The 62,567-nt window shown below is 35.9% G+C and overlaps 4 protein-coding genes and 1 non-coding gene across 5 annotated transcripts in view; 1 reads left to right on the plus strand and 4 right to left on the minus strand.

Annotated features, from left to right (window-relative positions):
• Positions 1-4,917, minus strand: part of LOC105437121 — a 5,602-nt gene extending 685 nt beyond the window's left edge. The window contains exon 1 of the mRNA XM_011663392.2: positions 4,733-4,917. Coding sequence (XP_011661694.2) covers positions 4,733-4,829 — 97 coding nt within the window. The 5' untranslated portion in view covers positions 4,830-4,917. The remainder of the gene's footprint in view (positions 1-4,732) is intronic.
• Positions 4,918-7,500: 2,583 nt separating this feature from the next.
• Positions 7,501-9,467, minus strand: LOC105437135. The gene is made up of 2 exons (XM_030999132.1): positions 9,344-9,467; positions 7,501-7,993 (listed from the first exon to the last, which is right to left on the minus strand). Exons 1-2 carry the CDS (start codon positions 9,465-9,467, stop codon positions 7,584-7,586), a joined length of 534 nt encoding a protein of 177 aa, XP_030854992.1. The 3' UTR covers positions 7,501-7,583.
• A 21,740-nt stretch (positions 9,468-31,207) lies between these two features.
• On the minus strand, positions 31,208-40,909 carry LOC591748 (steryl-sulfatase). The gene is made up of 6 exons (XM_791300.4): positions 40,818-40,909; positions 39,950-40,305; positions 36,627-36,749; positions 34,334-35,017; positions 33,483-33,767; positions 31,208-32,225 (listed from the first exon to the last, which is right to left on the minus strand). The coding sequence occupies exons 2-6, from the start codon at positions 40,233-40,235 to the stop codon at positions 31,813-31,815; spliced, it is 1,791 nt and encodes a 596-aa protein (XP_796393.1). The 5' UTR covers positions 40,236-40,305; positions 40,818-40,909; the 3' UTR covers positions 31,208-31,812.
• Positions 40,910-42,673: 1,764 nt separating this feature from the next.
• Positions 42,674-52,406, plus strand: LOC591774 (BRISC and BRCA1-A complex member 2). Its single transcript, XM_791326.5, has 11 exons — positions 42,674-42,906; positions 43,701-43,777; positions 44,318-44,415; positions 45,087-45,278; positions 46,048-46,122; positions 46,686-46,786; positions 47,347-47,446; positions 47,941-48,011; positions 48,356-48,438; positions 49,271-49,424; positions 50,546-52,406. The coding sequence occupies exons 1-11, from the start codon at positions 42,776-42,778 to the stop codon at positions 50,610-50,612; spliced, it is 1,149 nt and encodes a 382-aa protein (XP_796419.3). The 5' UTR covers positions 42,674-42,775; the 3' UTR covers positions 50,613-52,406.
• Positions 52,407-54,610: 2,204 nt separating this feature from the next.
• On the minus strand, positions 54,611-54,683 carry TRNAI-GAU. The gene has a single exon. It is a non-coding gene; the product is annotated as a tRNA-Ile (tRNA).
• Positions 54,684-62,567: the final 7,884 nt, after the last annotated feature.

Genomic DNA, 62,567 nt, shown 5'->3' on the forward strand with positions numbered 1-62,567 from the left:
TAACCATGTCATTATTTTTGACGAATCAAAGCCTAGAGCGTAATCAATGAATCCAATCGAGCAATTTTGAATAACATGCAGCAATCTATTGAATCAAAAGTATTTGTAGGCCTATATCGTTCAGACAAACCATTTTTAAAATAAAACTCATATGCTATAGTAATAAGGTTAACTTTTCCTGTCCCTGGCATTCTAGTAGTGGCATGATCTATACTAATTTTGTCCAATTGTCTTTTTTTTCTGTTTTGTTACGCATTTTCTATAATTATGCTAAATGATAATGATATAATACTAAAATTGATGATGATGATGATAATGATAATAATGATAAAAATGATGACAACGATAATGATACCAATAATAATAACAATAACGATAATAAAAATGATAATGATTACAATAATAATAATAATTACAATAATATTTATTATAACAACAATAATAATAATAAATATGATAATTACAATGATAATTATAATAATAATAATAACAACGATGATAATGATGATAATGATAATAACTCCGAGGAGAATCAATTCATAGAAAGGCTGATGCGTAGAACATTCCTTTCCGTTAAAAGCACAGTATCGACTAATATTTCTAATTAAAGCTTGTAATTGATCAGTGGATTGTGTTTGTAAAGCTTGATTTCTAGCACTCAATCTCGATGACAGCTTTTTTCTCTGGATATTCAAAGTAACAATTTTATTTAATTCGATTTTATTTTGTCAATGCATATTAATGAAATACTAAAGTAATAATTTTACACATATTAAGAGCATATTAAAAGTTTGACACACGAAAGAAGGCATACATTTTTCAGAGCTAGTCGTGTGTCCGGTACGTCTGAGCCAGTGTTCTTTAGTTCTCGCTTATCAGATTTATTCCGATATACTCCTATTTAGTTTGAAAGTTGCATTTTCTATGTGTATAATGGTATATATTTTTATTGATAAATATGCTTGAAGACTGCTACATCATATAACTTAAAGAAACGAAACAAGCCATAACCATACGAAACTCGACATTATGTATATTTGTTATTATATCCCTTATCGTAAGATTGTTGCATTAGGAGTGTACACAACAAGAAAATGAATAGTTTTACTATAAAAGACGTTTCCTGCCGCCTACATCGAAATAGTACCTTTTTATTGATGACGTCACGCATAGTACCTTTTTTTTCCCTAGAAAAAAGGTACTATGCGTGACGTCACAATAAAAAAACGCATATTCTTGAACTATGCGTTTTTCCAGCGAGCGCGTACATGATTTCAAATGCAGCTGCGCGGTCAACCCCCGCGGTGTCACGGTGCTAGCTCAAGCCATAATTTTATGCAATTTACGCTGTGCGATAACTGCACTACACTAGCGCCAGCTAAACATTTTTACATCCTTCAATGTTTCATTTGAGCCGTGCAATTTTCTTTATTTCTTTTCGATCTGAATGTAGATGTGAATGTGAGTATAAGGTTCATGTTATTACAGAAGTGTACAAGGAATAATACAGATGGAAGGGATATAAAACAAATATAAAATGACTCATTCTCGGAACAAGCTAAAACTATTCGCACTCAGGAACATCATTAGTACTTTTCTCCCTCGGGCCGATGGCACTCAGGAACGGGAAGAGAAACGTCGTGAAAACCACCACCATGAAAAGCTACCAATCCCGACCAAGGAACAGCTGCCCCCTGGCCATAGATGTGATTGGAAGACGTGGAAGTCCCTCAATAGGCTTCGCACAGGGGTGGGCGATGTAAACACAACATGAATAAATGGGGATATACTGACGACACAGACACCAACTGCGAGTGTGGAACATCCGTCCAATCCATGTCACACCTATTATTAAGATGTCCACTCCTAATTGACCAATGCTGCCTGGAAGACCTGGTGGCAGCAAATGAGAAGGCTCTTCAGTGTGCCAAGGCCTGGCAGAGCATTTGAGGACCGGCGAAAGAAGAATACAAAGTGTAAATTATATCCTTTTCTTGAACATGATATTATTTATTTTTGGTGCTTGATAAATCTTTATAGATATTTATCACAACTATGAAGTTTTAGATGGTTACCATTTCGTGTTTTTTTTTCTTTTCTTTTTACTTTCTTCTTTCTTTTTTTTTTCTTCTTCATCTTCATTTTTTAAAAATTCAGTTATGAGTTATGAGTTTTTGATCGATCGGGTGGGTGGTACATGCACAACATTACTTATTATAGGCTCTGTATAAGCTTGGTTTGTTAGAACTCTTGTGAGTAATGTGCCGCGGGATTCCATATCCTTAAACTGCTGGCGAACAGAGCAAGACCAAGCTCTGTAATTATTAGGATCTCTGTCCAGTAGTGCCGTGTTTGTGCCATCGAACTGGATCGACCAAATCCATTGATTCATAATATATATATATGCAATATTTTTCCCGTAACATGAGAGTAATTTTAATAGTTTCATACTATTAATTAAATGTAATGTTAACTGTTATTGTATAATTGTTTTAAATGGGGGCACGCTACAAGAGTCCTATCTCGCACCCCGGGGCAACGTGTCTGACACGGCCGGTTGTAGCAACTACTCCGAAGATCAAGATTACTTTAATCTTGATCTAAGGAGACACGAACGAACGAACTCAGGAACATCATTAGTACTTTTCTCCCTCGGGCCGATGGCCCTCGGGAGAATAGTACTAGTTGATGTTCCTTCGATGCGAATAGTTTCAGCTAGTGTCATTGTATATTTGTATAATACCTTGCCATCACTAGAATGTATCCATATTTTGTATCGTATTTGTTGTTATTGTAATCTATGTCTGAGCCTTTATTTGACATGTGAGCAAAAAAAAATAGCCATGTTGAACGTAAATTAATTTTGACAATTAAATAGGTTGAAGTAAATTGTATAAAACAATGCAAGAACGAAAGAGAAAAATACACAAAGAAGGGTAACGAAAGGACAAGTACAGTGAGTTAACAAGAATAAATATAAATCATATAGATCGAGCTATATTAGGAAAATGCATGTAACTTATACAGGTATACAAACGTGTTTATCTTTAATAATAAGTGATAACAAAATCATGATACATTTACGATGACGATAAACCATCATAATAACAACAGCAATAATAACAATAATGATGATGGTGATGATACTAATACTGAATAATAATAACACTACATTTTTCGAGTTACATCGAAATCTAAAAAGATGTCCCGCCTCCTCCGCAGCCCCCCCCCCCCAAAAAAAAAGGGAAAGACATTAGGTGCATGTCTAGGTGTCGCCGCTTTCGTGTGGTGAGTTACATCGTGTGTGAAGTTTTCCACAATCTAACGTCATGGACCAAAATAGAACTACACGTCATGTTTCTCTGCAAAATTTTTAGATAAATAGAGGAAGCAAAAGAGAGAGGGTAGTGCATGAGAGGAGTGAAAGAGAGAGAGAGAGATAGGGAGAGAGAGAGAGAGAGAGGGAGATAGAGCGATAGAGAGAGAGAGAGAGACAGAGACAGATAGAGACAGACAGAAAGAGAAAGAGACATGCAGAGAGATACAGACAGACGGAAAAACAGAGAGACAGAGAGAGACAGAGAGGGAGAGAGATAAGAAAAGAGATAAGACAGTGCATGTGGCTCTCTTGGTTCACGATGAAAGGCTCTAAGTGAGTGTGTCTTGTAGTAGTATACTCTGACACTCTGTGCCTTATTTACGAAATCCCTTGAGATGGGTGGGTGCACTATCATCATATAAATTAATGTTATAATTTTCATTCATATTTGGCGGAGTTTTCCTATAGATCGTTCGAGAAATAGTTATGGTAGTAATTTTACGAGAGGTTTACGAAAGTGGTCGACGCAATTATTTCTTCATTTCCTTAAAGATCCCTGTAAGATAATTCATTGTATTTTCTTTCTCTATCCTCTGTCTCTAATTTTCTCAATACATTTCTTCTCAAGTCTAATTTCCTGAATCTTGTACCTTTTTTCCCAGTTATTTGTTAATATTTCTAGTTTCTTGTCTTTCATGTCCCATGTTATCTATTCATAGTAACTCCTCTTTCATTCCTCGACTCCACTGTCTCCTGGCTTAATATTTCCTACTTCTCTTCTCCTCCTTATCCTCCTTTTACGGTGACATTTAAACGTTAATATCTTCCAAGTTCTTCGCTCGGCCGTTCCCTAAATATTTCTATATCATACCATTTTTTATTTACACCTATAATATTGTTTCAAAGTTCTCCTCTATTTCTCCCATCTGAATAATTCATCTTTTTTCCGTCCACAGGTTGAAAGAAAACGGTGTTCAGGTTTGACATTGTACATAGGGTGTCAATTCCCTGATGGCCCCGTTCTTGATTCAGGCAGAGCACAAAGTTGAAACATGATGTATGATATCAAATACTATGTATATTACTATGTGCTCTTTCGTACATGTTCATCTCGAGGAGCACGGATCTCTAACACTACGAGATGTCTCCAATGACCCTGATAATATAACGAGCTAATCAATGTACCTGTCATCTATGATAGCATGGCATGGATGGAATCCATCTTGCATGTATTAGTTTTGCTATGTCGGATATACCTTGCTCCAGATGTCGGGTCGTTAAGCTTTAAGAGCAATTTTAATTCAAGATGTATATGCAGTAGAATGGTCGTTCACGTGATAGACCTTAATCACAGCCGATGTGAAAATCTAAAATCCTATCTGCCCAAGATGAAAATGCAATGTACTATCTTACCTGTTCGGCTTCTGCGAGCTTGACATATTTCCACGAGGATAGCAAAGCATATCAAAACCAATAGATGATGGTAGTTATGGCAGCGGGTGATATACATATCTCAAGATGATAATCTTCACCGCAATGATCCAGGTAACATGTAACTAGGAACAACCACACGACAATGATGTAACACTTTCACTGAGAACCGGTTATCGGACATCTCCAATGCATGGCAGTATGGCGTAGATCAATGCGCATGTGCACGGAAATAGCCATTACTCACCCACCCCAGAAAGCCTCATGGTCTGAAGATCTAGCCTATCTATGAAATTATCATAATGCAAGGCAAAAGTGCAGGATTTTTAATGCTGTCAATGAAGTGAATTTGGACATTAAAATCAAAGGATATTTCTTATACCTTTTTTTTTTAGGGGAGTACAATGCCTTAAAATGGAGGTTAAAATAATGTCATGTTAATAAAATGAAGTTTTCGAAATACCTTCTGTCTTGAAATCCTGTCAACCAAAAATACGCCGTCACAATAGTTAGGTATGTTTAAGCGACCCACAATTGCGAATTCTTTATACACACTATAGCCCCAAGGCTGGAATGAATTTTCTTAGCCACTTTCCATTAAATGATTTGGACAATATGATTTATTCTTGATAGAAGAAAAAAATAAAAGAGTCACAGAGATCTGAGAAGATACAAACTCCATCTATAAATCATATTGTCACAATCAGTTCATGTAATGAGGCAAAGAAAAATTATTCAATTTTATGGACAACAGCGTATCAAAAAAATGTTTAGTTCCACTGGACTATTAATGATGAGAAGGATTTATGTTTGAACGATAGCGGCTGTTACATAATCCTCCTCATCGAAATTCCAAAACGTTGTAACCTATAAAATTAAGATCATTTAATAGTATTTTTGTCTTACATACTATGGACTTTAGACAGCCAATCAGCGCTCGTCATATTCGCGCCTTGTTCTTTTTAGTTTCCGTTTAATATATTGATCGATTTCGGCTTTCTGTTTCATTCTTGCGTTTTACTCTGATGAGTGCAAGTCGAAAAGCTTTAGTTATGGCTCTTTTCAACGCTATTCTCAGACTATGGACAACCCTTCCCCTTTCACTATACTTAGACTCCTCTCTTTCTCTTATTTCTTCTCCTTCTTCCTTCGAGTCTCTGTCGTTCACCTGTTTCTATACCGTTCACACCCGCTCTCCCACCTTAACGCATATCACCAGTATCATATAAATACATAGGAAATGGATGCGAAGAAATGGATATGAATAGCTTTATTTTTCAGGCAAAAAAGATTTAGAGTTAAACAAAACAAAAGAAAAATGTTTGCAGGATAACAATAATAAAATAAAAATAATAAAAACGGTGCTTATAAAGCGCTTTTCACCGAAATCTCTAAGCGCTATAACAAACAAAATATAATGACAAACAGCTACATGTCTATACAAATTAAAAAATACAAATAAACCTACAAACTACAAACGTATGAAAATCAATGTGAACAGTTAATCAGTTAATCTTCAAAAGCTATTTTGAATAAATGTGTCTTAAGACAATTTTTGAATTGGTTGACAGTCTGACAGTGTTTGCCATGTAAAGGTAGTTTGTTCCAAAGTCCAGCAGAATCTTTGCAAAAAGAGCTATGACCATAAGAAAGAGTTGACACCGAAGTAAACACGAGGTATTCCTGGATTAGTTCTTGCAGATAAATTGGTGCCTAGTCATGAAAACATTTATAAGTTAAAACCAAGATTTTGTACATAATGCGATACATCACCTAACATATCTCGGGGGTTGTAACGGTGACACGACATTTGCTCCTGCGACAATTGCTCCGGGCTTTATTTCGTCTAAGATGTAGGGTTAGGGTTAGGGTTTCAATAGGGTTTTATGTTAGGTTTAGGGTTAGGTTTAGGGTAGGGTATAGTGTTGAATCCAGGGTTGAAGTTAACCATTCGATTAGTGTATGAAATTTACAGCGGAGCAATTGTCGCCGGAGTAAATGTCATGGAATCGGTTGTAACCATTGTCAACAGATGAAAGAGAAAGAACGATTCACGAAAGCTTATGCTTTCATTACCATTTGTTGACGAGATACATGTCATTTGACCAGCCTAGTTTACTTTAAAGCGAAGTAGAATTTAGAAAGAGAAAACAGGATTTTAGAAAAAGGCCAAACGAGAAGATGACGAAATAGGGAAAGAGAAGAAAGGAAGGAAAAAAGGAAAAAGGAGGAGAAAAGTGTGAGAGAAGACGAAAGAAGAGAGAGATGTGGGATGCACAAAACACCAAATTCGATTTACCAAACATGCCATGTTATTTGACAAGGAATAGAAAACACTTGAAACCAATAGTTTATAGATACATAATAATCGACTCAAGAGACAATATAGGCAAATATATATAGGTAAATTAAAACAGATTTAGAAAGAAGTATGTCCAAACAATTCACTAGTTGCTTGTTATAAAAAATGATTTCCATCGGTACAATTTTGTCAATTTAGAAGAGAAAAAAACGGTAAATAATATTTAAACACTCGATAATTGTGTAGACATCTTTAAAGGTTACCCGAACTAAAACAGGTGTCGTCTTAATGGTGTCGTCCATTAAATCCCTCTATAGACTAAACTCCAGTCATACGTTATTGAAGTGTTTGCAAATAGTAGAAGACGACTGTTCATGTAAAAGCAAAGTAAGACTTGTAGTGCGTCTAAATTTAATGAGAGACCGCCTCGTTAATTTTGTCTGAAATATTTTTTTTCTTTCTCAACACTAATTCCACATTTTCCAGATGCATTCTCTCATCAGTTGTGGACACAAACCTGTCGGTCTTTGATTACTTCTTTTGACCATCCACGGTGCCCATGACCGTCTCGTAAGATGGTGGTAGTGATTCAGTAGAAGCTGACTGAGTCGCCACTTTTGTAGGTCCTCGATCAGACTCGGTCTGTACCGCAGAATCCTTTTTGACCGGAGCACTCTTTCCCTGAGCATTACAGCCCGTCAGTATACCAGACAGGCGAGACAGCTCTTGTTCCTTTTTCTCAATCGCTAGAGCCAGCTTCTCCTTTGGATTGTCCCCCGCTTTGCAACAGCAAAATACTACAGCTATCAGCAAAATTATGCACACTGGTGAAAGGGATAACAAAACAATCAACACGGTACTGTGCGAGGACGATGATGATGACGACGATGATGATCCGTGATGTCCTCCAGTGTGCGAGATCCGTGATCCTCGAGATGAACCTGTATGAAAGAGCACATAGTATACAAATATACACTGCCTTGAGAGGTTCTGGTTAAAACTATGCGCAAGAGGTGACTCCAATAGTACTATTTGCTGAGGGGCACAGCCCCGAAGCAAATGGTCCTTTTGGAGTCACCGAGGCCCATAGTTTAACCAGTACCTCGAATAGAAGGCATGGTATATTTGTTTTATATCCTGCATCAAAAATTTATTAAAAAAAAAAAAAAAAAAAAAAAAAAACATTTTTGGGAAAAAAAATTTAGAACAAAAAAAATGTCAATTTTTATCTAAAAAGATTTAAAATATTTTGTTTTCATTAAATTAAGATTTGAAGAAAAAAAAAATTGATTCAATTCAAAAAAAAATCAACATTTTTTTTTCAACTCCCAAATAGTAAACCAAAATAGTACTCTCATATAGTACTTTCTAAAAATAGCTCAAATATTTTTGGTCATGTGACGAGCTCTCAACCAATCAGAAGCCAACAAATTTTTGATGCAGGATAAAATAATAAATATAATTTTTACAATAGAAATGAAGATTCTCTATATCTGTCAGAACATGTTTTAAATGTTTATAGATCTGTCTGTCAGGTATGAAAACGAAAGTTTACTGAATAAAATAATAAATATCATAATCCGTGTTCCAACATAAGTAGTGTAGGTTTGTCATTGAGAAATCAATCAGCAAAAACCCTTTAAAAGTCATTACATATTGAATATGATAATGAAGACGAGATGAAACTAATAACAAGAATGTTATGAATAAAACAAATAATAGGGATATGAAGTTACAGAGAATATGCATTACAATAATATAATTAATAGGCAAAATAATATGACATAATACCAAGATTGGGTAATATATTGTAATTATAGAGTTTATACTCTATAATATCTTGTAGTTCTAGAGTTTTGCAACAACTATTAAAACCTTACATAGAAAACGATTTTGTAATCATACGATTTCCACATAACTCTGGGGAAAAAAAATTCTCTTTCATTTTTCTTCGTGTTGTTGTTGTTGCTGTTGTGGACGTTTGATTTATGTGTCAAAATACACTAATTGTACCATCTCTAAATTATTTATAAAGGGAATAACATATCACTATATTGCATGCTTATAAGGGGAATTTATCAGTACAGTTTAAAACATCAAACTTCATTCGTGAAAATGATAATGGGGTTCGTCAACCACTGTCCAACGATGGCCATGAAAGTGATGTATAGATTCCTGATCTTGCTGAAAATACTTTTCCTCTCTGTTTCTGTATTTCATTATCAAGATCAAGACAGTATCTGACAAAAAAAAATCAAAGCATGGATGAAAATGAAAAGTACATAGCTTACCAGACGTACGAGATGAACCTCTCCTCCCGCCTCTCCCCCCGCCTGCATCACAAATTTCCGTGAAACATGACAAACACGTCAGAATGACAAATAAATAGAAAAGCAAACGCCGAAATATTGCCATAATCCAATGTTATTTATCACTGCGATAGGCAATTAAAATGGGCCCCAGAAAACATCTGCGAAATAAATAGTCAGAACAGAACTGCCTTTGAAGAGCTTCTAACAAAGCCTATAGAAACAGACAGGAATTCTTTGAGAAATCCTCGTGAAACTCCCCACATGTTTTGTATAGTGACTGTGTTATTATTTCAGTGAATAATCAATAAAATTAATTAATAAAAAAGAGCAAGGTTACACGTAAAGAATAACCTCATTTCTTTTCCCGTATACATGTCATTGAAAGTGTTTACACCAACCGTTTTGTGTACTGTTTTTTGCGTTTCATTCGTCATCTTTAGCATGTGTCCAATTTCACAAGTAAAGATAGTCACAGCAGATTTTTTTTCTTTCTTTTTCATAAAACGAGTTATATTTGAAAACAATTTTCAGAGGACATTTTTTTTTTTTTTTTGAGGGGGGGTCCCGAAATTTGAAATTTTGACCCATTGACATTCCGTTCCGTGGGGGGGGGGGGGGGTAAGGTCATCTTTTTTAGGTCATCTATATTTGTTTTACATTTATTTTTTTAATAAAAAAATTAAAAAATACACAAAACATACACATATAAAAAAAATCAAGGGGGGGGGGGGTTAACCCCAAACCCTCCTCCAACCTGCGTACGCGCCTGTGCGAGCCAAATATTGGTACGTAATGGTGACCAGCATTGACGTAATGCGGGGGGGGTGCAGGAAGGTGCGATTTTCCCCCTCCCTCCTCCGCAAAGCGCCGAAACTTTGACGTTTCATTAAATTATTAGAGAAAGAAGACGATTCATTGAACCCCTAGAAAATAATCCACGTCTGAATACAGTTCCCCCTCCACCCCCCCCCCCCCTTCGAGCGCGAAGCGCGGAAGCTTTTACGTTTCATTAAATCATTAGAGAAAGAAGACGATTCGTTGTACCGTTCTCGACTCTTAATCCTCGTCTGAATTAAGTTTTCCCCTCCCCCCCCCCTCTCCCGCGAGAAGCGCGGAAGCTTTGACATGTCATTAAATCATTAGAGAAAGAAGACGATTTGTGGTACCGTTCTCTATTCTTATTCCTCGTCTGAATTCAGTTTCCCCTCAACCCTTTGCGCGAAGCGCGGAAGCTTTGACATTTCATTAAATCATTAGAGAAAGAAGACGATTCGTTGTACCGTTCTCGACTCTTAATCCTCGTCTGAATTAAGTTTTCCCCTCCCCCCCCCCCTCTCCCGCGAGAAGCGCGGAAGCTTTTTCGTTTCATTAAATCATTAGAGAAAGAAAACGATTCGTTGTACCGTTCTCGACTCTTAATCTTCGTCTGAATTCAGTTTTTCCCTCCTCCCTCCCGCACGAAGCGCGGAAGCTTTTACGTTTCATTAAAATCATTAGAGAAAGAAGACGATTCGTTGTACCTTTCTCGACTCTTAATCCTTGTCTAAATTCAGTTCCCCAACCTCCTGCGCGAAAGCTTTGACATTTCATTTAATTATTAGAGAAACAAGACGATTCGTTGTACCGTTCTAGAAAAAAAATCCTCGTCTGAATTCAGTTTACCCCCCATCCTCCCGCGCAAAGCGCGGAATCAATTACGTTTCATTAAATCATTAGAGAAAGAAGACGATTCGTTGTACCGTTCTCGACTCTTAATCCTCGTCTGAATTCAGTTTTCCCCTCCTCCCTAAACGTAAGCTTTTACGTTTCATTAAATTATTAGAGAAAGAAGACGATACGTTGTACCTTTCTCGACTCTTAATCCTCGTCTAAATTCAGTTCCCCAACCTCCTGCGCGAAGCGCGGAAGCTCTGACATTTAATTTAATTATTAGAGAAACAAGACGATTCGTTATACCTTTCTCGAAAATAATCCTCGTCTGAATTCAGTTTACCCCCCCCCCCCCTCCCTCCCGCGCGAAGCGCGGGAGCTATTACGTTTCATTAAATCATCAGAGAAAGAAGACGATTCGTTGTACCGTTCTCGACTCTTATTCCTCGTCTGAATTCAGTTTCCCCCTCTCCCGCGAAGCGCGGAAGCTTTTACGTTTCATTAAATTATTAGAGAAAGAAGACGATACGTATTACCATTCACGACTCTTAACCCTTGTCTTAATTCAGTTCCCCCCCCCCCTCCCGCGCGAAGCGCGAAAGCTTTGACGTTTCATTAAAATTATTTAAGAAAGAAGACGATTCGCTATACTGTTCTCGTCTCTTAATCCTTGTCTCAGTTCAGTCCCCCCCCCTCCTGCGCCAAGGATTTGACATTTCATTAAATCATTAGAGAAAGAAGACGATTCGTTGTACCTTTCTCGACTCTTAATCCTTGTCTAAATTCAGTTCCCCAACCTCCTGCGCGAAAGCTTTGACATTTCATTTAATTATTAGAGAAACAAGACGATTCGTTGTACCGTTCTAGAAAAAAAATCCTCGTCTGAATTCAGTTTACCCCCCATCCTCCCGCGCAAAGCGCGGAATCAATTACGTTTCATTAAATCATTAGAGAAAGAAGACGATTCGTTGTACCGTTCTCGACTCTTAATCCTCGTCTGAATTCAGTTTTCCCCTCCTCCCTAAACGTAAGCTTTTACGTTTCATTAAATTATTAGAGAAAGAAGACGATACGTTGTACCTTTCTCGACTCTTAATCCTCGTCTAAATTCAGTTCCCCAACCTCCTGCGCGAAGCGCGGAAGCTCTGACATTTAATTTAATTATTAGAGAAACAAGACGATTCGTTATACCTTTCTCGAAAATAATCCTCGTCTGAATTCAGTTTACCCCCCCCCCCCCCTCCCTCCCGCGCGAAGCGCGGGAGCTATTACGTTTCATTAAATCATCAGAGAAAGAAGACGATTCGTTGTACCGTTCTCGACTCTTATTCCTCGTCTGAATTCAGTTTCCCCCTCTCCCGCGAAGCGCGGAAGCTTTTACGTTTCATTAAATTATTAGAGAAAGAAGACGATACGTATTACCATTCACGACTCTTAACCCTTGTCTTAATTCAGTTCCCCCCCCCCCCCCCCTCCCGCGCGAAGCGCGAAAGCTTTGACGTTTCATTAAAATTATTTAAGAAAGAAGACGATTCGCTATACTGTTCTCGTCTCTTAATCCTTGTCTCAGTTCAGTCCCCCCCCCCTCCTGCGCCAAGGATTTGACATTTCATTAAATTATTAGAGAAAGAAGACGATCGTTGTACCGTTTTCGACTCTTAATCCTTTTCTGAATATCAAAAATGTTTTTTGTCTGCTCCTTTTTCTTCCTACGTCCTCTTCCTTTTCTATCCTCTCTTTTTTTGGCCGGCTTTTTTGGGGGGGAGAGGCCGCCCCCACCGCCCTCTGGCTACGCGCCTGCGGTCAGATGAACATATTTTGATACCTTGTCCGCCCACGGAAACTCAGGGGTTTAAAGGGGTAGTCCACCCTGAAATTAAGTTAGTTTTAATAGGAGTAGAAAAATGAGAGAAACAAGTCAGTGAAAGTTTGAGCAAATTCCGATTAAAAATAAGGAAGTTAGGATTTTTTAAGTTGTGATCAATCAAACACAAATTGGCAACTCTATTACGTAAAATGCGAGCTCAACTTCCATTTGCTTAGTACTAAAAAAATCTAAAATTTTCATTTTCCCTCAAGAAAAATTTCAACCGTACATGCACCCTAAATATAATAATTGCAAATATGTTTCTATACTCCCCCTGCTAGGAACAAATATATATTCCGTCATCAATAACGAAGAAAACATGATTTTATGGAATATTATGCACAAAGCAAATGAAGGAGAGCTCGTATAATAAGTCACAGAGTTGCCAATTTGCATTTGATTGATCACAACTTCAATAATTCATAACTTTCTTATTTTCATTCAGAATTTGCTCAAACTTTCACTTACCTGATTTTCTTATTATTCTGCCTCTATCGAAACAAACTTATTTTGGGGGTGGACTTTCCCTTTAAGGCAATAAATTACGGTCAGATAAGCATTCAGGGTCCCGCCTTAGGGTCCTTGGTGGGGTCAAAGGGTGCGAAAACCCCGGAATCTCAGGAGTTGTAGGCGTTTGATTTCATTTCAGCATTAAGTGTAAACCACCGTTATGGAATCAGAAATAAACCACGATTAAATTTTATTTCCCCTGAGCCCCCCCCCCCCCCGATCTACACTTTGTTGGCGGAAAATTGCAACTGATCTCCCCTACCTTTCTTCTTTCTCTTTTTTTCTTTCCCTTCCCTTTCCTTCCTTCTCTCTCCTTTAGGTTTGCTGCGGGGGGGGGGGGAGGCAAGGTCCTTTCGGCCCCCAGCTTTTTATACACGTTGTTGGAGGGATTAACCGCAAATGATCTATTTCCCCTTCTTTTCACCCTTTTTTTGCTCTTCCTCTTTTTCGGTCCCTTTTAGCTCTCCTTTTTTCCTTTTCCTTCCTTCTCCCTTTTTTAAGCAGGGGCGGGGGGGAGGCAGGGGCTTTTTCCCCACCCCCACCCCGATCCACAACTTTTGGCGGGAAAATTGCAACTAATACCCCCTTCTTTTCTTTTCTTCTTCCCCAATTTCCTTCCCTTTATCTCCTCTTTTCCTTTTTTCTTTCCATTTCCTTCCTTCTCTCTTATTTTTTTTATTGGGGGGGGGGGAGGCCTCCCCCCCGATCTCCTTCTTCCCCCTTTTCTTTTCTTCTTCCTCTTCTTTCTTTCCCTTTCTCTCCTCTTTCCCTTCTTTTCCTTCTCTCTCTCTCTCTTTTTTTTTTCCTTCTTTTTTTTCCCTTTTTCTTTCCTTCTTTTTTTTTCCCTTCTTTTTTTTCCTTTTTTTTTTCCTTCTTTTTTTTCTTCCCAGGGGGGGGGGGGGGCGGCCCCCCCCCTGGATCCGCCACTGACATGACCACTGTTCCTATACGATACAAGAGAGTCTCAAAGAAGGTCTTAAAGGTAATACAAAGTTTTGGGGAATTTTGAAAATTGGGTGGATAGTGAATCTTTACAATTTTAATATATTTGGATGCCCCTGTGGATGTATTATAAGCACTAAAAATATTAGCCCCTAAAACACTTCTGTTTTCGAGAAAAATTGAATATAAAAATTTACCGGTGCTCCTGGTAAATTTTGATAAATTTCAAATAGCGCCTATGGCCGTACAATGGTAGCTGCGACCATGAAAATCCCAGAATATGTAGTTGGGATATATAATTTCCAAACGGGAATAGCTAATCGGTCGATTTTAGTCAAGAAACATTGTTTCATAGTTAAATTAATATCTTGACCTTGAGAGGGAGCTATACAACATAAATAGTTTATTATTTATAATTTCATAACTTTAGACTCGATTTCAACCGCGACAACGATCAATGTATATTGTAGGAACGTATATGCTTCCAATATGTTAATTTGAACCAAATTCATGACCCCATATCAAAACTTTGTAATACCTTTAATATTTTTTTAGTAACATCATGCACCCCCCCCCCTCTTTTTTTTCTCTCTCTCTCTTTCTCTCTCTCCCTCCCTCACTCTCTCTCTCTCTTTCTCTCTCTCCCTCCCTCACTCTCTCTCTCTCTTTCCCTTTCTCTCTCTTTCCCTCGCTCTCTTTCTCCCCCTCTCCTCCTTCTTCTCTCTCTCTCTCTCTTTCTCTCCCTCCTTTTCTCTCTCTATCTTTCTGTCTCTGTCTCTCTGTCTCTCTCTCTCTCACTACCTCCCCCCCTCTCTCTCTCATGCATGTCAATGTTACGAATACACTCCAACCTATGTCTTGATCTTCTGCTATCACGGCCACTGGGAAATTCCAAGTGGAAAATATTTTCACAGACTTAATGAAAAGTGTAGCAAATTTGTTTTCATTATTATTTTGTACGCAGCTAAATCGTCTACATCACAAATTTTGATTAATTCAAAATATAGAATTTAACATATGATATGTCAAATTCCTTTACCAACTTTTAGTTGAAATTTGAGCCTGCTGTGTGAAATATATTTTAATTTTAATTTGTTTGAGGTTATTCCATTTTAATTTTATGGTCAACTAAAATATATGCCATGCAGGAGTACAGTAAGTAAAAGGAAAAACAGTTCATGTGATTCCATTACTGAATGTGTCATTGTCCTCATGACCCGTCAATAATGCTTAATTATAATGTTACCGTCATTACAGATATTGAAAACGGAAATGAATGTGTCACAAGCAGTATCAGTGTACTCAATATCCAACTGGTTTCTAGGTATATTATCTCATGAATATAACGATGACATCCCTACAGAATTAGAGATGAAACGTCATTTTTATGTCAAATTCTAATAAGATTTCAGCAGATCTTAACATATATATAGGCATAGAACTTCAATCAAAAAAAAACAAACTTCATAGCTTTTACGTGATTATGTCATAAGCAACATGAAAAGTTATTTTACATAACACCCAATCAGGTACCCGTCTGGGATGGAACATACAAAACATTTACAATAAAAATATGATTTGTAGAATATAGAATTCTCTGTGAGCCGCGGTACTCCTATAAATAAAATATCTTGACAACGCTGATTTGTTTCCAGGAAAATTAAGTTTATTGCTTGTAAAAAAAGACGTTGTTCATGATGGAAGAAAAATAAATAAATAAAAAACCTTCTTTCTAGGATTGTTGAAGAAAAGATAAATATACTATGCATCATGCAGTAAATCAATTATAGGTACAATTTCACTTCTGAAAATAATTGTTTTAAACATAATTCCAAAAAGAATCAAGATTATAAAGGGGTGACGTAAATCCTTTTGATCATTAATCAATGATTTTTAGGGTTATTCTTATTGACAAGGAACATGATTGATCCTTTAAAAAAATATAATTTTCTCTTATTTTTAAGGGATTTAGTGTCCTATACAGTGCAAACTCATTCTGGTCTTGACCTGATGAAAAATCTGTGATGGCAAATAATTAAGGATCGACGTGATTATTTTTTATCTACACTGATGTACCAATGTGTTCACGGTATTGCCCGTTTATGCAATGAGATTGAAATGTATTTCGATAGACATGGACTGAATACGCGTAATGCTAATTTCCTTAAAGTTGTCAGCATTATAGCACACATTCAACTTTATCGTCAGTCTTTAAAATATGTTGGTGCTAAATTGGAATCTCTTACCCAAATAACTTTCAAAATGCTCAGTCTCGTGAAATTTTCAAATTATTGTACTAAAAAAAAAATCAAAATCGAATCCATTGAAATTACCTCAACCTCTAAGCTAAAACCTTACATTTGCATATTTTTATAGCACTATATTTATGTTGATATTGTTATATGTAGCCTTTATTTATCATCATTTAGAATCCTTTTTGTTAAGGCCTTGCCTTATTATGCTACCATATTTTGTATTACATGATGTATTGTGTATTTTACTTTATTATATACTTAGATCTATGTTATTTTTACTACTTTTTATAATGCTTTTGATACCAGGTCCAAGATACAAAACAGATTTATTTTTGATCTTGTGTACATGTTTAAATGGGCCTTTGTATAAATAAATAGATAAATAAATAAATTATAACAAGGACATTGAAACTTACCTTGTTATATCAGTCTTGTAAAGTAAAATATCAGTTGAAGAAAAAAATATATATATATAAAGAGGTGGTCCAAAAGCGACTTGGTTATATTGAGTATCATGTTATACGAGAGGTGTTTATATCAAGTTTCCCTTGTATATGTTGATGAGTAAACCTACATTCACAACCGTGTCTATGTAGTACTTGGAGAGGGAAATACTACCGAGCAAAACCATAATTTGTTTTTAAATCATTATCTCACAATCAATTATTATGTAGAGCGAAGTCAGAATTATAGTGGGTCTGAAGAGAGAGATTCGTTAATTTCGTCTAAAAGATTTGTTTTCTTTCGCATCACAAATTCCACATTTTCCAGATGCATTCTCTCATTAGATGTGTACAAGCCTGTCGATCTTTGATTACTTCTTTTGACCATCCTCGGTGCCCATGACCGTCTCGTTAGATGGTGGTAGTGATTCAGTAGAAGCTGATTGAGTAGTCACTTTTGTAGGTCCTAGATCCAACTCGGTCTGTATCGCAGAATACATTTTGACCGGAGCACTCTTTCCCTGAGCAATAGAGCCCGTCAGGATACCAGACTTCTCTTGTTTCTTTTTCTCATTCGCTAGAGCCAGATTCTCCTTTGGATTGTACCACGCTTTGCAATAGCAAAATACTGCAGCGATCAGCCAAAATATGAACAACGGTGATAGGGATAACAAAATGATGAAAGCGATATCTTGCGAGGACGTGCAGAATGAGGACGATGGTGATGGCCTCGATGATGATCCGTGATATCTTCCAGTGTTGACCCGTCCTCCTCGAGATGAACCTGTATGAAAAAGCACATTGTAATAGAAATAATCTTTTACAATAGAAATGAAGATTCACAATGCTTGTATGAATAAGACAGTGATTACAATAATAAAACCAATAGGCATAATAATACGACACAATAAACATATTTGATAACATTTTGTAATTCTAGAGTTTTCATATAATATTGATTATCGTAATGGGTATCTTATCAAGATATGGTAGACGGTGCCGTCAACCACTGTCCATCTATATGGTAATATTGATATGAGAGGTGTTTATAACAAGTTTTCATTGTATTCTATAATGACAAATTGAGTAAATCTACATTCACAACCATATTGAATTGTATTTCAATTTTGAAGAATATATTTATGTAGTACTTATAGATGGAAATCCATCAGAGCAAAACTGTTATTGGTTCTTAATTCATTATCATAGTCAATGTTGCAATTCATTAACCACCATTTTGTCAACAGACATATTTTCATAATATACATAAAAGGTGTACAATCCATGCTTTTGTCACTTTGCAAAAGCAAAATGCAGCTATCAATACAATTATGGACGATGGTAAAAGGATAACAAAAGGACGAAGGCGGTACCGGGTGAGGACGATTTTGATGACGGCTGTGATGATCCGTGATGTCCTCCAGTGTAAGAGATCCGTAATACTTGAGATGAACCTGTGTGAAAAAGTACATTGTAATAGAAATAATCTTTTACAATAGAAATGAAGATCTCTATCTGTTAAAACATGTTTTTTTATGATTATATAGGCTTAGATCTGTCCGGTATCAAAACAAAAATTTACTGAATAAAATAATAAAATCAAAAATAAATTTAGCCATTATACCGTCCAAATCTAATATAAATAGTGTAGGTTTGACATCAAGAAATCAATCAATAAAAACCCTTTAAAGTATGTTTACATATTGAAAATGATAATGATGACGAGATGAAACTGATAACAAGAGTTTGATCAGTAAAAAAAATAACAGGGTTATGAAATTGAAGAGGGTATGCTTGTATGAATAAGACAGTGATTGCAATAATATAATCAATAGGCACAATAATACGAGATAATAAACAAATTTGATAATATATTGTTATTCTATAGTTTTCATATAATATCTATTATCGTAATGGGTATCTTATCAAGATATGCTAGACGGTGCCGTCAACCACTGTCCATCTATATGGTAATATTAATATGAGAGGTGTTTATAACAAGTTTTCATTGTATTCTATAATGATAAATTGAGTAATCTACATTCACAACCATATTGAATAGTATTTCAATTTTGAAGAATATATTTACACTCTAAAAAATATTGGGCAAAAAATTGCCTAATTTTTACCCAACATGAGGGCGATTATGACTGTGTCCAACCAACTGTTGGGTAAATTAAAGATTTTGCATGATTTACCCAGTGTTGGATAAAAAGAAAATACCCAACTTTTAACTAACAAAAATTTACCCAATCAGAAATTCACCCAATTCTCACAGTAATGTGTAGCATAAGTTACACACTAGTTAGGCAAATAAGTTGGATAAAATATTATATGCAAAAGGAGATTAGTGCCGCGGCGGGACTCGAACCACGGATCTTCTCTTGTAATCCATAGTCCTGTAAAATATCCACTCGACCACGACACCTCTAATAAATGAACAAAACCCTATTGTTGAATAATACTGTAGCCCGACTTACGTTTGCCCAGTTGCATCTGCCCAACTTATTTTGAACATTTAATTGGGTAAATACATGTAGTAAATGGTTGGGAGAAAATAACCCAAATGTTGGACAAAAATGGCCCAACTCTAATTTGCCCAATGACATTACCCAACCTATTTTTTACCTTTCATTGGGTAACTTCATATAGTAAACGGTTGGGAGAAAATAACCCAATTATCGGACAAAATTTGCCCAACTTTGAATTTCCCAGTAACATCTGCCCAACTTTTTTTTACAGTGTAAGTAGTACTTGAAGATGAAAACGGTGAAAGGGATAACAAAACGATCAAAGTGGTACCGTTCGAGGACGATGTTGATGACGGCGATGATGATCCTTGATTTGCTCCAGTGTTGACCCCACCTCCTCCAGATGAACCTGTATGAAAAAGCACATTGTAATAGAAATAATCTTTTACAATAGAAATGAAGATTCTCAATCTGTTAAAACATGTTTTTTTTTTTAATGTTTATATAGTTATGTGCGGTATAAAAACAAAGTTTACTCCAAAAAACAAACAAAAAATTAATATGAAATTTAGCCATTATACCGTCCAAATCTGATATAAATAGTGTAGGTTTGTCATCGAGAAATCAACAGAAAAAGATCCTTAAAAATATGTTTTACATATTGAATAAGATAATTATGACGAGATGAAACTGATAACAAGAGTTTTATATATAAACAAAACAAAAAAAGTGTAAAGAAATCAAAGAGGGTATGCTTGAATAAATAAGACAATGATTAAAATAATAGAATCAATAGGCACAACAATACGACACAAAAAACAAAATTGATAACATTTTGTAATTCTAGAGTTTTCATATAATATTGATTATCGTAATGGGTATCTATATCAAGATAGTGCTAGACGGTGCCGTCAACCACTGTCCACCTAGTATATGATAATACCAATATGAGAGGTGTTCATACAATTTTCAATTGTATTCTATGACAAATTGATAGAGTAAACCTACATTCATAACCATGTCAAAATATTGAATAGTATTTCAATTTGAAGAATATATTCATGTAGTACTTGAAGATGGAAATCCATCCGAGCAAAACCGTTATTGGTCTTTAATTCATTATCTCAGTCAATGTTGTAGTTCATTAACCACCATTTTGTCAACAGACATATTTTCATAATATACATAGAAGGTGTACAATCCATGCTTTTGTCACTTTGCAAAAGCAAAATGCGGCTATCAATATACATTTATATTATGGTAAAAAAGATAACAAAGGGACGAAAGCAGTACCGGGCGAGGACGATGATGACGACGACGCTACGAGTAATCCTATAGGGGGATCGTTCTGTGTTGGTGTTCGTCGAGACCAACCCGTTTGAAAGAACAGATAGTAATATATATATAATCTTTTACAATAGAAATGACGATTCTTTATCTGTCAAAACATATTTTAAATGTTATAGATCTGTCTGGTACGAAAACAAAAATTGAATGAATAAAATAACCGTCCAAATCTAATACAAGTAGTGTAGGTTTGACATTTAAAAAATCGGATCAACAAAAACGCTTTAAAGGTTGATTTCATGTTGAATATAATATTGATGACGAGAAGAAACTGATAACAAAAATTTTATGAAGAAAAAAAATAGGGATATGAAATAAAAGAGGGTATGATTAAGATAGTGATTACAATAATAGAATCAATATATATAGGCACAAAAAATACGACATAAAACCAAGATTTGATAATATATTGTAATTCTAGAGTTTATACTTTATAGTATCTTGTAATTTTAGAGTTGTCAGACCACTCTTTTAAAAGGATTCTTTAATTATTCGATTTCCTATGGTGGCTCCTAAGGGACACGTAAACGCAAAATTTGACGTATACCTATGCAAGGGTTTTATTGTCTTTTTACGTCCAAGACGTGAAGAAAAAAAAATCTGCGTCCAATATTCACGTCTGCGTGTCCCTTTTGGGAGACGCAGACATGAATATCGGACGCAGATTTTCATATCTGCGTGTCCCTTCAGGGCCATTGAGTACAGAAAAACGAAAAAATTACCAAGCTAAGGTATACGTCAAATTTTGCGTTTGCGTGTCCCTTAGGAGCCACCATAATTTCCACATAACTCTGGTAAAGAAAAAAATTCTTCTTCCACTTTCCTTCGTGTCGGTGTTGTTGCTGTTGTGGACGTTGTGGAGGTTTAATGTATGTGTCAAAATACATTATTGTACCATCTCTAAATTGATAAAGGAAGTTTATCAGTACAATTTAACTTTAAAACATCAAACTTCATTCGTGAAAAACCTGATCTGTACAAGTTTAATATTGATTATGATAATTGGTATCGTCAACCACTATAGCTGTCCAATGAACGCCATGAAAGTGATGTAAATTCTTGATCTTGCTGATATTACTTTTCCTCTCTGTTTCTGTATTTTATTATCAAGATCAAGACAGTATCTGACAAATTTTGATACGAAGCTTACCCAAAACAAAATCAAAACAGGGATGAAAATGAAAAGTACATATAGCTTACCAGACGTACGAGATGAACCTCTACTCCCGCCTCTTCTCCCGCCGCCTCTCCCCCCGCCTCCCCCGCGTGCATCACAAAATTCCGTGAAATATGACAAACACATCAGAATGGCAAATAAATAGAAGAGAAAACGCCGAAACATTGCCATAATCCACTGTTATTTATCACTGCGATAGGCAATTAAAATGGGCCCCAGAAAACATCTGCGAAATAAATGTCAGAACAGAACTGCCTTTGAAGAGCTACTATAACAATCACCTGATAACAATGCCAACAGAAACAGACAGGAATAATTTGAGAAATCCTCGTGAAATTACTCGTATCTTTTGTAAAGTGATTGTGCTATTATTTCAGTGAATAATCAATACAGATTAATCAATAGAAAAGAGCAGGTTTACACATTATGAATGAATAACCTCATTTCTTGTCCGGTATAAATGTCATTGAAAGCGTTTACACCAACCGTTTTTTGTACTGTTTTTTGTGTTTCAATTGTAATCTTTAGCATGTGTCCAATTTCACATGGAAAAGATAGTCACAACAGATTTTTTCTTTCTTTTTCATAAAACGAGTTATATTTGAAAGCAATTTTGTTATCGCAGTGTATCGTCTGGGGGAGCTTTTTTACAAAGCTTTTACAGTATTCAAAATCATTTCCTGACGCTTTTAATTTGAGGGCATACCATGTCAAACCAGTAATTGGAACCAACTACAATATATGCCATGCAAGATTACAGTAAGTAATAGTTTAAAGAAGAAAAATACAATTCATGATTCCTGATTGTGTAATCGCCTCACTGTCCTCATGACCGGGCAATGGTGCTTTATTATACACGTACAATGTACATGTATATATATGGTGTTACTGTCATTACATATATTGACAATGGGAATGATTTTGTCACAACGAGCAGTATCAGTGTACTCAATCCAACTAGTTTCTAAGGATATTATCTCATGAATATGACGACGATATCGCTACACGATTAAAGATGAAATATCATTTTTATGTCGAATTTTAGTTTTCAGATTTCAACAGATCTTAACATGTGTATAAGTGTAATTGGACTATAGGCATTGTGAAACTCCAATCAATAAAAAAAATCTGATGCTGCCAATTTTTTTAAGTATCAATTCTTCCTACCGCTCGTACCCTTCGTACCCCTCATAACAAGTCCTACTCGTATTACTGTAAATACTGCTTCCTTAATTGATAATATATTTACCAATGATATAAATTCTACAGTTGATAGTGGAAGTTTGTGTGTGGACATTTCTGACAACCTGCCCATTTTCATCTTTCTCAAATTGAATGTTAGTATCAAATACTCAAAAATATTATCTCGCAAAATTACAAATGATAGCATTAATGCGGAACTGCATGTTACAGATTGGTCCTCAATTTATTGTTGCTCTGATGTGAATGAGTTTTATAAATTATTTTTATAAAAATTACTTAATGCATTCGATAAACACTTACCATATATTAAACGTAACGTAAAGAAACCACTTATCCGTAAATCCTGAATTACGCCAGAACTTTTACGTTATATTAGCTTCACAAAGTTTTTTTGAATGATCGTTCTTCTTTTCTTGAGAATAAATACAAGACCTATAGGAACAAAGTGAGCAAGATTTTACATGCTAACAAATTGTATTATTCTGACAAATTGAAGGATACATGTATGCATAATAATGTTAAGGGCACATGGTCTATTTTGAATAATTTACTGAGAAAATCAACAAGTTCTCTTCCCAAGTATTTTATACATGATGATAAATGTGTCGATGATCCACAACAAATTGCAAATGAATTTAATGAACATTTCATTAACTCATGTACCAAAGCAATTCCTTCATAGCTCGAGTGCTGTCTCCTCATATCTAACATCTATAAATATGAGTTTATAACAAATTATTAAAAATTGTAAAAAACTGAAAAATAGCAACTTATGTGGATTTGATTCTATTAGCTCTGTCATTTTAAAAAGAATAATCAATGCAATTGTCAAACCAGTATCACATATTTGTAATCAATCCTTGGCTACTGGAATTGTTCCAGACAAACCAAAGATCGCTAGAATTGTTCCTGTTTATAAAAAAAGATGATCGTCATGCTTTTGAAAATTACAGGCCTATTTAAATTGTACCTTCTCTGTCAAAAATTCTAGAAAAGTGTATTCACAAACGTCTTTATTCTTACTTGAGTAGCAATAATTATATTATCAACAATCAATATGGATTCCGCTCAAATCATGCAACATTACTGTGCACGCACAGGACACAATAATTACAGCTATAAAAAATAATAATTGTGGAATAGGCATATTTATGGATCTTTCTAAAGGTTTTGATATTGTGAATCATGACATACTTTTATATAATCTTAATTATTATGGTGTTAGGGGTATACCACTTCACTGGTTTTAGAGTTATTTACATAATCGCTATCAATATACTGTATTTAATGAATATTCTTCTTGTCGTTCCCTAGTTAAAAACGGTGTGCCCCAAGAATCTATCCTAGGCCCCTCGCTATTTTTTATTATATATCAATGATATAATTAAATCCTCTGACAAATTTGAGTTTACAATGTATGCAGATGATACAACAATATTCTATACGCAACCCAGTGTTTTAGATTTAGAACACAATGCTAATTTTGATTTGTGTAAAGTTTCTATATGGTTTAAAGCTAATAGACTTCTTATAAACAAAAAGAAGACTAATTTCTTGACATTTTGTTAAAATAGTACATTTGAAACTTCAAATTAATTGAGTGACATTACCATTTGCATTGATTCTATTCCTTTGAAAAAGGTGAATGTTGTAAATTTTCTTGGAGTATATATTGACTGTAATTTAAAATGGGATACTCATGTGAACAATATTATTTGTAAAGTATCTAGATGTATTGGTATATTATTCAAAATTAAATACTACCTGTCAGATCATGCTCTGTTCTCGTTATATAATGCACTTGTTATTACCACATCTGTCATATTGTGTAAGTCTCTGCATGGGGTAACTGTGGCAAACGGAAAATGAACATCTTATTTAAATTACAGGGAAAAAAAGTACTGCGTATGTTTACCGGTATAGCCATTATCTTGCTCATTTCGCTCCTCTTTTTATCAAGCTCAAAACCTTGAATATATTTATACGAGTATCTTACAACAGTGCTAGGGTTCCTTTATATTCATAATCTTATGCAATTTCGAACATGTCCCCTACGAATCTTAGTATTCATAATTATAACACAAGAAATCGAACCAATTTTTCATCGTTGGAAAATTATATTTGTGTACGAAGAAAAATCTCCTTGGTGTAATCTCCCGGTGATTTGGAATTCATTACAAAAATATATTCCCCTTTGCAATAACCAAAGATTATTCAAAAACTATATGAAAATGTATTATTTGTCCAAATACTGACATGAAACTTAACCATATTTTATACTATGCTGTTCCTCTGGCATATTTTTTTTGATTCACCGTTTGTTTTTAATTTGTTTACATGTCTTTCAGTAACAGAATAAGTTAAAAAAATCAAATGATAATTATATATTTTTAGGGAACTTATTTTACAAGGCCTTTTGGTCTTATTTTAGTTCCCCTTTTCTCATTTTCGACTGTTAAATTTGGTGTCTTTGATACTGTTAACATGTATGAGTGCATGTATTTTTTTAAATGTATAATGTTGTAATGATCTATTGTTTTTATATGAAGATTGAAATAAATGAACAAATCAAAATTTATTTTACATAATACCCAATTAAGTACATGGCTGGGATGAGTCCTAACTGCTATAGAAAGATATTCAAAAATCATTTACGATAAAAATATAGATTGGTGAGTATAGAATTCTCTGTTAAGGCGGTACTCTCACAAATATAACTCGACAACGATGATTTGTTTACAGGAGTGTTATGTTTATTGCTTGTGACAAATCATTGTTCATGATGGAAGAAAACAAAACGAATCAAAAATTCTCTTTCTTAATTGGATTGTTGAAGAAAAGATCAAAATACTTAGCATCATGCAGTAAATCAATTAAAGTTACAATTTCATATCTAAAAATATTTGTTGCAAAGATCATTCCAAAAAGAATCAAGATTATAAAGAGGCGACATAAATATTATTGATCATTATTCAATGATTTTAGGGTTATTTTTATTGAAAAGGAGCATGATTGACCTATAACAAATACAATTTTCCCTTTTCTTTAAGGGATTTTGTTTCTTATACTGTGCAAACTCATTATAACATGGACATTGGAAATTACCTTGTCATACCAGGTATATGTATCTTGTAAAGTTATAATATCAGTAAATAATAATAATAAAAAAATATATGTAAAGAGCTGGTCCGAAAACGACTTGGTTATCAGGAGTATCATGTTATACAAGAGGTGTTTATAACAAGTTACCATTGTATTAAATGACAAATTGATAAATAAACCTACATTCACAACCATGTCAAAATATTGAATATTATTTCAATTAAACAAATATATGTGTAGTACTTGAAGATGGAAATCCACCCGAGCAAAACCATCATTTGTTTTTAATTCATTATCTCACAGTCAATTTAGTAATTCATTAACCACAATTTTGTCAACAGACATATTTTCATAATATACATAAAAGGTAATACAACCCATGATTGTGTCATGGACTTGGAATGTTATGAACATTGCACACAAATACAACAAAAGATGTCTTCAAAACTCTCTTCATGAGGGAATCCCTAAGCCCAACTCTAATGCCCCGTTGACACTTGCCCGCATTATGGTTTGCGCATATTTAGACACAGACTCCTGCGTGCCAATGCGGGAAGTATTCGTGGTAGCGTGCGGGAGGATGCGGGCCATTGCGTGAATGCGTGATAGAATTTTCGAAATGTTCAAAATTTTGGCACGACAAATTTTATTGGCAACTTTCCTAAACACTTTGTGAACTATGCGCAACCTATGCGCTACCTAGTCGGACCAGTACGCGCCGATGCGTGACCGTCGATCTAGTGACACGCATGCTCACGACTAGTTCACAACTAATTTGCTCACAATTTGCGTATTGGCTGTGCATATTTCCTGCGCCAGCAGTTCTCGCATGCCATGCGCAGTCTACAATTGTGGAACAGGAGAGCACGAAACGTATGCATTATTCATGTTTGATCAGTTTGAACATCGCGAATATTGAAAGGTCATCGTGGCACCAGGTAAAAGAAAAAGCACAAGAGGCAAGACCGTCATAAAGGGCCAAAAGAAGGCCCCAGTCGATACAAGAGACAGGTCAGTCGCTCCCCCTCAGGGAGCTAGTGGCACCCTCCTCCTCCTCCTCTGACAATGCCTAAACCTGCAAAGGAGCAGACCTCCACGGTCCCGACGCAATCACAGTCCAAGGCCAGTCCTAATGCTAAGGCAAGGAGAAGAAGAGAGTTTGTGGGTCCAAGGAAAATATTCAAGACTACACATGGACCGTTGGGGCTACACAGCAAGCTGCTGATTTCATCCAAGAGAGGCCACAGTTACATGACAAGAGGCAGAAGGAATGGTTAACCGTAGCTGCCAAAGCCAGGTTGTGGACAAAAGCTGGAGCGAAAACTTGATCTACCTGCCACTGGTAAGTAGGGGAGAGCGGGGAGTGTTCGCCCTATTTTTGATATCACTCTTCTAGAGCCGTCACTTCATACGCAGGAAGACCATGCTTTTTCATGTATTAAGTCATAGGTAATGTCTAGCTAATATCCCAGATTAAAGGACACTTTTGTTGTTTTCCAGAGTTGCAATGATATATTGTTTCGAAATAGATAGTTTATGTGAGAACGAAGTAGGTTGTATCTTTGAATGTAGCTCATATTATAAGCATAACTTGTCACCATAGCAAAACAAAATCCAAAATACAAAGACAATATTTTTCAAATAAGAATATATGCAAACATTTTTGTATTTGTATTGGAAATACTTTAATAAGTTATAGTTCTTTCACAGAAATGTCACAATGGGGAAGACCTACTTATGACAGTGGACTATACTACTCGGACTTTTGGGAACTAGACAACGTCAAATACAGATGTCGTTTCCTGCCTAAAGTCACACTTCAGTCGTCATGGCATACCAGATGAGGTAGTAAGTGACAACGGGCCGCAATTCGTGAGTCAAGAATTCAAGCAGTTCTTGAAAGAGTGGGAGATTTGTCATACCACATCATCCCCCCCCCCCATCACCCTCAATCTAATGGGAAGGCAGAGTCTGCCGTTAAGATTGCCAAAACCATCATCAAGAAATGCACAAAATCAGAAACGGACGTGCATAAGGCAATTCTGGAATGGAGAAACACTCCTACAGAAGGGATGCACAGCAGCCCAGTACAGAGACTCATGTCACGTCGGACACAGACAACACTGCCGACAGCTAAACACCTGCTGAAACCAAAGGTAGTAGGGGTGCAGAAGAAGAAGGTCAAAGAGCAAAACTGCACTACGACAAAACAACAAAGCCTTTGACTGTGGTTATGCATTGCGTGAACTATTTGTAAATTAGATGCGACCCTATACGGACTGCGTGCCACTAATTGGCACGCATTGGCACGCCATAGAGCGGGGCAGTGCGGGACCAAAATGCGGGCAAGTGTCAACGAGGCATTTGCAATCTTAACCCTAGCACTAATGATAATAGTTTGAATGCCTGGAGCAAATATTGGATTGGATCATCCTAAATTCAAGCAAACAATCCAAACTCCAGCTGGTTTTGAATAAGATTTAATGTAATGACATCATAAAGACACCCAAACTTTCATGAACACATTTTTTTTGTTCATGAAAAGACCTATTAGCCCATAGATAACTTTAAACAGAGAACATAAATAGTACAGGAAATTATTCTATTTCATATTACCAAGTAATACTAAGTCAAACGGATTTCCATCAAATTAAATAACCAGCCAACAAATATTACTTCATACAGTTATTCAACATTTTGTGATGTACTAATATGTCAACAAAAACAAAATCATTAAGGAAACGTATAAAAACAGACATTGTGCAATATCTTACTTAAAAAGTGAAAAAACGTGGCTGATTTTGGCAATCCCCCTCTAAGGTATCTTAAAGATATACATGTACATGTAGTATGCACTCAAGATACAATGAAATATGTCTGTTTTAGGACGATAAACAAATGTTTTTGAGGTAGTTCCCAATATGATTTTCCAAACAATAGATTTTATACACAAATTTAGCTCCAATTATTGTCTTAAAAACAGTGCAATAGTACCCTAAGTTCAGAATTAGGTCTGCTTTACAAGGCTGATTTTTGAATTTGATTTATAGAATGTCCAAAAAGTGTTTGTCTGTCAAAATATAACATTCCCTGATAAGTGATTAATGTAATGAGCTTTCTTTCATTCCTATATAAGAAAGATATTTGCAGTGGTGCTGACAGCCCAGCTTCAATTAAAATTTTTCTAGCGATTTCTTGTGGGCTGACCAATATACACTTCTACTTTACATGACATGAGGTATGAACATTGTATCAATCAGATTCTCCAAAGAGAATCTTATTCATGATTATAGAGTAAATATTATTATTAGTGGTAGTATAAACCAAATGACACTATAATACTGACAGCGAATAAATACCATCACAAATACTCAAATGATATACCTATAATACAGTTTAAAACCAATATGTGATGTATAAGGCAGCCGTGTCTAAGTGAGGCCTTGTCAAAATATTCAAACAATCAACTCTACAGTGGCTAATTTCATGTTATCACTCAAAACGTGTACAATTACTAACTTATTTTTGACATGTTACAAATGAAACATGACGGTACATTGGAGATGAGTTCATCTCAAAGAATATGTCGCAGAACATCAAAGACAGGAGTACATTCAGCCTATATACTCGTAATATTTACTGCATATAATTCTGTTAGCATTTTGTAGGTTTTTAAAATTCACACCCATTGTGAATAGTACTGCATCTTGACATACCAGATAAATCATTGCCATTCATGTTATACTATAGATATAATGACTGCTATGAGAGGGATACCGGTAGTTGTTTTTATAGGCTCATGGGGACGTTACATCCTGCTATCACCTTGAGGCGCAAAAATTTCTTTAAGGACAGTTGTAGAATTTCTCCATGTTCAACTTACTCAGGACGTGCGATGAACATGAAGAAATCTTCCCAAATTTCTGTTTACATGTACATGTAACAATGGCAACAAGATTCTCATCCTACAGGTACTTTGATCAAATTTCCAATTTTTTTTTATCCATCTTATCCATGAATTAAAATAGTGTCAACTAAATATGTCCTCCTTGCCGGATACAAGATATGGAATCAGGGCATCTGATCTCCAATAATAATCACTGTCAAAGTCAAATATTGAACCAGACAACAACAAAATATCAGTTACTGACAAGATAATGTTAAGTACTGGTCACGCGAATAATACTGTGGAAGAAACCATCTTGAAGATATTCTGAATTTTTGATTATGTAGTGAATGAAAACATTTGATTATCATGAGGTTTGGGAATTATCAAAGTTCTGATTATAAATTAATTTCATTCCTAAATAAAATATTATAGCATTTAAAGAGCAATCTTTTCATGGGGGCGATATTACTATGATATTCTTTTACATGAAAATGGGAAAGCTAAATTTCATTTTCATTAACTTTTTCTTTAAAGGTACTATGTCCTTTTTGCAGCCAACCTCAAATGCTGTAGAACTTTGCAGGAATTATGAATATGTCATGTATGTCCTATCTGTGAAATTTAAACGTTAGCAGTGTCCTCATATTCAAATTATGCAAGGAAACCCATTTACTTGCTAGACTTCACTGTCAGACACTAATGAGTGACTGACTGGCTTTTTTTCTTCTTTGGTAGTAACATACATGAAAAGAGTTGTAAAGGGTACATGAGCATTTGTCTACATCAATAACCCACTTCTTGTGATGGCCAAGATTAATAAGATTGAATCTTTGCGCAGCATAAAATGTATGACCATTCGGTACAATTGTCTGAAAATCAAGACTATTACTTTTGGGCTCTATAGCCCTAAAGTCGATTTGACAACTAATAGTCGTTATTTTCCCCCTTGAAGACATTTTCAAGCACCACCTTTTTTAGGGAAGTTCTAAATTAGTATTATCTTTCAAATGCAGTTGGAATTTAACTTTTTCATTTTTTTTTTGGCCTGCAAATGGGACATAGTACCTTTAACATAGAGATCAAATTCACTATTAAACAATATCAAGTTTAAAGTGGGACATTAAAAACTGCCTTATTAATAGCACAAATTTGAGCTTCAAAAAGCTCTAGTAATCGCCAACTTTAAGATATGAGAATACACAACACCTAGTACCTTAGGATCATTCACATATACAACCTTGTGATATATTACCACATATAAAACAGAGCAAAATACTCTCGGGACCCAACAAATCAAAGTCCAGAACGTCAAATATTAGAACTTTAAATAGAGGATCATGTATACATACCCTGACGATGTCAATTCACAGTGTGAAGCCCTGCATAAAGGTAGAATAATAAAACTGCATGTATGTGAATTAGGATAAATTCAAACCTCTCACTTTCATTAAAAGATTGATTTTATATTAAAGAAAGCTATTTATAATTTCATACATGATTTGACACAATCTAAATTATATTATAACTCGGAAATTGGATTGTATGACAATTATACCAGAAGAAGGTTATGACGTTACCCTTAACCTTTGCCCTCAGCTAGTCCAGTCTTTATGAGGTACACCTGGCTTAATGTCGTCATAGGAGAACCCTGTAGAATGATCTTCAGTACAGCTACAGAATGGGAACGTCCCACAGCAGGGTTGATCCTGAAACCTTGGCATCAATCTCATGAAGGCAAACTGATACGGCGTAGGTGCGATGGATGCCTGGTGCTCTGCAACGGCTGCTTTGGCTTTCCTGATGATCTCCTGCATGTTGGGTGTGGTCGGATCCAGAGGGGTAGTCTCAGAAGGATCAGATCGTAGCTCGTAGATAAGAGGTGGGTCGTGGTTGGTTGTAGTGGGACCCTGGCATCTACAGGGATACGCATCAAAACAACCCATAGTACCATGGGGTCCTTCTACCAGATTGGGAGTTGTGAACAAGAGCTTATATATTCGGTTGCCTGAAATAAGAGATAAAAGACATTACTACACTGTATGTATACCATGGATTTAAGCGAAAAAATGTATGCTTCTTATATTATTTGTGTAAATAAACTGTATAAAGATAATGCATAAATGTGCCAAGTAATTAACAACTAGAGATAGATTTTCATGAGTGTTTGGGATAAGAACATTATCATGACTGTAATACATAATATATTGTTCAAAATCGGTTTATGTTGGTTTACAGTGCCGTTTGGCAAGTCCCTATATACAAACATTTCTTTGTAATATTCAATCAACAACTCAAGTATAGGAGCAGATTCTCTCCAAATGAACTACAATACAAATATCATCACCATTCATAGGCTACAGCATGTACATGCAAGTATTGTGATCTACTGGAAAACTAATTGAACTACATAGCTGTGGCATCCTTTGGCAAGACATTAATGCACATCTGTCACTGTCGACCCAGGTGCAGTAAATGGTTACCAGAAAATAGAAACTCCTGGAATGTTTGAGCAACTTATCAGTACAGCTCGGCTAGAGCTGGGTCAATATGACACTTACCTCTGAACAGTTAATTACAGTTGTACAGTCAAACCTGTCTATAGCGATCGCCCAAAGGAAACACACAAAGGGGTCTTTGTAGACAGGTTCCTTTATTACATGTTTCAATGATAAACCATGTTTAAGGGAAACTAGAAATGTGGTCCTTGTAGACAGGTGGTCACTAAAGCAGGTTTTACTGTAGAATATTCTGACCGGCTTAGACATTTGAAATTGCCCACACTTGCATACCGTCGTCACAGAGCGGATATGATACAAACATATAGACTTTTCCATGGGATTGACCGCAGTGACCCCAACCAATTCTTTCTGAGACCTTTGAATGACAGAACACGTGGCCACAGCTTCAAACTATCAAAAGTTAGAGCCTTCACTTCTATCCGAATGGGATCGTTTTCACAGCGAGTCGTCAATTTATGGAATGCGCTTCCAGCTTATGTAATTGATAGCCCATCTGTAAACTCATTCAAATCCAACCTGGAAAAAGTATGGAGAGCTAAATATGACATGTACAACCCTAAAGAAATGTTTCCTTGCTATTGCATTGTCCGGAGCTCCGACGTAGGCGCAATCCCCAGTACATACAGACATTAATCCTGCTGCAGAGGGGCATATAAGTAATTATACTTGAAGCCCAACATCAAGGTAAATCAAGGTAAATATATCAACACATATATCATGATAAAGCTGTGATATTATCTCACCTTTCCTTGGGCGATATCTTGCCCCATGAATGTATCCTCCACAGTACTGAAACATGAATTCATGAGGTGAGATACCACCTTCCTGTCCCTGTAGTAACGGCATGATATCCTTGCCATCAATGATGCGATCCCTTGGTATCTCACCACCTGTCAGACCAGCTATAGTAGGTAGAAGATCAACTATGCTGGTAGGTTCAGAGACCTCGGATTCTGGAGGGACAACCCCAGGGTAGCGCACTATGGTTGGAACACGGATCCCTCCCTCAAAACAATTGGCTTTACCACCTGCAGTCAGTGTAAATAAGATATATGAAGGTGATGACATTGAGAGTCTGACATTGAGAGTCTGGCATACATGTAAGTGAATTTATAAGCGAGTGCATTTCTGATCAATACTGTTTCGAGAATTCCCCTTCAAACATTCTTCTACTGAGCACAATGAAATGTCTCATAATAAGTTTTGTTTTTTATGTATATATTGTATGTAAGTCTACCGGGGGGGGGGGGGGGGGGGGGGGGGTAACTAAAACTTTATTAAATCCATTAATTGACCATGGAGACTACCAGTAAAAAGGGGGTATTACTGTATTATTAAAGAAATGTTGCATATTCTCGAAACCTTGTAATAACTTCTTAGCTAATGTAATATTACCAAAGAGCTAGCAGTTGAAAGCGAAGGACTACTCCAATTGATATTTTACATAAAGCTGGATAGATATCTATGAATTATTAAACTCTCATTAATAAAATAAATTATGGTATATCAAGAGATAATTGTACATGATTAATTTCATCAACCATACATGCTAGATGTACATACAGTCACACGTAGTCATAGTCATCGTAATCACCTTTATAGATTCCATTTGAGCCGCCCTCCCTCTCTCCACTCCTGGTGTATTCTTCAACATGAGCCCCATTATCTGAGGTGAGGTATACAAAGGTGTCATCAGCGACGCCCATCCTGTGCAGCGCCCCCATGATCTCTCCAACACTCCAGTCTAACTCCTCCACCGCTGCTCCATAAATCCCATGCTGACTCCTGTCAAGGAAGTGAGGTTCAGCATAGAGTTCAGTGTGAGCCTGCAGGAAAGACATCACCAACAGGAAGGGCTCCTCTTTGTGCTCTTCCAAGAAATCCAGGGCGTGTTGTGTGTGACGCTGGGTGAGATTGGTGTAGGAGAGTGGCTGCTCCACCACGTTATGATTCTCTACAATCACACAATTCATCATAGCGATCAACTGCGGCATCACGAGACAGAACACATAGAATGAAGAGCTTGCCACGACAACAGCGACCAACGTTCTCTGCCCGACAATGCTGTACATGACCAGGATGAACGTTGCTAGCACAAGAACAACCATAGTGACGGTTACCTCGAAGTAGAAGTTTTTCCTCCACGCCTCAAACACTGTTCCATGACCACAGTCTAAGATGTTTGTGAGAGGTAGACCATAGAAGTAATCAAAACCCTGACTGTTTGGATCTGAACAATCGTCCTCTTTCTCACACATGAATCCAAGATGCCACTTTCCTACATATTGAAAAAAAAAGCATGTGTCAAACTGTAAACCTCTGGTAATGGATATTTGTCTACATACAACGTGCATCATGAGATGTACAAAACTGAAGTTATCTTTTTTTTTTTTTTTCGTTTATTTCCATTACCATCTTTACATGCCATGTTCTGTTGAACTTCCCGTAATTCATCCTACAAAAACAATATGGATTGTCTCTCTTATACAACATCATTTTTTTCAAAGACAAACATTCTCCTTAATATTTCTTTAAACATTAAGATATAGGATTGTTCATTGTTTAGACAGGGAGGTGAAAGAAAGGAGAGGAAACTCTTGTAATTTATTCAAACGCATTCGTTAGTTCTAAAGCAGGCCTTCTCAACTAGTTTATTAGAAGTGCCAAAACAAAAATGTATTGAGGTTGAAGTGCCAACCTGTATGTTTGGTGACTGTGGTGCGAGGGAGCGTAGCGACCAAGCCGATACTGGGTGTGGTCCAGGGGGCGAGACCCCTGGAAGCTAGTGGATTTTAGGGCTTTTTTAAGGCCCAGGTGTGACATTTTTAACACCTTTCTATTCCATAAAATATCAATCATAATTTCATATTGAAGTGAAATAATTAGTACGATTCCTGGGTAAAATCTACACTGGAAGTAAATTTATATGTAGTTAATTTGGTGCAATAAACACGGAAAATGTCAAAATCAAGTGAAAATCAAACAAACAAAATGGCTTGGTTACATTTTGGACTCAACTTTGACTGTGACTTTTTGATTTTGCTGATTTTTAAAATTTTTCTTTCTTTAATTTTTAAATTTAAATTTTTATTTATTTTTGTATTAATTTCTTGGAACAGCCGCGCGCCACTCCAACTGACCTCATGCGCCACAAGTGGCGCGCGCACCGCCAGTTGAGAAGGCCTGTTCTAAAGCATAACAATGGGATGTGTAATATTCCACTTGGCATTGAAGTTCCATGCTCCAAGCTGCGCTTCCACTGCGGTGAACTTTGGAGGCCAGGCACCAGTTTCACATTTATTACAAAATATTAAATTAACAGCAAAATTTCCTAAACTTTATATGGGGATTGTATTGGGAATAGTGCAGCAAACAATTTTTCAAAAATTTAATACTCCGTCCTTCCTATAATTTGTGTGCAAGAGTTGGTAAAAGAAAAATTGAATCCTGACAAAAACTCAATATTGTAGGATAATGCTAGTTTGTGCATGTTTTAATGTCCCATTATTTAATCCATGGTTTACAATCTTCAATAACATTAAGTTTGCTAATGCATGTTTTCGCGTGTTCTTTTGTATTTTTGCAGTTGGAAAAAAGGATGAAATTACACAAGTTTGTGTTCGCTTGTTCTACTCATTATACATTCAACAATTTATGAGAAATCCCTGAAAGGGACAGCAAACAGTTGATGGGATAACATTTTCTGATGTATAAATTCTAAATTCTGAAATTTCATGCGCTCTTTTATCTCACCACCTGGTCAACAGTTGCAGATTAGCGCATAACTTTTTGGCATCTTGGAGCATGGGGTAAAAGGAAAGCGGCTTGATTCCACTCCTTTCTTTCACCTCTCTGGTTTAGAGTAGTGAATCATGTGTTATATTCACCTATGAGGGCTGTTGAGTATCCTACATCTTTCACTACTTCTGCTATTGTTGTTTCATTAGAAGGAAGTCCAGCTGGTGCTGAAATAAATGAGATTACTCTCATGATGTGGAAAGATGTCATACCTGTTTAAATGAAAGAAAATAAAGGCATCAGTGATAGCAAAGTTAGTATTACTTAAATGTATATTTGATTTGATTTGATTTATTGGTTTTTGAATCTTTTTTCTTTTTTTCATCATACATTTTTGTGAACATAATATGGTTTGATGCAATATTTTAAGTGTATATAATTTTACACAGATAATAAACGAAATACCACGTATTTTGCTAGGGTTCTATTTTCACAAAGTTTGTTCACTGTGAGTTGGGTTGCAAATCACTAAGGCTCTGATAACTCTGTGTTATACAAACCAAATTCGGGTGAAGTATGAATGAGCATTACAAAGATTTACTGATTAGATTTCAGGCAGAAATGATCAAAGGTCAATGGGCAAAAGCTAAAAAACTTCTGAAAATTGCTGAATAATATCTTGTACCGCGATAACTTGAAAAGGTGAGAAGCAATTCAAACCAAACTTGGATGAAGTATGAATGAGCATGCAAGGATAAACTGATTAGATTTTTGGTATAGGGGTTACCATGTGAAAATCCTTGGTGTAACCATAAAAGATACCTCAAAATGGAACGTACAGATTTTGCATACCATATGGTCTTTCATGTTTTCCGCCAAATTAACACGTTAAGATCCCAATCAGCGACCTAGTTACAGTATACATAAAGGCTTTGTTAGACCACTCCTCTAGTATGCCGGCCCTGTCTGCATTGAACATTGCTCAAACCAACAAGATTGAAAACGTACAAAAACAGGCACTAAGAATTATCCTAGGAAGATATTACACATGTATCCAAATGCCCCATTAGTGACCAAGCTTCCAACTCTCCAATCTCCATGTTCGCTGAGAAGAGCTCTGTCTCAAGTTTACACAGAAAGCACACAAATTTGTCAGATCAAACTGACTTGAACAAGAAACATACGGAACACACATATTTGTAATTTTGGACAGGACCAAAGTCAAGAACAGAACATTGCTTAAAAGGCAGTCCCATATCCATATGTTCCATTCTTCTCATGCCTCATTGCCACCCTCTCTCTCACTCTTTCTCTCTCCTCTTCTGCATTTCTTCCTTCTTTTTTTCAAATTTTACCCTCTCTTCCTCAATATCTATATCTCCATTATACTCTCTCTCTCTCTCTCTCTCTCTCTCTATTTCTTTAAATTGTTCTATCCCTGCACTTTCTCTTTCTGTCAGTATTGTTAAATTATGTTTCTATGATAAATCCTTATATATTGTGTGTGACTGTGTTGAATTACATAATCGAGTAGTATTGTGAAAACTTAAAGGCTTATAATTTGCCATATATTTTGGTCGAATCAAACATGCATGCTTGATGTTATTTCCCAAGTGGTAGTATTTTAGTACGATGAATGATTCTTCTCAAAGATGTAAACAGTTCCTGTCCAACAAATCTTCAGTTTGTACTAGTTATAAACTCAATTAATCAGCCTCAATTTCTATTTGAAATATGATTATTCCTCACTTAATAATAAAAAAATAATACAAATAACAATAATGATGAATTAATACTATTTGTAACTTCAAATCTTTTGCAAGTATGGAATATGTAATAAGTTTTACTGTGTATTATTTGTACTTATATCTAAGTTTTGTTGAATTGTTTTTTAAAATCTGAGCTTGTAAAACTTGCATGTAATTAAGCTCTCGGGCTACCTTTTTCCTTTTGTTTTAATAAACCATTCTACTACTACTACTACTACTAGAGTCATGACATTTTTGTTAAAAGTATTACCGGTACCAGTAACTATGAAAAATTGACATCTATAAGTTCCAAGCTTGTGCATCAGCCAGTGCAGAATAGCAATGTCGACTCGGCCTCGGCCTAAGTCTTGGATCTTCGATCACCTAAGAGAACATGATCGGCCTCATGCATTAAGGAATAATCTTCTGCGTACGCATCAAATGGAGCGATCCATTACTCGAGATTGCATGGTAAGACTGGGGATGACAACAAGCACGCGTGTGAATGGGACAGGGATCTCGATGACCAACAAAGCGAAAGTGGTGAGGGTGACTTATCTATGTCACCTGAGTCACCTTTGATCACTAAAAGAAGAATGCCTCCGAAACGAAAGAAGAAATCAACAAAGAAAAAGAAATTAATACCAGTACAATGTGACTACAAAAATCAGATAATTAATACTGAACCAATAATGAACAAATGACAAAGCTACTGTGAAACTGTAAACAATGAAAAAGCTAACAGGGATCTTGATGACCAACAAAGTGAAAGTGGTGAGGAAGACTCATCTCTATCACCCGAGTCACCTTTTACCACTACAGGAAGAATGGAACGAAAGAAGAAATCAACAATGAAAAAGAAATAAATACCAGTACAATATCACTACAAAATATACTGAAGCAACAATAAACGAATGACAAAGCAAATGTGAAACTGAAACAATGTTCACTTTGTTACGTTAATTGTGCGAGGGATACGTGAAGCGCTGAAGCGAAAGAAATTATTCCTTTGGCTCCATCGCCAAAAGTGTAACATAGCATTTTTGAAACATAGAAATATTGTATCTAAAGAATGAAAAGGACTTTGCTTGTTTGATCGTGGTACAAACCATTCCAAAGGTGTAGTCAGGGAAAGTCTTCCTATAACTGTAACATATATTTCAAAGGTGATGGTAGGTCTATTGCACTAAGAATTTTGTATCAAGATCAAATGTATTAATGTTTGAATGTGTGATGCTCCAGCAAAAAATACACCGAAAGAACATGTCTATTCATCTTTATGTACAATGTATATGGATGAAAAAGATTAGAAAACAAAGTGTAGTCTCAAATATATGTGCATACTTAACAAAACAGAATTTTGTTAAAATTCTGGAAAATAATAACTTTATAGATGTGTGGAAGAAAACGTTTCCAGAAAGGGAACAGTTTACGAGAAGGCAGCTGTCATTAAACATTTATTCAAGACTAGATTATTGGCTCTTGTCGAAAGAGCACTTTTCATATATTTATTTAATCGACATAAAACCAGTGTTGAAGTGTGATCATAACGGGGTATCCATGAAACTTAAAATATTAGCACAGAGAAGGGGAAACGGTTGTTGGAAACTGACTAATTCTATCCTGAAAGATGGAAGTGTTTAAAGAAAATGTTAAAGTGCATTATCCGTATAAGGTTAATATTGAATTTAGACATTTTGATAAACAAGAATTTTCTGTCTTACCACTTCTAATAGCATATCTGCCTGTCATAAGAGCAGCTCGGCTTGGTGTGCATATAGGATGGGCAATGTGTTGTGTGAGTTTGGCGCCCTCTTTGGCCAGCTGATCAATATTTGGGGTATTTATAGTGGTGTTTCCAAAGCAGCCGATATCCCCCATGCCAACATCATCCATAAGAAAGACAATGATGTTAGGTTTTGTTCTTTCTCCATTCTCGTTTGCTGTAGCCACGATGCTAGTTGCCAGGAGCAACAGGATAACATGGGTGGAGTTTAATAACAGCGCCATCTTCTGATGTCCTTCTGGTGACTAGTATGATGACGACACCTTATACCACATCAATGCATGTGACATCAATCTGTAGAAATGGAAAGTTGTACAAGTATATAAATAGAATTTCTTCCTAAAACATAAAACAGTTGTATTCATTATTATACAAGTAGATCTACGCTTTAGATCTACCGGTAGGCAATGTTTGGTCTAAGTCTGTAGGGAGGATGAATTGGTTATAGAGTCTAGAATCACCCTTTTTCCCATCGAAGTCATTTTCAAATGATAATTTCAAATAGTTGACCGGATGCCCGGAGCAGTCGTTGGTTTCGACCTCACCCGCTGTTTGAATCGTTTTCAAGAACTGGCTCTGAGCTCTGGATCTGGAGCTCCGACGTCTTCGGCATGGCATCGGCGTCGGGTCGGAGCTCCCTGGAGTTAGGGGAAACCCCGGTGTAGTGCATTGGTCCACGGCCACTGCACCTGCGCCTGCACAATGCACACCCCAAATCCAATCAGGTCTGCAAGAATCTTTAGTATTGAAGGAGGCAGATTATCTTGAAAGTTGAAGAAGAATGACAGTGATTCGCCTTAACTTACCTCTCACAGTGTCACTGTCAAAGATAAATCGAATTAAATGTACGGGCTGGGGTTTGGACGATGCATTAGTTGACAAAGATCCTATGCAATCGAATCCCTAGCTATACCGGTACCAATATGCACATCCACAGTGGCACACATACCGTACCCTACCCGCTCGCGCGCGCCTTTCATAATATAAAGACAATTTACTCTCCCTTACTTCCGTAGTACGCTCGGTAGGCGGAAACTGCTGCTTGAAGAAAATGGGCTCAAAAATTTACATTCGCCATGTATTATGTAATATAAATATAAACATGTCTCATGTCTCCTCTTTCTTCAGATATTTCATATCTTATCTCATCTTTTCAAAGTCTGATTTTTATTCGAGAGCAAGAATGGCGAGTTCGAAAAACAAAGCTTGTCATGATAGCAAATAAGTCTCTGAGTCTTTGTAATAGTGCCATAAGACTCCTTTCAGGAAAAAAACCCATTGGTATCTAGTCAATGATTTTCAGTATTACTAGAAAGTATGCACCAAATTGCGCCAAATGAGTTTAAAAATTCAATTTTCTTTCAACTTCTGAGGGGGGCCACACCCTCCTCAGACTCCCCCATATTATTTTGACTCCATTAATAATTGTGCCCCCCCCCCCCTCTGCCCCACATTTAAAAACTCTGTTTCATAATCTTCTTCTGATATATCAGTATGTCAGCACATTATTCTCCAATGAGACAATATTTTTTTCTTTTCTCTAATAAAAAAAAAATTGTCATTTTATATAATGATAATTAACAATGATTTAGTCTCAAACTTTTAATTGAAATTATAAATCAGCTGAGATGTTTATAACAGTATAAGAATATTTATTTGAAGTTAGTGTAATCTATTATATCATGATAAATAACTGCATCAATTTGTTTGTGTTCTCCTCATTCTTCCTCTCACTCTCTCTCTCTCTCTCTTATCCTCTACACCATCCTCCTTCATTAACTATTTCCTTTTCATCATTATTTCTCTACCCTGTCTGTCCATGTTAGAACAGCTTCTGTCTCCTACTCTCCTTGTAGTACATCCCAAGTGCAGTCCCCCCTCTCTCTCTCTCTCTCTCATTTTCTTTCTCTCTCCCCTTTTCTCTCTCTCTTTCTCTCTCTCTTTCCCATTTCTTTTCTGTTTCATCCATCCTGATTGTACTTTTTATCAATGAATAATAGTTTGATTGTTATGTTACCATGTTTACCAAATGCATTTTATCAACTGTCACTGTGTTATTGTAAATTTTCGCAATTCTGCTTTGCCGCAATGAAAGTATTTTAATAAACCATTTTGAATTGAATTGAATTGAAAAAAGACAATGTAAACAGATATAAATTAAGCAAACACAGCTAGGAATTCTTCAGAAATATAACAAATCGTTCGATTAATTTTTTGTAATCAAGAAACATTGTTTTAAAGCTAAAGCCTCAGCCTTGAGAGGGATCTAATATACGACATAAAGCTAGAGTTTATTATTTACAATTTCATCACTTAAGACTCCATTTTAATCGCGCAACGATCATTGAATATTGTAAAGTCGCTTCTAAATGCATGACCCAAAATACCAAAACTTTGTATTACCTTTAATTTAATACATTTCAAGATTTATTAGAATATATAAATATATATTTATAAGAATAATAACAATTAATTTTTTTTTTACTCAGCTCTTTTATTACAGAGGCTCAAAACTACAAGGGATTTGCATATTTTGAGCCCATATGCACCCCCCCCCCCCCCCCTCCCCCTCCAAACACCCCCAAAAGAGGCCAGCAGATCGAGGTGAACACGTTAGCTCTGCTTACTACCAGAGTATACCACATATGCTCGCGTGCTTAGTTTCGGAACTAAACACTCTTCGCTAATGAAAATCCCTTGCATTTTGTTATGCATCCCATTTATTTCCGTTCTGTACTGTGATGTATAAAATTGTAAAGTAAAAATGAGCGGTGGAATTGGAATTTTGAGTTTTCTTGATCCCGACTTGTCATGCTACGTGGATGCTCTTTATCAACCAGATGGTGAACTTGGTGTTCTTGGTGGAACTATTAGAGTTGTCGAACCAAAATGCGGGTGAGTGAAAAGTAGTAAAATTGTTATACATTCCCACGCGTTGTTATTTGTGTATAGCTAGTTATAAAAATCACTGATCATGTTGATGCAAAATACCATCCTTGGGCTTGGACGTTTGCTGGAGGAGACTTCTTTCAGTCATGCAACACACTTCAAACTCGGTGAAGAATTTGATAAGAATGTGGAAATTTATTTTTGACATAACGGCAACGTGCCAAATTCACAATTTATTCCGAAGTAGACCCTAGGGCTAGATGTTTCTGAAGAATTACTTTAACAACAAAAAAACAATGAAAAACTGTCATAATATTCTCATATTTAAGTCATCATAGTTTTCCTCCTTTTCATTTTATCATTAATTAAATTAGGGAGGCCGGCCCCGGCCTGGGGGTAAGCGTTCTGTGCAAGAATCTTCAACTGTGAAGGAGGTAGACTTAACCCAAAGAAGAAGAAGAAGAAGAAGAATTACAAAATAAAAATATCTAGATTTAGCTTTATTACAAAAGTACAACTGATTTGTCGTGGTTGACAACATATGTGAAGCTTATGCTCTCACCATCACGCAGGAATTTTGAGCAACGTCTTCATGGTCTTTGTGATAGACAAGTATAGGAAACTACTGGTTAATTTTTTTTTTTTTACCTGCACAACTTTTTTTCTCCCACATCATCCATCCATGTGGTCCTTCATCTTTATGTTTGCAGGAGTGGTTTTGATTACATGTATGTATACACTATTGACCACTAATAATTCTTTTTTTCCTCATTCCCTTTGTAATTTTTCTATGAATGTAGGAGGATCACTCAGAACCCGAGGAACAGCTGTGACAGGTTCAAAGTTATCATTCCTTATGCTGGAAATTCACTTACATGTAAGCAGTCTAGTACCTCTCTATCTTCTGCTATGTTTGTGTCTACATGTCTGTCAGTTTTCTTCCCCTCCCCTTCTCTCTCTTTCTCTCTCTCTCTCTCTCCCTCTCCCTCTCTCTCTCTTCCTCTCTCAGCTGAACATAAATCACTTGTTGGTTAAAGTTATGTATTTGGTGAAAATTTAATTTTTTTTATTTTATTTGATTCTAGATAGTATGATTCTATATTTATTAAAAAATTAATATTGTAGTCTGTAAGAATAGCTTTTGTTTCTTCTCGCTCTTTAGAGGGCAAACAAATTGGTTTGCCCAGACACATAAGTCTGTGTGTTATACCAATATTCAAACATACATGTACCAAAAATGCAATTTAATTAGCGTTTGTGTCAAATGAAATTGATTGATCATATTGGAGAAAGGGATATACTTTTGAATAAAATAAATGATTTTATTGTAAAGGTGTTGGTGATTGGATTATTGTGAGATATGACATATGGTTGTATGAGTGGCTTCAGTTATTCATCATTTCCCATTTTGATGCAGGGCAAGTGATCTTTGACAGTTTACATCCATCTCTTCCACCTGATTTCATCTTTGACGTTCATGACCGAGCTTTTGCTCCAGATCTTGAAGAACTCAAGGTAAGTGCCCTCGCTTTGTTATTCATATTCATATTCGTACATTGTATACTGATAAGATATTATGTTCTGGGATGACATTAGAGTAGATTCATACTCCAATTGCAGAGCTCTCATAGAAACGTTGTAATATTCGGTCACGTCTCTGACAATAACCAACCCAGGTGGATGGGTGGTATTGAATGTGAAATTCAATGCCACTAGCCAGCTTGTCTTTTTGTAGTTCACAATGGACAATATTACTGAAACATGTAGATATTTTATTTTTTAACTTTTGATAGTTTTAAGGCAAACTAGAAGCAGACCAACTTGTTTCTTTTTTTAAACCTAGACCGCATGTTTAAAATATTTAATTGATGAGAAAATGCCCCCTAACCCCTTGGTGGGATTCTACACTTTAGGTTGATAGTATCCATGATAGTTTGATGTGTGCAGGTATTTGTAGGTTATTTTAACATTATTCACAAAATTATTGATGAATTATGATTCTTTTTTCAAAGGTTCGGTTCTTAAATTTGTTCAGCTGGATCTAATGGTGCAGATATATGCGTGTATTTGACTTTGTGCTTAAACTGCTCATGTACTTGATATTATGCTAAGTTTTGTTTTGGTCAAAGTACTATATTGAAATCTGTATTGTGTGTCTCAACTGAAGTTTTCTTTTATCTCCATAGTGCTTGGTTAATTGGGACCACACTGAGCCAAAGTCATTAGTGTTTGTTATAAGAGAGCTACTATCTCAGTACAAGAAGTATCAAGAAAGGCTACTCGGCAGCAATGCTAGGCTTCAGTTTGAATATGTGTCGTTGGTGGAAACCAGTCATTTCACAGATGTTGAAGTTCACCAAGTCCAGAAAACATCCTATGTAAGTTAAGATCAGTCCATCTTTTATCTTGAGTACTTAGGATGACATTGGTCAAAGTAAAGCCAAGATTCTTATTGTGTAATGGAATAAGTTTTCCCTCGCGCACATTTTTGTGTGATTTGAGTCAGGAAATATCAAGACTAGCATTCTGAGTCAGATCAACTGACTTTCATCTCTCTCTCTCTCTCTCTCTGATACAATTGAGATTTAGGGTAAAGGGACGAAGGGCTAAAGGCTTTCTGATTATGACATTTAAACTATGCTATTCACCTCATCATGGTCATACATGTAGATCCAAGAAGAGATTGGATACCATTCTCTCTCTTTTCCTTTGTGGAGGGGGGGGGGGGGGGTGACTTGACACCCATTGGCTCATCCCACCTGTCAATATCTTTAATCTTACTTTAAAAAATGTCGAACTGTTTGGACATTGCATTAGAACTTCTTGAATTAATATACCAATGCCCAATGGCTATTGTCCTTTTCTTACTTATAGCAGAAACGTATCCTCTTGGGCATTTGAAGAAAACATACCCCCGGTAATTGAATTAAACAAGAGTCGAACATAATCCACTATGGACATTATGCTACTGGTTACTAGAGAGACAAGATTATATGTACAGCAGCATATGGGGATATACTCTTACCTTGACCTTGAATTTTCTCAAGGTGTATGTGATGTTCATGCATTTTCAAGTCAAAGTTGCTTCAAAATACGTTCTTCACACCTCCCATACATACTGTATTCTTTCTTTCTTTCTTTCAACAGGCAAGAGATACAGTTGTCAATTTCTTGATAAAGTTACCAGTGGACTTCAAAGACATTCCAGCATACCTGATCAAGGTACCTTGTGTTTAATCCTCTTGTTTATTTTTAAGTTTTAAGGAAAATCCCTACATGCATAGCCTTGTCATGATTTCGGTTAATAGTTAGTTGGTAATTGATAAGGCAAATGGTTTTTTTCTTACAGGAAAGATTTAGGTTCCTTTCAGTTTATTTCAACAATCTGTCTTTATTGAGACTTCATTCTACACAAGTTCCTTTTATCCAGTTCCTGTGAGACCGCATATCCTGGTTGTTTTTAATTGTACACACATTCAAATAGAATGAAATAATGGTATTTTTTCAGAAATAGTAAGGTGAGTTAAGTGCATGCTTATCTTATAGTGTGCCTGTTACATTGTAGGTAGGAAAGTTTTGCTCTTTCACAGGTAGAAGAAGACAAAAGTCAAGTACAATAACGGATCACTTTCGAGAGCATTGACTAAAATAACACTTTGTTGTCTAATTTTACAGAGCTCCATTTACAAATGTACCAGAGAGTTTCTATTTACAAGATATTCAATCATTTCCATAGAAGATGCTTGTTTTATTGCTTGATGCTCTTTCTTTCCATTCCTTTCCAGGACAATCCAGGAGATGACATAGCCATTCTTCTAGTTAGTTTCCAAGGTATCGATGGTAACAAAGCATCTCCTCAACTCTTCCTTTCACCAAGGGTAGAAAGGTCAGTTCCTACCTCTAGAATCACTTCTTTACCACAAACTGAATTTCTCTGTCTTTTTAGGTAAAATTTCATACGGTAGATATACCGCAACATTGGCATTTGAGGTGAGGTTACGTAACATTCTTTGATGAAGGGAATCATAGCTTGAATTGTGACTATAGTAGGCCTGATACAATTATTTTTATCATTGCTGGTATGTGTTTATTTGTGTACATCTATAGAGCGGTATAAATATTTACCTTGTATGATTGAATGTATAAGGTATTTCTATTTGGCAGTATCAGTTGTTTTGATGCTTTGAGAAGTACATATTTTCTATTTCACTCAATCATCTCTGTTGAAACCTATATTAGGCATGTGGTAATGCACATAGAGTTTTGAGATTTTCAGTTAATTTAGATAATTGAATGAAAATCAGTAATATTTATCATGCTCAGAAAATTGATGTGACAAATATAACTTCTATGTAGCATTTGTATCTGTTGTATGCTGTTTTGGGTTGTTTGATATTTAGAGGAAGTAATTCTAATCTTTTGTTTTGCCTCTCGTTGATTTGACAGAGCATTAGGAGGTTCATCAAGTCTTAGAATACCAGCTTTCTCAAACAGGGGTCATCTCACGGAATATACAGGACTCATCCTGGAACTCTTACAAAACCTGGTGAGTTTCCTTCTCTGGGGAAGTCTTCCACTTTGGAAGTGGTTGTACGCAATTACACCTATTGTGTCAATGTGTAGCTTATACTTTTTGAGAATGTATACATGATTAGATTAAGGATCGGTTAATGAATAATTGAACATATAAAATTATGGTACATTATACCTCATTGAAAGGAGAAACAAAGCCATCAAATATTATGCAAAAGAGTTATGAAAGTAGATTGATTTAGTACTGTTGTTCAAATGAATTGTACCACTATTGCCAATGGAAAGGTAAATGGTCTATAGTTTAACCATACTGCTTTAAATATATATACCCTTCCCGATGTGTATGATTTAAAATATTTTGTAAGATAAGTTGAAGAAAATCTACCACTATTCTGTAATCAATTCCTCTGAGATGTGAAAAGTGCTTTCTAAATGCTTCTTTACAGGCTGGTGTATTCTGCTCTGAGAAGCAGATCTTATCATTGTCACTTTGTTTTCATGTAATAGGTGGAGCAAGTTGTTAAAGGATATCAGAAGAGGAAAGAATTTGTGGCAGCTCTCATCAGTCATTACGGAAGGTATTTCACTGACATTGTTTGCTATAGTCCATAGCTCCTTGAAGTAAAAATGGTAATGTGAAGGCTCAAGTAAAATTGTTCTTATGTTAGTTACTAGAATCGTAGCGATGAGTGAAGTCAAATGATAACATTGGCTTAGATTTTATGAATAGCAGTAACAAAACCGCTTCAATACAATTAGTTGCAGCATAAATATTGTATATTGTGTAGTAGAAGTGTTTATTTAAAGATGATATATGGAGTAAGTATCAAAATGTATGCAGTTCTTGTTTTTGGAATAGCTAAGTGAATTCTGTTCAGAGTTATATTTTAACCTTGATTGTTATATTTTTGTGTGATTGTAGATCATGTCTTGAATTTGACTCTGAGGGATACAGCAAAGCATCCTTCCTGTTTGAGTTGCAGGAATTTCATTTCATATTACATGGTGAGTTTCCCCATTCATTATTTAAGGATGAGTTTTAAAAAAGAATTGCTCAAGTAGGGGTTTGACTTGTTTGATCAATACGTGGAGGTCAGCTTATTAAGAATATCAAGTGAATACTCATTTGGCTTAAGCAAAGGCGAAATCTATACAGTGCATCCCATAAAACACGAAACCGAGAATTGTTTTTAATCACTCATGCATGAAACATGCATCATAATATGAGTTGCATCAAATGAAAGAGGAAGAGGAGGCTTTACAAATATGTGTCATTTAATAATTATAATTGTGATTAAGTTATGATAAAACATTGATAGTTCTCAGATTCATTTTTTCTGGGACGCACTGCATATCTCTTCTGATTCATCATTACTCAAAAGCATAAGCAGTGATTTGATAACCTTCCTGACACTATATACAAAGCAACGGAGGTGGAGGGGGGTATTTTTTTTTACTCCTCTTTCACATTAAGGGGTGTATTTGGAGGAGCTTTCGCCTTTGATTTTTTTAAACAGAAATATGGGACCATATCAATGCTTTAAATCACCATTATCTTCATTATTATTATCATGATTCTACTTATTTTTCTTTTGGCAATCTAGAGATTTCTTTGGATTACATTTTTTGTCTCAATCTTTCATTACTAGACTGGCCTCGTTGCATAACATTTGTTCATGCTCTGATGCTAACCATAAAGAACTTTGTTCTTGTGTAATGGTTAGTGTATTGTCAAAATGATTGGATAGGTAATGATGCCTCATAAAATATTTTTAAGCACTTGCAATATTTGTATTGGTATCAAATGACGAAGTTAAATCTTGACATTTATTTTCAGTGCGGATACCAAGCTTCTTTCCTCGTGAGCAGCCAGAGTTTGTTTTCCAGTCGGTCTATCATACAACGTCATCGGGGAAACCTTTCCAAGCAGTAGTAGCCAACTATCCATACAGCCCTAGATGGAGTGGCAATGAGATGGCTGAAAGAGCCAAGTAAGACTGCATTGAAGATCAGTGGGGTGTTTCACAAAACTTGTTATCAATAACAAGTTACAAGCTACTGTTATAAGCTACTGAAATCATGGCATCTGATTGGCAGAGAGCAAAGTTGTCATAAAAATTTTGCAGTTGTTATAGAAAACAAATTTTATGAAACGGGCCCCAGAATTGTAATTGCAGCTTGTCAAATATCTATAACAAATTACCAAAATGAAAACAAAAAAATATAAAATCTTTTCCCACCTCATAGACTACTACAACATAGAAGAAACATATTCTTCAACTGTTTAGAATGATAAGAATATTGTGGATATCAATTCGAGTTTTGAAAATCTGACAAATGTATACATGGGGTTTTGAAGAACCACAACTATTGTACAGAAATGTATATATGAAAACACATTTCTAAATCTTGTACTTATTATTTTATTTTTTAAAAGTTTTTACATCAATAATGTAACAATTTACCTGTTACAGATGAGTCTCACCTCATTTTAGATTAGTTTATTGATTGGAAGGTGGTTGGGGTGACGGCTTACTGAAGCTCAATGCACTCCTTACATCCTGACTATAACTAGATTGTAAAAGAAAGTGCGATATCAAAAGATTTGAAAGTTATGATGTGTCAGGTCTTCCGATTGAGGTCCTGAAAGTTCGTACAAAATTGCAGGAATAAGAGGAGCAGTTGCATCTGAATTTTTCTTATGTCACATCAGTCGTACAACTGCCCACTGACTTATATCTGATTTGGTATTCTGACTGACAAGAATGAATTTCTATACTCCATAATTTCGATGATGACATTATAAGACTATTCTGGACCCAATCAAGTAATGATTTGAATACATCTTTAGACTTTCAGATCCAATCCTTTTGCAATTTATTACAAAATCCATTCACAGTCCCGTCATGGTGATGTATATATCACTACCATTGATGAGGGGTATTTCAGCGATTGCCTGTGAATGTTTGCAATCAGTCTTTGAAGTGGTATATGCTTTATTTTATTTTGTGAGTCTCCATAAGAGCTCTTCCTACTACTCTCTCTTAAAATAAAGATCAAACTTCAAACGGTAAGTTCTCGTTTAATCTTTCTATTATTATCTATCCTACAGAGTGTACATGGAGCAGTACATTCAGGACTTTAAGAGAGCATCAGTGACAAGTGGACGCTTTACCTAAGAGTGAGTGAATCTGGGATCAGGGAGTCATGAACTGATCTGCATCATGATGCATCAAAGGCTTCTGCTCATAGAACTATTGGTGTAAAGACCTCTACACTGCTTCGTCTGACGACATGTTAGGCCAAGTATGTTGTGATGGGAGTACTGGTGGCTTGAGTTCTGTACCCGTTTGGAACTATTTTCATTTTCTGTGTATTTTACATTGTCAGGAGTTTTCAGTAAAGGATGCTTAATAATATCTTATCTCTTACTAGTAACTGACACGATGTCATTTGGGATGTATGTCATATTTTAGACAAACCTATGGATTTCTCTTTGTAATAGTTCCCCTACAAAATAAATGGAGTGTAGTCACAAAAGTGTCATATTTTACTTGTAGTATTATCAACATTTTATTACATATGGTGAAATTTTCATCAATATTATTCTAGACATCCAGATGCTAATAACAAACAAACGCCATGTGAAATAGTTCAATCAGAAAATTGTATATGTTTGTTGGTTGATAGGTATTATTTTCCATCATGTTTGGAACGTACTAAATGTTCTCAGAAATTTAGGAATACAAAAGGACCCTAACAAAAAAAATTAAACACAATAAATGATCATCTGTTTGTTACAAACTTTCAAGTAGGCCTTTTGAATAGTTTATGATACATCTATTCATTATTTTAACTCATGCACTATTTACATAAGGAAATTCCTATAGTAGATTAAATTATAGTGAGCTATACTAGGATCACTTGTAAACATGGTTCTTTCCGTAAAACCACCCCAAAACAAAAAAATACCAGTCAATTTCTAACAGTCTGGATGCTGATGTAGCTACCCAGGGTAAACATGACCAAATTATATATTTAAAGTTTACTGTGGAATTTAGTTTAACAAAAGGGAAACTCATTTGATCCAGAAAAAAGTGCAATACTTCATATGAAAATGTTGTACAGCTGTTCTTTTATGTTTGCCCTATATTATTGTGTAAAATATAAGAATTTCTAAGAAATGAAGGTCCTTGTTTTTATTCCTTAACATTACATTTATTAGAGATGATGAAGGTATGTTGGAATGAAAAGCCTGAAATCTTTCCTTGTGCCAAGTTACCCCATATGTCAGGTAACTGACCATTATAATTTACAGACAATATACAGGGATGCCAGTTTTCAGGTAATTGCCTGAATTCAGGCCCTGGCGAGTTATTTTTAGACCATAGTTAAGGCTTTTTTTGTGTACAAAATAACTCATTCTAGGTGATTTTCAGGCCCTCTGATCAATTCTAACTGGCACCCCTGAATATATGAGATGTTAAAAAATTAAGGTCTACATCAGATGAGGAAAAGTTGTATAACTTTTTTAAGCTAACAAGAAATATGCTACTGTCCAAAATGAAAGCATAGAGTTCAGCAGGCATTATTATTAGTGGACCTCATTTAAACGATGTTAGTCGGTTGAAATAACAATGTGCAGAGTAAAAGCAAAGATTTTTCCTATAGATAAGTAGAAGACTGTATTGGGTAACTGGTTTAGACCAATGAAGACAGATTGATGTACAAATATAAGATCTTTAGAAGAATTGCTTATGATGAGCCCAGCACATTGCCCATTGCAATTTGCCAAGAAAAATAATTTCATACAACATCTGGATATTGTGTCAGTGTTGGCAACTGAAATTACTTAACTATTTCTTGTAAATGTCTTGGACAGTGCTGTATAAAGTACTATGTGTTTATATTATTATAAAAGCTATGCATTATATTATTCAATTATTAAAGAAGATAACTCTTTGGCTGAGTAATATGACTGTGTCTGTGGTTATTCCATTAGTGTCATTGTTTTCAAGTTAGTAGTGCATTTTTCTCTTTAATGTAAACTATGATACAAGCGACACAAGCATGGGAGATAATGTTACAACTCGATTTTATTTTTGTAATTCTTCGGATAATGGAAAACAAAAACGGAATTGAAATGTTCATTACAATTGTGTGGTATTTTCACTTTTTCTTATTGGCAATAGCTGTGATGACACACATGGAATTATATATTGTGCATTACTTAGAGACAAGCATGGAAATATATTATCTTAGATTTCTTGCCCCAAATTATTATCACATGCCTTCTACATCGGCCACTTCCAATGGATTTCTTATGAGGAGTTTTTTTCTCCAAGAGGAGTATGGTTTTTTTTGTAGAGTTTTTCCAAACAACACAAATTGGCATGGATCGGCATTATCCTGTAGCAAATACATGTATAAAATTATGTAGTGCAGATAGGCTTTTAAGTACTATTGATAGTAGTACAAAAAACATATAAATGCTGATTATGTAGCTGGAAGTGTAATGCTTATGATTTTCTTTTTAAGTTTGCTGATCCTGTAACAAAATCATTCCGAGAAAATTAGTTCTGTGGACAAAATCAGTCCCCAAACAGATTTGGAGGTCAAAATCAATGAGTAGGGCTGATTTAATAAAGAATCATTGATTTAGTGTATACACTTGGCACCCGGTAACTGCAAGATATTTGGTGACCCGTCTAAACTTCCATTCTAAATCAAGCAATTGACTATTACATGAAAAAGACAGTTTACAGATGCTATATTTGGAGGGGAGTTCTTAAATAGTAGTTTATGATATGCTATTATTTGCATATAGTATAATAGTTCTATACTTGTTCGCCTTCAAAAGGAATATAATATCTTTAAAATGTGTCTGTCGGAATAAGGGAGATTACTTAGTATCGATGTGTGTTGTGGGTAGCTGAGTGGAGTTGAGGGGGTGGGGGTGGTAGGAGGGTGTGGGATTCGTTTAGGCTCTCATTACATGGTTGCCTTGTAATAAAAGGTGAGGGGTTAAAGCTTGAATGATCCTGACTGGTATGAGTGCAGGAACCTGATGCAGTATCTTGCTTGATACATGATACCCAGATAGGAGCTTGGGTGAAGAAGGAATGTTCTGTCTTAGGAATGGAAGTTGATCGGGAGATGGCGATGGATAGGGGTAGAATGGAGAGCAGTCTGTCTACTGGTGTAAAAATGGTGCAGTTGTGTGGAAATGAAAATCTTTGGGCAGAGAAGGGATCATTACATTATGTTTTAAAGAGTAAATGGAATAAATAAAGAGAGATAGTACTTCACTCTCTCAAAGCAGAAATCAAGAGCAGTATGTAATAATTTAATTTATATTCACATGACTTGATGTGCTTTGGGCTTTAGTTAATTTTACAAAGGCCGTTTACTTCGCCATTTGAAATAACCCTGGTTGTGTATGCGTCTTCTGAATCACAATTTTCAAAATCTTTTCTAATTTTCGTTCATATTGTTTCATATTGTAAACTCTCCCTCACATTGCCTGGTTAATACCAACAATGCTACATCAGGAAGGGGAGAGGGAAAGAGGGTAGAATTGGGGAGCAGAGGAGAGGAGGAGGAGAGAGAGAGAAAGATGTATTGGTAAAAGAAGTTGTCGCAACTTTTCGGGTTATAGCGGCAAATTTTCACTATCATCTCCAATCCGACCCTCTATGCCATTAACTTCTACCCTCCCAAATGGCCGTCTTCCAAATCTAATTTGGCAAAGTCAATGTCCATTAATTTCTTCAATGAATATACACCTCCAGTCACACTGTTGTACTAATAGTTTTATTTGGATTGTGACATGATATGTGTTGCTCAGTTGGAGTTATTTTAACAGAGGCCCCAACTAATGTAATTTGGTCGCGACGGGAGCCCACACATATGTTATATACTGTATATATATATATGTATATTCAACAGCATTGTTTCAAAGTAAGGCTTATATCATGATTCGTTTGCTATGCAAAATATATCATTGACGGGTTCTCATGAAAGCTATTTATCAGCTTATTTACCATAAAATTATCCCGTAATAAATGCTTCATTTACTGATAGTTTATCAATTCTTTTGGAGCAATTCAACCAATTTCAAATGTAGATGTAACAATAAAAATGGGCTAAAAAAACTGTCATAAAAGACATAGCAACCTGCCTCTTGTGAGGCTCGAACTCACGACCTTCAGATTATCAGACTGACGTACTGCCGACTGTGCCAACGAGGCTGCGGATTGAAGGACTTCCCTTCCTCAATCTGCTCATAAATTCATGGAATCATTATTTTGAGTTATATGTTCTCTCCATCTTTCTTTCTATCTTACTCGCCTCTCAGGCTTTCTCTACATTTATGCCCACCCCTATCCCTGTCTCTCTGGCTCTGTCTGTCTCTGTCTGTCTCTGTCTGTCTTTGTCTGTCTCTCTGTATCTCTCTCTCTCTCTCTCGCTCTCTCTTTCTCTCTCTCTCTCTATTTATCTTTAAATTATTCAGTCTTTCATTAATCATTTCATTTTCTCCTTAGTTCTTTGTCTTACGTCTTGTTAACCCCTCACTTGCTCTCTCTCTCTCTCTCTCTCTCTCTCTCTTGCTCTCTTCCTGTCTCTCTTTCCTTTTTGTTTTCATTTTTTTTCTTCAAATACTCAAACTTACATTATTTAATTTTCTCCCTTCCTCCTTGGTATGTGTATGTCTATATAGGTCTTTAACCTCTCCACCTCTCTCTCTCTCTCTCTCTCTCTCTCTCTCTTCACTTAGTTGAAATCAGTAATGCAACACTCAAAACAAAATTGACTTGATGAACAAGAAAGTTTCTTTTATCAATATAGATTAAAGTGCATGTTGTTGTGTATAGTTACATAGGAAAGGTCAGGAGAAAATAGCATATCACTCAATACTTTAGCTTTGTGATACATTTTATATTTTTCAGTGATGTAACGAACAGAAATTTATATTAACAAATCAATGTCCTCAAACAATAATGCATTCCAATTTACCCGAACTAATTTTCTTTTCAATTCAAAATGCGCATTTATTTACGATTCCATTCTATTTGCATTAGAAAATTTATATTACACCTTCACAAACATAACCTATTTACAGTGATACATAGCACGCAATCATTTTCTTTCATTTGATAACGATCATATATTTACAAATATTTGTCTTCATTCCTTCGGCTTTTTTCGAAAATGTTTTCGCCATCATTCAACCGTCTACAGTGACCGTCCTGAATTATTTTATTATAATTATTATTTATCCGGCAAAGCAAAATGAATACAAAAGAATTACATAGAAGCACAAATCATACAAAACAAAAGATGAAAAACAATGTAAAATATTATCGTGATTCCCATGAGCATTTACATGTTGCCAGGAATGGGGCAGGCAAACTAAATACCAAAACCGTGAAGGTCCCCCATTCCGAATTACTGAAATACTACACTACTTTGACTTCGATATGCCTGTCATAGGCACAATATGAGCTTCATAATCATCGATTGAACTATTATTGTTACTCCAGTAAATTCAGGTGCAAGTTTTTTGCAAGTATTAATATTTATTGATCACACATAACACATTATTGTGTATAATAGCACGACGATCTACTTCAAAAGCCCCGTTAAGTAGACTTTTTGATTCACTTATATACACGATTATACTCTTCTCTTTTTTCGAAGTGATCAGCGACAGGCCAGTAAATAAAACTATTTTTTAATTTCATCTTAGAACGTCACGAAAAATAATGGTCAATGTCATTGTCACTCTGTCATTCCCATTGTCATTATATTCAAATATCAATAGCAGACTGTATATTTATTACTGTGTTCTCACACCCACTACATCATACACGGCAATACAAACATCAAGTAAACACTGCAATACTGAAATACAATGTGCCTTGATTAAAGGCTGAGTATATGGTTGAATTAAATAATTTTAAACAAACCACACAGTTCTGGACCACGTTATCTCACTTTAATGACATAATACACTCTCAATGAGAATGATAATCTCACTCAGCTCAGTGTTATGATCGAAAATTGTTCTAAAACTTCAAGCTCGGCTCTAAATAGAAATAGTTGGCATATTTCCTTCGTGCGTCACATAGCAACGGTGAAACGCAAAGTTAAAGAACTCTAATTGCTGACATTTCTCTCGATGGAGATACAAAGAGAGAGATGTGGCAGCAAATAAATTCACAGGAGGGTGGAAAGGGTCGTCGTTCCTTTGAAAGAAGGAGATGAAGAAAAAAAGAGTTTGAACTGAAAACAATGCTCGGGACTGTGAACCCACCATCCTCCTCCAAAATATTTCGGATCCTCCTTTCTGTCAATCTCAGCACTGATCCCCTTTCTCCCAAACCCCCTCCCCCTGTCCCCCCCCCCCCCCCCCTCTCTCTCTCTCTCTCTCTCTCTCTCTCTCTTTCTTTATCTCTCTCTCTCTCTCTCTCTCCCTCTCTCAACCTCTCTCTCTCTTCCCTTTCTCACTTTATCTTCCTCTCTCGATCCTCCCTCCCCTTCTCTCTCTCTCTCTTCCTTTCTCCCTCCCTCCCTTCCCCCTCCCTTTCTCTCTCTCTCTCTCTCTCTCTCTCTCTCTCTCTTTCTCCCTCTACTCTCTCCCTATCCCTTTCCCATTTCGTCTCCTTCACTGTGAAGGGTTATGACATTTGGGATCACCAGGAAGTGTTTGGCGCCTCGGTATAGACAATGTCAACAAACATGGCGGAGGATTTATCATCTGCGTCATTTTATCATAACGTCTATATAGGCTCTCATTAGCTTGGTTCAATTACAAAGTTAAAGTGATAACTATGGTGACACCGTTGTAATAATGATAATAATAATAGTAACAGTAAATCGTCATCCTCGTCGTCATTCTCATCATCATCATCATCGTCGTCGTCGTCGTCTTCGTCATACACTTTGTACCTGCATAAACCCTTGATGCACAATATATAAAACTCCTAATCAAACAACTAATATAGACCAACGAATATCCCTATGTATTTTTATTTCAAAGGTCAGCTACCCGTAACTATAATTGCTTCTTCTCTTTACGGCGTAACAGCTCAAGTCCAATAATTATGATGTCCGCCACTTGTGTTATCATGATGAATGATCTTCTGCTGTAATGATCGGTAAAGCATTTGTGTCCTAATGATGATGAGATAGAGTACGAGGGTCATTGAGGGGATTCACTGCTTCCACACCTATATCGTCTTCATTACTGCTGAATACAAAGCTACTTTACCATTTACATTTTAAATCATAGTGAAGTGACAGATATGTCAATTCCTTTACATTGAAAACGATTAAAGAGCAATGAAACTCATAAGATAACGCTTGGATTAAATCTAAATGGTAAAAAATTACGCCAGCCGGCAAGACCAATATGAGACTAACAATATAATCACCCCTTGGCTTAATGGTTAAAATTGGTCGGTTCTGGTATTATAATGGAGTCGGTTTGACCATATGATAGAGGAGTTAGCTATGTTTGCAAAACCATATTGAGAATAAAACAATTAATTGTGTGTGACGAAAACACAAAAGAAGGTACTAATTTCACGAAAATGGGAAGCGCGCGTTTTACTTCAAACTGAATTTTGTTGTGTTTTAGCCTTCACTTTGCTGAGCAGATTCAACTTGTGGGTCGAGGACGGTTGCTTTCTGAGCCAGAGGGTTGTTGAGCTCAGCAACTTCGTTAGTCAGGTCGCTGGCTACATCAGCCTGACCGAGCTGTACGGCACGTACTGGGTGTGGATTGAAGTCCAAGTCGACAGCGACTTCAGACAGCTCTTCAAAGTCGGTGAAATCGGCGGCTTGGTCCTGAGCGATGTCGGCTTGTCCCATCTGGACTGCTCGCACTGGAGGACTGACTACATTTTTATCCGTGTCGACATGTTGTTCGAGGTCGATGACTTCGCCACCGTGGTCAGTACTGACATCGGTTTCTCCCAGATGGACAGCACGAACAGGAGGGCTAACAACACTCTTGATATCATCAGCCTTCTGTTCGATGTCGGTGACGCCATGGTCTTTAGATACCTCTGTTTTTCCGACGATTGCCCTGACAGGAGGAGATGGGGGCTTCACTTGAGCTTGCTGCCCCTTCTTAGTAAGAGGCTTTGCCTCCTCTATGATGATATAAGGATAAATGGGTATCAAAAGTAGTAATTAGAACAAAAAAAATACAAGAGACCGTAAAGTAGTGACATATCTTACACAACTCATTTTCTTATACCACGAACCCAACAATTTTTATGTTCTCCAAGATCTTTTCTCGAATTTTTTCTTTTTCTTCTTAGCTTGACAAAATAAGATCGGCTATATTGTGCTGCATTTATAGTGCATACCTTGCATGCCTCAGCTACAGGTAGCCTTGTTTGTGCTTAATCTCATTTTCTTTTTGCTTATTAGCTTTCAAGATGCACATTACCTTTAACTGAGTGCAGGTGAGAAAAGCGCAAAGCTTTAATGGCAGACAATCAAACTTTGATAAATTTAAAGAATTATGTGAACATTTTTTTATTTTTTTGTAACACTGATCTATGAAAATTCCGTACACTTAATTTGTTATATTCATGGTTCGGCTAAGACAACTGGAACAGCTCTTCATTTTAATATTTTTTGTACCCAGTTGTATAATTTGCCATCTGTTTCGATTTAATTTCCCTCCGTGTCCAAATGGTGTTTGTATTTTCACGAGACTTCCTTTTGAATTGAAATAAGTCTGCACCAAAGGTAATAAAGAAATAGGCTATTTAAGCAAATGTTGTGTACAGGATAGGATAAAGCATGCAAACAGAAAATTCCACAAATTACATCACAGGTCTACTTCGCCATTTAAGATTCCAATTCATTCAGTAATCAAAGATTTATTAACGTTTTGGAGGTTTTTAACGAGCTGTTTGTCAGTTTTGTTTGGTTGTGTTTAAATAAATTACTTTTTATAATATTATTGTTATCAAGATGGGTTTGCCCTTGAACAAGTTAGGGCATTAGGATCCTCGGCAAACATTTGGTAAGTCAATGACGAAACTAAAGTCATTTTAATTTTCTTGACAACAGACTTTTTTCTCATCTTCATCAGACCTACGAATCCTATATTTATTTCATTCGAATGCATTAAAAAGAAATGCTTCACTTACCAATCTCTAGATGAAGTTTATCATTGAAGAGTAGATATCGTACACCCACCTCTATCTCTCTCTCTCTCCCTCTCCCTCTCTGTCTTTGTCTCTCTCGCTCTCTCTCAAACACTAACTCACCCACACACTCTATCTCTATCTTTTTCTCTGCCCCCCCCCCCCCTCCCCCACCCGTGAAAAATAATCGAGCGTATAGTATATTGAGTGATGAAGAAAGCATTGCAGTACTCTTCGAGAATGCTGTAGCCTTAGTGGTACGCACACAAGCACAACGCACACACGCACACACGCACAACACACACACGCACGCATGTGCACTCCCACACACATACGCGCACACACACATCCTATCGACCCAATTCGTTCACATCACAGCTTGGAAAGCGGCGTTTCTCTCGCCCCACATACATCTGTGCCTGCCCTTGGATTTTCCCCATGTGAATGGGGGTTGTGTAATGGGATACAAGACAATCTTCCATCCCACCTACCAGCATACATCCCCGAAGGCACGGCCCCAGCCCTGGGGCAGCGTGATTAGTAAGAATGCAGACGTGATCTAGGCCATTGTAACAGATAGCTGAGAGAGATGCTCAGCTATGCAGCTGGCAGGCACATTTATGGGTATAGCATTTCTCACTATCCCGTGTACTATAACTCTACATCTACTTTAGATCGTTATAAAGTTGATTGGGAGGGAGGGAGTAATAAGACAGCTTTTCTCCATAAAGTGCTTGGCAAATGTATACCTTTTCACTATAAGCTAGACCAGATCATTAATCTATTAATTAATCCATCATAAATTTATAAACCATCTTCATGGCTGAATTATAATTGATTTACGCTAATTCTCAATTGAAGTTTAATTAAAGGAAATCGTTATTAATTCTAAATGTATTACTTGAAACATTTCCCAATTTAGTGGGAGGTTAATCTAAGATTCTGCCGCAACAGTATGTTTATTGCAACATGTGGAGAAATAATTGTAAAGGTTATGTTATCATCATTAGCCTCATTGCGATCAGTTTGGCTGCATTAGCCTGATGAATATAAACTGATAACAGCCGGTCTGTACCTTATCGCTTATTATGTTGATAATGATAATGATGCCACTTTATACAGTCATAACAGGGTCACAAGGCCAATGAATAATACTTCATGAATATTCCCCTTTTCTCTCATTAAATTTGGTAAAATCCAATATTATTTAGATGTCCTTTAATTGGTGAAAATGTTGAATAATCAATATGAATAAAGGTATTTTAGAGTTTTTATGTATTTGATGACTCTATGAGGTGACCAAATATAATATAGTGATTTTGAGAAATATACTCTGTGAAACTTTGTCTTGCGTTGAGACTTGGTGGATAGTACCATGGCCATGTGTTATCCATTCCTGACGTGCAGTCATCCTCACCCCAGTCAATAAGTGCATCTGATGAAGAGAGACGACAACAACATAGCATTCCATAGATGTCATTTGATTTATCCAGCCTAGTCCCACCCCATAGAATTCCAGGTATGTCGAAGAGGAATATGTGAATGTACACGCATAAAAAGACACTGCGTATTCTGTATATATAACGTCTGCTGCATGTGACATGTTCTATGTTTCCTGTTTTAAGGGGAAACATCACAATGTACCACATTTTTGGAATGCTATACTTAATGCTGTTCCATTTAATAAGTAACTTTGTGTTGGTATATCATTGTGTATCTATCATCAGACACAGTTATATCCACATTGCCGTTTCCTTTACCACAAATACCACCAATACCACCACCATCAACAACAAGATTGCCTCGTCATCATACCACTAGATTTATCAGGAATCACTATCAGAAATTGAACTCTTTTAAATATAGAGCTCGTTTTAAGAATTTTCTTTTGTTCGAGAGTTATTCCAAATAGTTTTTCAAAAATGATAAAGCAGATGATTACAAATATATTCAAGTAGTCATTTCCTTTCCAATTTCATTCTAAAGGAGAATGAAAATAAAACCTAGGTCGTTGGTACGTTATGTTTTAAATCTTGTTCATTTTTGTGCTCCTCATAATCTCTGTTATAAGCAACGTTTCTCTAAAAAGAAGTGCTACTTTGTGAAAGCAGTGATGCTGGTAATCTACCTGCCCATAATATTTGGACGTGAAATCTAAATTTATTTTGCTGACGCACCGTTTGTCCAAGATACATTGTGCTAGTGCAGCCAAAGCTGATCATTCCCTTTAAGTGATGAAATTAAAGGTGCATTAATTCGTGTATCATTTCAGGCAACTTATCAACCATTATAAGAAATATTGCATGTGTATATATGAACAGCCAATCATAAGCTCGAATAATATTGCAGCCGTATACTTTACACACTACACTACACACAAAATAAAGAAAAAATCATCCATAAATGAATTTCAGGCACCATGACATTTTAATCAGTGATGACCAATCAAAAGTGATCCAATCCATGCATTCAAACTCTTTCGTACAGAGATGCACAATTTTACGACAGCATGAACTGTATGTTTTACACCTTTTCCAGCAAATTTCATCTGCCAGGCTTTCTTTATAAGTTACGAATAAGAAAACTAACCAAAACCTCGGTATGAATTTCATTACATTCTTTCTCACTGATATCCAATATTGAGTACTATCTTTGCCATGACATGGTTCGTTCCTTTTTATGGCATATCCTAAATTGAAAGATGATTATCTGAAAACTCCTGTACTATAACTAAAACTGATAAAAATCCTACATTAAAAATTAATTATCAAAAGATTATCTGATACAATTAAACTGAATCACAACAAATTGTGTGATATTAAAACATACCATATAAAAATAAATTGTACTTCCTTTTTAAATCTAAAATTATGACACTAATTTGAGTAAAATGAACCGAGTAAAAAAAAACTGTATAATATTTGAGTAAACGAACGAAAAGTAAAACAGGTACAAAGACTTTGA

The sequence above is a fragment of the Strongylocentrotus purpuratus genome, unplaced genomic scaffold (assembly GCF_000002235.5).
Source record: "Strongylocentrotus purpuratus isolate Spur 01 unplaced genomic scaffold, Spur_5.0 spur5_scaffold_5, whole genome shotgun sequence".
NCBI classification, from domain to species: domain Eukaryota; kingdom Metazoa; phylum Echinodermata; class Echinoidea; order Camarodonta; family Strongylocentrotidae; genus Strongylocentrotus; species Strongylocentrotus purpuratus.

What these genes read in the sequence shown, in the direction of transcription:
- LOC591748 (XM_791300.4), bottom strand. Translation starts at nt 40,235, where the DNA reads ATGGCGCTGTTATTAAACTCCACCCATGTTATCCTGTTGCTCCTGGCA. An exon ending in ATACTCAACAGCCCTCATAG is followed by an intron (nt 35,018 to 36,626) that starts GTGAATATAACA and finishes TTCAATATGTAG; the next exon opens with GAAAGTGGCATCTTGGATTC. An exon ending in CTCAAATGGAATCTATAAAG is followed by an intron (nt 33,768 to 34,333) that starts GTGATTACGATG and finishes CACTGACTGCAG; the next exon opens with GTGGTAAAGCCAATTGTTTT.
- LOC591774 (XM_791326.5), top strand. Translation starts at nt 42,776, where the DNA reads ATGAGCGGTGGAATTGGAATTTTGAGTTTTCTTGATCCCGACTTGTCA. An exon ending in TGCTGGAAATTCACTTACAT is followed by an intron (nt 43,778 to 44,317) that starts GTAAGCAGTCTA and finishes ATTTTGATGCAG; the next exon opens with GGCAAGTGATCTTTGACAGT. An exon ending in AAGTCCAGAAAACATCCTAT is followed by an intron (nt 45,279 to 46,047) that starts GTAAGTTAAGAT and finishes TTCTTTCAACAG; the next exon opens with GCAAGAGATACAGTTGTCAA.
- LOC105437135 (XM_030999132.1), bottom strand. Translation starts at nt 9,467, where the DNA reads ATGGCAATATTTCGGCGTTTGCTTTTCTATTTATTTGTCATTCTGACG. An exon ending in AGGTTCATCTCGTACGTCTG is followed by an intron (nt 7,994 to 9,343) that starts GTAAGCTATGTA and finishes TCTTTCATACAG; the next exon opens with GTTCATCTCGAGGATCACGG.